General features: G+C 37.6%; 2 protein-coding genes, 1 long non-coding RNA gene and 1 other non-coding gene across 4 annotated transcripts; 1 reads left to right on the top strand and 3 right to left on the bottom strand.

The window, feature by feature from the left end:
- The first annotated feature begins 23,962 nt into the window (after window positions 1-23,962).
- Window positions 23,963-54,455, top strand: LOC148864017 (RNA demethylase ALKBH10B-like). Its single transcript, XM_088979525.1, has 9 exons — window positions 23,963-24,172; window positions 24,827-25,458; window positions 29,772-29,891; window positions 47,933-48,027; window positions 48,176-48,293; window positions 50,997-51,116; window positions 51,213-51,325; window positions 51,409-51,563; window positions 53,465-54,455. Exons 2-9 carry the CDS (start codon window positions 24,840-24,842, stop codon window positions 54,237-54,239), a joined length of 2,115 nt encoding a protein of 704 aa, XP_088835651.1. The 5' UTR covers window positions 23,963-24,172; window positions 24,827-24,839; the 3' UTR covers window positions 54,240-54,455.
- A 7,738-nt stretch (window positions 54,456-62,193) lies between these two features.
- LOC148864018 (uncharacterized) lies at window positions 62,194-63,526 on the bottom strand. The gene is made up of 2 exons (XR_016110758.1): window positions 63,308-63,526; window positions 62,194-62,754 (listed from the first exon to the last, which is right to left on the bottom strand). It is a non-coding gene; the product is annotated as an uncharacterized LOC148864018 (long non-coding RNA).
- A 3,686-nt stretch (window positions 63,527-67,212) lies between these two features.
- Window positions 67,213-70,503, bottom strand: LOC148864019 (purple acid phosphatase 17-like). Its single transcript, XM_088978987.1, has 6 exons — window positions 70,143-70,503; window positions 69,448-69,604; window positions 69,264-69,371; window positions 69,023-69,150; window positions 68,720-68,916; window positions 67,213-67,558 (listed from the first exon to the last, which is right to left on the bottom strand). The coding sequence occupies exons 1-6, from the start codon at window positions 70,326-70,328 to the stop codon at window positions 67,342-67,344; spliced, it is 993 nt and encodes a 330-aa protein (XP_088835113.1). The 5' UTR covers window positions 70,329-70,503; the 3' UTR covers window positions 67,213-67,341.
- Window positions 70,504-70,962: 459 nt separating this feature from the next.
- TRNAD-GUC (transfer RNA aspartic acid (anticodon GUC)) lies at window positions 70,963-71,034 on the bottom strand. Its single transcript has one exon. It is a non-coding gene; the product is annotated as a tRNA-Asp (tRNA).
- Window positions 71,035-72,089: the final 1,055 nt, after the last annotated feature.

The following is a 72,089-nucleotide window of genomic DNA, read 5'->3' on the forward strand; positions in this document are numbered from 1 at the left end:
GGTAGCTTAAGAAATTTACCCTTAATTTTTTTTTTGGTTCATCAATGCAAAGTGGGTCAATACAAAAACCTCCCCTAACCTTTCTGAAAATCATAAAAACCTCCTCTATAGTTTCACTTTAGCAAAAGCCTCCTCACTATTTTTAAAGAATTTGACAAAAACCTCCCTTCCGCCAATAATCATGATGGAGAATGTTATATCGATGATAAAATCTTTCTAAATACCTATTTTTCTCCTTTGTAAATTAATTTGCATATGTTTTTATTAAAGTACGCCTATCGACATGTTGTATCTTTCCCTTTCCCAACAACATACGCTTGTCGACATATTATCTAACAGTTGGAGTCCCGACCTCTGCCTTGGAAAACCGGCACTAAGGTCTCTCTTGATCTTTGCCACCATTAGCAATGCGTTGTCGGTGCCCAAGAGCTCAGGCGAGAAGTATCTTAGCCTGTGGAGTTGCGGTCACTCATCAAAGATAAAAAAAAAAAGAAAAAAAAACTATCTCAACCTGTGAACTATCTTTGTTTTTCTTACTAAGGTTGCCGAGATTGTGAGGCATTTTGAGCTACATTTCAAGTTAAGATAAAAAAAAATCATTAGCCTCTATTTAGATTTGAATATATATTTTTCCATGTTGAGAAATTTGCAAGGTGTATTGCTTTTTTGCTACTTAAAATATTTTTTTTTTCATGAAAATCCTCTACCAATGGCCTATGCTTTTCAACTAAAATTTCCTTTGTTTTCCCTTCAGTTCTGGATTGCTTCATGAATTTTGTTCTACCATTTTATTGATCTTCTCATATAAAAATTTTTCACTTATCATAAATGCAAACACATCCATTTCTTGAGATTTATTTCCAATTAAATATCTCTTTTTTTCCTTTTACTATCAAACTTGTAAAAATTTCCAAGTAAAATAGTGAGGCAATTAATTTTTGTTTCTTCGTTTTTCTCATTTTTTAGCTTGTTAGATGTGATTCGTCTCATTCTCAAAGGAGCCCAAAACCTGATCTAAGTTGGGCTTGGACAAGATTTTAGGCCTATGGGCTCGGGCTCGGGCCTAAAATATTGGGCTCGACTTTTTTCGGGCCGGGCTTAGGCTTTCTCAAAAAAGTTCGACCCGAGCCCGACTTGATAATGTATTATATTAATAAAAATATATTTTATATAATAAAAAAGTATATATATATATATATATATATATATTCTTCTCTTTTTTCAAGTAATAATGAGAATTTTCATTATCTTTTTAGGTTTTGAGGTATTTTAGTAAAAATAAAAAAACTTTTAATTGAATTAAAAATGAATTTTTTTTCTAAAATTTGCACCACCTCCCCATTACATCAATTCTCTATAGGAAGCAACAGGAAACCTCTCGCACTCTATGTGCTGAACCTAACCTCTCGCACTAAGTGCTGACCCAAAAAACCCCTGAAACCCTCACTTCCCTCTCTCAACCCTAAATGGTTGCCCACTAAATCTCCAAGCCCTCTACTGCGGCAAATTCCGGAGACTTTCTCTATGGAAATGGCTGAATCAGCAGCAGACACCGAAGAGGTTAATGGCAAGGCAGACTTTCTGGGTTCTACACAATAGGTCAAGGAACTGGGGCAAGAGCTTGAGAAAAATGCAACATTGGTCAGTCCCCATCTAGAAATAAATGTGGAGCCTGTCCGGGAAGTGGTTGAAGTAGTAAAGAAGATGGTAAGGGGAAGAATTTTCCCACATATTAAAGTGACCCTGGAAAATATTCATGCATTTATTAAACATGCATGGCATCCCTCTCATCATGTTGAAGTTGGTCATGACGACAATGGCGGTTGGGTTTTTATCTTCGAAGAAGAAGATGACATGTAGAAGGTATTAAATGGTGGTCCTTGGTTCATCAGAGGCAGCAAGATGTTGGTGGCGATATGGCAAGATGGACTGACTGGAGAAAAAAATCAAGTTGTGGCATTAGAAGGTCTGGATTCAAATGTTTAACATTCCAAGGCATTACATATCTAGCCACAACTGTAAAGTTTTTGCTTCGGCAGCCAGTAGAGTCCTCGAAGATAATTCAGAAATTGAACCAGGGAAGCCCACCAGAGGAAACATGGTACGATACCATATAGAAGTTGACCTGAGGAAACCATTATCGAGAGACTTATTTTTGAAGAACAACAATAATCCAATATGGATCAGGTTTGCCTATGAAAATATCACCAAGCTATGTCTCTATTGCGGGCTCGTTGGACACAGTTGGAAGAAATGAAAACTTATCCCCAAAGCAGTCCCTCTTAGTGTAATCCAAATTGAGCTCGATGAAAGGAAGCTAGATGAACCGGGAGAGTGCCTGAGAGCGGAGTACAGACTGAAAAAACCTTTTAGCTTCCCAACCCAAAGCAAATCCCAAGGCGATGGAGAGACATGCAAGCATCTCCAAATCTGCTGAGGGGATCAAAGCTCAGAGGAAGATTCAGAAGATGAGTTAGTTGAGAAGTGACAACGACTAACGGACCACTCACAACCGCCAATGAGAAACAACTGCAAGGTGAAAGAGAAAGCAGAAAAAAACGAGTCATAGCGAGTCCACCGAGTCATCCAAGAGGAAGAGAGTCGAGTCAGGCAATGCCTCAACTCGGGAACAATTGAAGCGGAGCCCAATTATCATGAGTCCAAGTCCCGAGGCAAAAGGAAATCTTGAAATAATTAATACTGCCATTGGCTTACTTCCCAGGAAGGCCAATATCAAATATACTCGACGGCGACAGGCGGATTTGGTATAATTAGTCATGCTATTGGATTGAGGAGAAGAGGAAGACCATTTAGATATCAATCATCTCTAAAAGATCATTTGGATTCACAAGTAATGTCAGATTTACCAGCAAATCTTGGACCCTCTCTTGAAGAACTAATTGGGCACGAATAAGTGGCTTCTCTCAGAAAATGGATCTAGGAAATGAGAACCACGAGTAACTGTAACACCCACACCCAACACTCTAAAGCTATCTCTCTCTCAAGCTCTTGCTCCCCATAACCAAAAATTGTCTCTCAAAATACAATGATCCAGAGCAATCAAGATCTCGACCCTGTGGATAGAAACTTGGAAAGCTTGTCGTTCTTAGAAGACACCTCATGGATAGATGCATGGGAATGTCTTTGGAAGGAGCAGCAATAGAGGGCGGTTTCTTTAACAGCTTTAGTGTTTCAGGTATACACCCATTTATATTCCCTGCTCTACATTATTTTTATTCAAATAAATGCGTATTTCTCTAATGGGAGCTATATATTGGTAGCTTACCCTCTGTTTTACTTACAAATTTATATATTCAAAATGAAAATCCTTGCTTGGAATGCGAGAGGAGGAAAGGGTAGTGAAATTCAAAGAACAATAAAAAGATGGTGTCAAACTAACAACCTAGATATCCTGTTCCTCTCAAAAACCAAGATGTCAGAGCCAGAAGCCCAAAAACTAGCAAAATCCCTTAGCTATTTGAACTTCAAAACTGTTAGTTCAATAGGAATGAGTGGAGGTCTTCTCTGTGCTTGGAAGGACAACCTAAACATTGTAGTCACTGATAGTTCTCAAAGGCTCATAGAACTCCATGGAAATTTAACTGAGTCCTTAGAACCTTAGAACCTTGTTCTTCTCTATGGGAAACCCAGTCGGGGTAACAGAGCTGAATTCTGGCTAAACTTTGAAACCACGAAGCCTTACCTAAAAGGAACTCCTTGGCTTCTAATGGGTGACTTAAATGACACAGTGCACTAGGAAGATTATGAGGGACCTAGCAACAGACCAAGATCTTCTCAGCACCTAAGAAATCTAATTGACAATTTTGCCCTTTCTGACCTGGGTTTCATTGGTCCTTTCTACACTTGGACAAACAAGCAGCATAGAAAAAGAGGAGTTAGAGAGAGACTAGACCGAGGCCTTGCAAGTTTAGAATGGCTAGCCTATTTTCCTAACACTAAACTCTCCACCCTCCTGGCAATAAACTCAGATCACTCCCCAATTCTCCTAGATACAAACCCTGCCCAATCACATGGGAAAAAACAGTTCCATTTCCTCCCAATGTGGGTTAATCACGAGGATTTTGAAAAATTTGTAAGTGACCATTGGAGTAAACAAATTCCTGGATCTAGAGCCCACATAATAACAAGGCTAAAACTCTTGAAAAATCACCTCAAACTCTGGAACAAAAACACTTATGGTGATATCCAAAAAAAAACCTGACACAACTGTAGCAAGAGATAATGTTAACTCAGAAAAGCCAAGGAGATATTAGCAAATTTAATGAACTGGAAGGCCAATACAGTAAATGGCTTCTAGCTGAAGAACAATTCTGGAAATTGAAATCTAGAGAATTATGGCTAAAGGAAGGAGACAAAAACACCAAATTCTTCCACCAGAGAGCAAAATACAGAAGGAGGTGGGGAGCAATAGAAAGCCTTAAAGATAATCAAGATCAATGGATATTTGAACACGAAGCCATAGCAAATCAATTCACAACACATCTCCTTCAAATTTTGGGTCAAGAAGAGACCTTTGACCCAAACCTCTTAAGCTCACTCTATTTTAATCAAATACCAGCAGAGGAAAGTTAGAAGCTTGTGTTACCCCCCCCCCTAAAAGAAGTTTCAAATGAATCCTCATAAAGCTCCTAGGCCCAATGGCTACATCTTCTTCTTCTTCCAACACCGTTGGGACCTCGTGGGTGATGATGTTACAGGAATGATACAAAGCTTCTTTCACTCAAAGAGTACTAAAAAAATTAAACTACACCAATCTGGTCTTTATACCAAAGAAGAGGGGTGCAGAAAAAAAGAACATTTCTGACTAATAAGCCTAAGCAATGTTCTGTACAAAATCCTTGCCAAAGTTCTAGCTAACAGAATGAAGCCACTCCTTCAAAATCTAATCCAAAAAAACCAGGTTGCCTTCATTCAAGGAAGGAGTATCACAGACAATGTCATTCTAGCCAAGGAAATCATACACAAGCTTAAAACCCAGAAAGGAAAGGGGAAATGGGCAGCCATGAAAATTGATATGGCAAAAGCTTTTGATAGGAAGGGTTGGAAATTTATAGTTGAGTCAATGAGAAAAATGGGCTTTTCTTGAGATTGGTATGATTTGATCTAGCAGTGTATATCTACAACATCCTTCTCACTCAAACTAAATGGGACAACAATGCTTTTTATTTTTTTAAACCAAAAGGGGTTTAAAACAAGGAGACCCCCTCTCACCTTACCTCTTCATCATAGGAATTGAACTCTCTCAACACTCCTAAACAGGGAAGAAAATCTCTCATAGTTCCAAGGTATAAAACTCTCAAGGAATTCACAACCCATCACCCATCTACTGTTTGCTGATGACTGCTTTTTTATTTTGCAAAAAGATCCTAATTCATTCTATCATATAAAATCCACTCTCCAGCTCTTTGAGCAGATTTCATGACAACATGTTAACACTACAAAATCAGGTGTGATGTTTAGCAAAAACATGCTCCCACAAAAAACTATTGAGCCGTATAATCAAAATGAAAATCATAAGTTATAGCTCAAAGTATCTAGGAACCTGGCTAGTAGATGGGGAAACGGTGTAAACCATAATAAACATCAGCTGTTAGACAACTTCACCCAAAGGATAGAGCACTGGCAAGCAAAAACCTTATCCCAAGTAGGCTATACAACACTCATCAAGGAAATTACCCAGAGTATACCCATGTACATCATGCAATCAAACCTCTTCTCTCCAGCCTTATGTAAAACATTGGATAGAATGCAAAAAAACTTATGGTGGGCTGGTAGTACAACCACAACAAGAAACTGTAATTTGAAATGGACAACAATCTGCTCTCCGAAATGATTGGGAGGCTTGGGAATAAGAAAATCCTCCTTGATGAACAAAGCCTTAATGCTAAAGTCAATTTGGAGAATCCTAAACTCCAGGATCAGTTTTTGGTCCCAACAACTAAAAGCAAAATACTTCAAGGATAAATGTTTCTTTGAGTTAAAGGCAAAAGCCTCAGACTCCCTTTGGTGGAAATGTATTATTAAATTAAAAAATAAACTAAAAAATCACTTTTTTTGGAAGATTGAAGATGGCAAATCTATTTCAACTTTCATGGACCCATGGGTGCCTCAACTCAAGTGCAAAATTCGAGCCAAAAGAACTGAGAGCCTTGAACTCCTCCACATGAAAGTTAGTGAGCTAATAACAGATCAACAGACTTAGAATGCTGATCTCCTCAGCAGTTTGTTTAAAGAAAGAAGTACTTAATTTATTCTAAGTATCCCTCTGATGAACATGCAATAGCCTAATAGAATTCTTTGAAAGAATACAAGCAATGGAGAATTTACAGTAAACTCAGCTTACCACTCACTCTTAGAAACTCCACTCCAAACACAAATAAGCCTTTTAAGCTAGCGCAGAATCTGGAAAAGTCCATGCTCCCACAGATGTCAAATTTTCATGTGGAAAGTTCTCCATAAAGCTATTTGAACTAAGACAGAAATATGGAGTTGTAAGAGAAGAGAAGAATCTGGGTGTACTTTCTGTAAAGTTTTTCCAGAAATCCAAGAGCACCTTTTCCAGCAATGTCCTCTCTCTAGGGCAATCTGAATGAAAGCTCAGGTTAGTTTGGTACCAGAAATCATTTTGAATTCTGGCCAAGTGGACCGAATCCAATGGTGGTGGCAGCACAATTCCCATTTGAAAAATAAAGTGATGAAGTATAACTATATTGCAAAGATATGTGCTATCTTCAGAGGTATATGAGATGTAAGAAATGATCAATTATTTAACAAAGTGAACCCAGACCCCATTCAAATATTGAGAAAGACTGAAAGTTATTGCAATTATAAAGAATCAGGACTTAAACTCCTCAATCCATTAGATCCTCAATCAGAAAAGGATCGACAACAAGTTTTATCCTCAAAATTTCTGATCATTCTTGTTGATGGCTCATGGAACCCATTCACACAAACTGCATCTACTAGTTTGTATATGTTCACTCACAGGTCTCATCTTATCCTTGCAAAAGGAGAATCATGTTTGGTAAGATCCCCAACAACAGCTGAACTCTAAGTGGTGATTAGAGGATTAAGAAAGCTTTTTTGTATGGGTGTAAAGACAGGTTTTTTGTTTTTAGATGCTAAAGGAGTGTTAGCGAAGTTCAAACAGACAGACAATCAGATACAATGGGATCAACAAGCTCTCTATGACCATATTTTGAAACTTCTACCTCTTTTTGATAATATTAAAATCATGCATGTAAGCAGGGATGTTATTTTGCTAGCCCATGAAATGGCAAGGAGAGCTAGGCATACAAACTCTTTTGTAAATAGCTGTGCTATGCATACGGAACCATGTAAAGGATCCAAATGTTCCCTTAACTTTATCTTAAATGAATTCCAGTTTTTTCTTGCAAAAAAAAAAAAAAAAAAAGAAGTAAATCGTCGTATGAGACATAAGCTGCATTATTTGGTCTCTCACTCCAAGTGGTCAGTTTACTTGCAGCTCAGGCTATAAGCTTTATTTGTCATCATGATGAGGAATCCTCAAATGGCTCTTTCTTGGCGCTCACTTTGGAAAAATAAGTTTCTTCTCCCTCAGGAGTCGGATCAAAGTCTTTAATTTGGAGATGTTTTGATGCCATTCCAGTTTGTGATATATATTAGTAAAGACATCGTTCAAAATTGACCCGATCTGCAAATTATGCTTTAATTACAATGAAACCATCGACCATCTGTTATTTCACTGTCAAGCGGTGATGCTTATAGGGTATTGGCTGGTGGTTTTGGGTCTGAGAATTGACCCTGATGACCCAAAGCCAAAGGATCTTCACTTTTGGGTTTCTGAATGGACTAAATTGGATGTGCAGAATCATGGTACAGGTTCTGTCCAGGGCTCTGTCACTCTCTGGCATATTTGGAAGTGGCGGAGCAAAGGACACTTGGTAGATTTAGATAGGCTTCTGCTTCTGACCAGATCTCCCCATGCTAATCATGCCTCTGTCCCCCGTCCTTTGTATTGAACCAGCTTCGATTGGTCGTATCATCATGGGGACTTCATTGTGGGTCGTGCTATGCCAGTTCATTGCTCTTCCCCAGAGATGATTGAGGCAATGGCTATCTTTGAAGCTCTTAAGCACAGCGAAGATTGATAATTTCATTTTGGAGAGTGATGCCATGTGCATTGTTCAGTCTTGGAAGGCCTGTACTGTGCTTTCAAATTATAAATCTCTCTCTCTCTCGATCCTTCTCTGAGATAAATTTCACTTATGTTTCTCGTTCATGTTACACGGCAGCCCACGGGCTTGCTCAGTATGCCCTTAAGCATGATATTTCCATGACCTGATCTCATTAGGACCATTGTACTGAATGAGAAAATCCATCAGTGAAAAGCTTGTGTTTTTTAGTTAAAAAAAAAGGACGTAGGTTGCATTTGGCATTCCTTATTTTAAAGACTTATCTCATTTTTGTAGTTAAAAATTCAGTGTTCATAGGTGGGCATTTTGCCAATCGGTGGAGGTGGGGTGTCAATGAACTGGTTTTGGGTTGGAGCCATAAGAATCAAAACCAATTTGAATGGTTGGATGATCCAATAAGACATTGAATTGGGCCAATCTCGATTTAATGGTTTCAAGTATTTACTAGATTGAATTGGAATTGGACCTGGCCCACCTATAATAAATTTATATTAGATTGGATTGGGTTGAAACAATATCTGGTTTATTGACAAAAGATAAGAGTAGCTAGGGGTGTCAATGGACCAGGTTTGGGTTGGACACAATATGAGTTAAAAACCATTTTGAACAGCTTAGATGATCCTGGTCCATTTGTAACGAAATCATGCCGGACCAATATCTGGTCCATTGGCAGCCCTAAGTGGAGGTTTCCAAATTGAGTCAGATGTACGTGCATCCCAAGTTGCATTAGTACTTAATGCACAAGAATTTTCAAAGCAGTGATTAATGATATTGGAAACATGTGAAACAGTTCAATTTCCTTGAAAAGACTGTAGAGTTCTAACAGTTGAAATGTAATAATAGGTAACAGCCATCCACCCTGCTATGTAGGAGGGTGGGCACTAATTGAAAAAATACGGTCATATCATCACCATATAAGCATTGATGTTTATTGCATATGAAATTGTGGTTGAGTTTTATCATTTATCAAATAAATATTAAAAAATTGAAACTCTTTTATTTATGTGCATGAGGCATTTAGGGATATGTCAAATTCTTGTTTCCTCCAATGCCCCATCATTTGTTAAAACAAAATGCTTATGTGGCACATTTTTATGGGGTGTTAATATGAATGTCTAATCAAACAACAAAAGCAAGAAATGTTTTAAATTAAGATTGTACAAATAAATGTTCAAGTCAATAAATGACTTATCTATAAACACCCACGGGACCAAACATATACTAGCTCAGCAGATCTGACCCTATTATTGTGATGGGATTTAGTCCTTACGAAATGATGCTCACACCATATTCGCAGCCACTTGCATATGTGCATTAGGATTTAATTAAGCTCAGTTTGAAAAAAGTACAAATGCAAATATTTGCACTGTACATATTTATATTTGTACTCTTTCCAAACTGAGCCTTAAAAATGCATCCCATCCCATGAATAAAAAAATACAAATACAGAAATATTCCTAACACACCCCTGCAAGTGACAAACAGCATTTTGTAAGGACTGAATTCAAACTCTTATTAAATTAATCTCTGTGGACAAACACAAATAGCATGCACATAGTAGATGTATCAATCATAATTAGTAACTCTATCTAGCACCCCAAATGGAAGGGAAAACAACAACCTTTTATCATTAGACATAACTAGAAAATATATATGCATTATAGATTCCTCCTTTAAACAAAAACAACATGACTTCTCTAAACTTTAGAACGGAAGTAATTTGTTTCTCCACAGAAGAATCATAAGAGTAATACCAATTAATGGATAAAAGCTTAGATCAGGGGACACGTACGTACGGGACCATTAATTGGCTTGGTGCCCAATAACTTGCTCTCCCTCTCCCTCTACATGATTCTTAAAATGGCAGTCCCGATTAGCTGCACTTGTTGGGTATAATTAGGGCTGTTTTATGCCTTGCCTTCCTAGAAGAATTTCAACTACATCGGGCTTGGGTTAAGGTTCAAGCCAATTAAAATTTTAGCCAAGTTGCACCCCTGTTTACACCATGTTGGAAATTAATATTCTTGGGCATGACACTTACCATATGTGTGGGTTAAAACAGTAATTGCCCTCAAGAGACTGAATGGCTTGACGTATCATATAGCCAAAAAATTCTCTCATTCTATATTTCCATTCTCACACTACTTCACGTACATGGCTTATATGGGTGCTATTGTTGATTAAACACAGCCCTTAATACAGTCATCAAGTGCAGCTAATTAATATGGAATGCTAAGGTGATAATTCAAGTTGTATTTGGTATACTTAGCTGGCTAAGTGTTGAACAGTATTTTATTTGGTATTGACATTATTATATTATCATACATCTAGATGCAGATCTAATGGTTCCAAAATCATATAACCAAAGAGAGAACCTTTGTTTTGGAGGTAGGGTGTATGGGTATTCAATGTTGTACATCTATCCTTGCTAGTATGTGACAAATGCACTAGAAAATATGAATATACTGCCACATAGGATGCCAACTAAGAGCTAGGTCTTTAGATTATTTCTTCAAACATGCAGCTGATTAACATTTAAACTCAAGATGCATAAGTGTCACTGATGTGCCGGCGTTTTAAGTAGAAACAACCACAGTTACCAAACATTACCTCAATAGAAAACCCTCCACATGAATGAGCACTTTTATATGATACCAAACTGGAATCGACTTAGTATATATCCATACCCCACCTTTTGTATTGCCATACATGGTCCAATCTGACTACTTACGTACCAATGAAAAGTTGCTCTCATGGGAGGGACCTTATAATGAAACCATTCATTAACAAGGCATAGGACACTAGTTCATGTGTGTGGTCCTTATATTCAATGAGGCCAAAATGAGGAGGTGAGCTCTGCCAAGGAAAATACATCACTAGCGACTATATAACTCACAAGTGCAGCCATAGCTTGCTTGATTGGTCTATTTATATGCTTAAGTGATCGGAATTAATGGAAGATTATAAGCAAGATATCTGTTTGAATGTGAATATTTCAAACTTCACAACAAGGTCCCGAATATGATCTCCAAGGCTGTGCTTGGTTGCAATGCAAATAAATTTGTGTTGATGCAAAAATATGACAGTGCAAATGATTTGAGTGTAAATTCTGACCTACTTTTCTTTTAAATTTTGACTTATTTTATTTGATTGCAGTATAAATGAAGTAAATTAAGACACAAAACAGAATAAAATAAAACCCAAAACAAAGTTAAATCAGAATTTGCATTTTTTTTTTCATTTGCACTTCCATGCATCTGTACTAGTGCAAATAAAATTGCACTGCAACCAAATGCAGCCTATGTGATTTTTTGGTATAAGGGACGTGTTTTCATCAAGGTTCAAAGTATGATATCATTTGGTACTCCAAAGCTGATACACCAAGGGTCAAATTGAGTATCAAGCATGGTTTAACTAGGATACTCTTTTCTTTTTCACTTTTTTTGGTCTGACAATTTACAGACCTGTGATTTATCATCATTAATTTTATTTAAAAGCATGAATTTTAACCAATTCAAAGTATTCAGTGTATCTGTGACCCTAAGAACTGATGCGTACCATATAATACGCACCGATACATTACTATACTTTGAAACTTGGTTTCCATTTTGATGATTGAAATATGTTTCATAGACCATATATATAATTAATTAGTATGTGTATTATGGAATTTATTTTTGTTTTAGAAGCCTTTTTTTTATGATTAAAAATATGGATTGTTTTCTGAAAAACAAAAACAGTTTTTTTCAAGAACATGTTTCAATTTTTTGCTGATGTGGCAATTTTAAAAACAAATAAAAAGAAAAACCTTCATGTTATAGAACACCCCTTAAGTGGATGATTATTAGTAATCAACTAATCACCTCTCTTCCACCCTCCCAAAATTAACTAAACCATGAAACTGATAAGCAGCCTTACTTTCTAGTATAATACTCTTAGGCCCTGTTTGATTTTACTGGTAAGAAGTATTATTTTTATAAATACTTAAAAAGGTGCTGGGACCACACATTAAGTGGAAAAAAGGCATTTATATCTGTTTGTTAAATAAGCCAGTTATGAGTGTTTTTTCTTTTCAAAATAAGCAGGTTCAAGGTTGCTTTTTTTTGAAGCACTTGTCTTCTTCAAAAAATCTGGGATGGTCCAGTCCCTTAAGAAATTTCATAATGCCCAAACTGCCCCCATGAATGGAAAACCGGCGATAACTTTGAATATGAAAAATCAACCGGTGGGTGGATCATTTTTCAGTTCTAGTCAATCATCTTTATTCCCATTTCTTTTCTTTTTTCTTTCTTTTTTTTTTTTGTTTTTTGACATTTTTTGTGATCCGAGACGTTTCATGCGTGTATTGTCCCATATCTGAAATCTTCAACTGAAACCCTACTTGAAACATGCCGACGATGATAGGTAAGGCTTCATCCACCTACCACTTTGATCGTTTTTAGTTTTTTATCTTTTTTCTTGTATATTTTAGTGAAAGTCGTTTTTTTTTCAGTTATATGAATTGAAAAATGATGCATGTTATGAACAACTATGATTTTTTTCTCATTATTGTAGAATATTACAAAAATATGATGTAATTTTTTGAATTTATTTTGTTATGTTTTTGCATATTCTGAATTTTGCTTCATTTTTTCATGAATTTTAATATGAATAAATGGTGAATATGTGAATTTATTTTGTTATGTTCTTGCATATTCCGAATTTTGCTTCATTTTTTCAGGAATTTTAATATGAATAATTGGTGAATATGTGAATTTATTTTGTTAAGTTCTTGCATATTCCGAATTTTGCTTCATTTTTTTGAAATTTTAATATGAATAATTGGTGAATTTGTGAATTTATTTTGTTATGTTCTTGCATATTCCGAATGTTGCTTCATTTTTTTTGGAATTTTAATGTGAATATTTGGTGAATGTGTGAAATTATTATTATTATTATTATTATTATCATTATTATTATTACCATTGTTGCTATTCATTTTTTCTATTTAGGTCCACGTGGCACTCCACATGTGGGTCCACACGGGCTAAAATTGTTTATATGTGTGAAAAGCATTGTTTATATGTGTGGGTGAAATGAAGGTTAAAATTGTCATTTATAATAAAATAAGCACTTGTTGGGATACTAGCTCACCAAACATCCCCACCCCAATAAGTGCTTAAAAAGACCCAATAAACAATTTGGCAAATGAGTCACCAAATAACCTTAAATGTTGTTAAAATAAGCACTTGTTGCACAAGTGCTTGCTTATTTTAACAACCACTTAATCACCAAACATAGTCTTAGACTGACCACATGACTTGCTACATGTCTCTTGAATAGGGGGGCATGGAAAGAGTACCGGCATCCCAGTAAGGCCCCACAATTTCTTCCTCTCAAGCCTTTATTTGTGAGGAAATTTCAGGTTTTCATCCTTGCATCCATCCCATGTGATGCAAATAGACAATAATTAGTTGAAAAATTAATGAAATTCCTTAAGAAGTTTCCTTCAAACTTTCTATCTCCTTATTTTCTATTAAACCAAATATGGCTAATGGTATTCATTTGAAAAGAAGATCAAATGAATGGAGGGGTATATGATTTACCTAGGCCAAAGAGGCAAGGAAGTCAATAATTGACTTGTCCAATGGGACACTGTAGGATTGATGATGTGGGCCAATATAATCAATACTTTGCTCAGTCTATAATCCCCTCTAAACCAAATCAACTTGGCCTAACCTAACCCCTAGATAGACCTAGCAATTCATTCATAAACCACTAACAGAGGGTTTGTGTCACGGGTCTAGTTGTACAAGACTTGTAGACAAGTTTCATGTGTCTCTTGTTATGAAGATTGAGGCCCACCAACAATTGGATCTGCCCAAGGATTGCTTATGCCAGAATGGCCAACACTCTGCAGGGTTTCATGTCTACTTCTGCCTTTTCTCTCTCCTCATCCCTTGCCTTTCTAGCCCTATCAAAGTTGTATGTGTTTTTTCTTTTTTTTTTCTTTTTTAAATTAAATTCATCCACAACCAATTCAGTTTCAAATCTAATTACTCCCTTCTGGAATATGGGTATCTTTTTAACACATAACACAGTCTATGCATTGTATGGATATCTTTCCTAGTCAGTTAAGTAATGGATGCAGAACCAACCCTATTATTAATGGGGCCTATCTAACCTGATAAGAGCTACTTATAACTGATGACAACAAACCTGTTATTTTTCTTGCTCTCTTTTTTTCAGTGTCATAGTCAAACCCTAATATACATTCTTGATAAAATAATAATATTAGATATGAACCACCTTGGAAACCAAGTAGTGGAAATGTGGCTGAATGCAGGAAGTTTTTGTGGATTTTTAACTCTCAGACTTGTAATAGATTCTAAAAGCAATTTTGCAGTTCATCATTTGACAAAGTTTGGAGCTATAAAACAAGGTCTTGTGACTTGGGTGTATACTCCTTTGTAAGTCATATTGTTGCTAAGGAGCTTAGGGGTGGTCAGTTAGGTTGGTTGGTGTTCAACCTGGACCCATCCCGCTTAATAAAAATAGGTATGGATGTTCTCATTCTAATTAAGTTTTCATGGTTAACAAATTAAGAATTTGCTTTCTTAGAATGCTGCTTAATTTCTCGCACCCAAAGTATCCTTCAACTCATATGTAAGAACTTGAACCAAGTTAATTTTGCCTATATTAATAGAGATTATTTTTTTGGCATTCGGTGGCTATAAATGCACCACTAAACCTTCCCTTGACCCCTTTTCTCCCCAAAGTGGTGGTTGATGGATTCGATTCCGTGTCACTGCTGGAACAAACCAGCTAATACACCAATGAGCCAAGGGCAACTGGTTTGGCCAAGAGTGGCTAAAAACTTTTCGTCAGAGGTTTGATAGACCTCCGGATTTTTTGTATAATATTATAATTAAACTGTGTTGTTGATCCTGCTTAATAATAAAGCTGCCCACAAAAAAATGTCATTTAGCCAAACAAGGGTGTGCACTTAGATAGCTCTTGTACAACCTATCATTGGATGTGAGGGCCTTTTTTCGGTATGACATAGTATACATAGGGGACTCAGGGATGGTGGGGAGAGAGCAGGTGCACATAAGGCCATCAATTGGTCATATAATGGTGAGCCTGCAGTTATATGGGTAATGGGCTAGATCATAGATGCAAGGGCTTGTGTGCAAAAAAATTTCAATATCAAACCTTAAAATTGGTTTTGGGTTGGGTGGGTTTGGGAAGGGGAAGGAGGGTGGTGGCTTTATTCCCTCCCACTAAAGTCCCGAAGGCAAATCCTTGGAAGAATATTTGGTTACAGGAAAAAGATTGTGTAGAGATGAGCCATAGAAACCCCTTTTGTAGGGTGACCCCTTCTTTATTCTTGCCAGCTGGGTATATGTACAAATGCAGCAGAGTTTCAGCAAACTGAATCATGTAATTTATGCTATATATATAGTACAACATAAGGTACATGTCATACGGAAAAATACGGACAGACCCAATGCAGATTTCTGAATAAACATTTGAAATGCCAAAAACCCCATTCTATACATCAATGTCCATCCATGAATTGGCATCAACTCTAAGCTTGCACCTATCTAACTGTACTTTGGGCTTAAAAATTCTGACCCTTGACTGAACCGTCTTTCTCCCTAAAAGTTATACCCAAATACTATATAGCATGTGCTCATACACTAGTATATGTAAAGTTGTTTTACTTACATATATAATTAAGCACCAATGTTCTATTAAATGGCATTGTTAGAAGGAAAGCAAATACATAGTGGGATGAAAGCTTGACGTGGTTCCCTTTCAAACACATGATCAATCTAGAGGATTTCCTACCAATTGATGGTTCTGATTCTGTTATATTCTTTGTGTAAATTTGGACCTAGTACAGTGTATTACTGATTCTAGATTCCAAGAAACAATAATTTGGGTTAATAATAAGCTTCAAGATTTGTGACTTAAAAAGTTTTTTGGTTTTAGATGGTTGTTATATCTTAATCAATTGTTACCAAATACTCAAAACACCTTCTGTCTCATTTTTGTTTCCCACTGCTCAAAGCTCAAAAGCAAAAGATTTTTTAAATAGAACCTTGATTTTACTTGAATTATTTGTTTCTTATATAGTTGTGAATCAGGTGATAAAATGGTGGTACAAATCACTAACTTTTGTCAAGTAGTAAGAAAGAATTGAGTAATTAGATTTATCCTACAAATATCATGTAACAGTGTAAAACTTGATTGATACGTTAATTCAGTTTATAACTGCATTAGAATTAATAAAGAAAAAAACTTTGATTTAGATGATAATCTTATGCTACTAAATGCAACGGAAAATCATAATGGGATAATTTCAATCCAAGTTTTCTTCGTGTTCTAAATGCCTCATAACTATTTAACAATTTATACTTAATGAGTCAATGAAATGAACCATTTAGGGTTTGCTATCAAACAAGAGATCCAAGTTTTTTTTTTTTTGGATTGAATATGCATGTATTTGGGTGCCATATCACAATTATTGAACATGAAATTATATATTTTTTTTCACACGCACATATCATATATATATATATATGCTAGGTTCCTTAAAATACTAATCTCATGTTGGATAAACCTATGAAACCGTCTATTCCGATTGCTATATGCATTACTTCATGTGTGCGTTTGAAGCTAGAAAGCAATTTCATTCCATCAAATAGAAGATACTAATCCTAGCTCGATAGCCAAATTAATATACTTGTAAAAAGCAAAACCCCCGAATCCCCGATCACTTTTGTGAGATCTCTACAAATACTATAAGAAAAATGGGATAAACCGGCGGTCACAAATCCGCCGGCCTAGTTACTCAACACCACCGGCCTAGCTAGGAGCCCAGTCCAATCATCCGAATGCTGGTGGTTCTATCGGAGCCGCCATGGATAGGCCCACGTGCAACACACATACACGTCTATAGAAAACACAATGTGAATTTATCACTCTCTGTTGAATCTTTCATAGTATCAGAGCCATTTGAAGCAGTGCATCTGATACGTATACCATGTCGTCCAACCTGGTTCAGATAATAGCAATAACCAGACTACAAGACTACAACAGTTCAGATAATAGGAGGATTCTTAATCTTCCTATCCTCATTATAATTAGATTGGATCTAATTATTTTCTATGAAAATTAGTAGTCTGTGAATGCTGAAGAAGGAGGCACTCATGACTCTATACATAGCAGAATACTTGCAAAATGTGAAGCACGTACGTGGCTAACAACTTAGTAACTGTTGGAGACACACACTCTCTCTCTCTCTGAAACAGACCACATTTTTACTTACATTAGTGGATTTGAATCCAAATATGAAGCAACGACAGAGTTTATCATGCTTCTTCATCCTCCTCCCAAGATGATGAATGGTATCTGGATTATATATGGAACAACAAATTACTTGACTGTGGATGTTGTGAATCTATCCATGCACTCAGAATATTCAAGCCTTCACTAGATTCGTATAAGCAAATATTGGCATAGGTTTGCCTATCAAATTAACATATTGGTCCTTCTTTTTTTCTCACTACTTCTCCTAGATTCTGATGCTTTCTATATTAAGGATTGGTGCATCAAGATGATTCTTCTTTAAAGGAGGAAAAAGGATATAATATATAAGCTTCTAATTGACTCAAGAAGATAAGAAAATCTTAGGTTGCGTTTGGGAATGATATGTAAATATGTAGAGTGTAAAACGGTTCATATAAATTGTAAAATTAGGTTAGTTTTGCACTGACAAATTTCTCTTCTTACCAAACAGACTTTTAGCTGTAATGGATGCAAATATGAATTCCAATAAAGCATATGCCTTTTTTTTTTTTTTATCAAAAACCCACTTGAATGCAAATTTACTTATTTTTTATTGATATACTTTTACATCTTGTTATTAATGTAAATATGCATTGATCTGTCATTTGTCAATGCATAAATGTAATGTTACCAAACACAGGCAAAAATGAACCAGAATACAAATTTACCCTGAACCAGGATTTACACTCCATTTGCATCATTTCCAAACACAATCTTAGTTCTTCATTTGCTATTAAAGTACCAACACTGATGTGTTTACATAAATGACTCAGCCATCTTACACCAAAAGTGTGGCTATGGAGCATTACATGTATTGGCACCAAAAAGGTTACATCATTTGAGGCAGGCGGCTAGAAAGAGACAAAAAAAAAAAAAAAAAACTAAAAGAAAGAGGGGACAGAGCTGACTCAAGAGAATTTGATGAAGAGCGTAGAAGCAAAGATGGGATTCAAGCATTTTCTATGGCTATTTCATTCATGTCTAGGGTTTCTTGTGAATCATCTCATATGCATGATTTTAAGGGCAAAATGGTTAGTACAGACTCTAGGAGGTTTACCCTCGGCCTGAACTGAAGTTTTGCCTTGGATGGTTGGACCAGCTTAGACCTATGCTTATTTTCGTAAAATTATTAAAATTTTATTTATGGGTATGAGGAGATGTCTCTTGAGGATTAAAGAATCGTCTCCCGAGAAAGGAATCTAGGACAAAATAAGTTGAATTTGAGGAACTTTAAAACCCACATTAAATTCTTTCGCCTAAAACTGTTGGAAAAGCATTATATATATGCTTTGACCGACTGTGAAATGACTAGTTATCCACTATTGTCTATAAAAGCCAATTCAACACAAAGAAAAACTCTCTTCTTACGACGTCAAACTTTGAAATTCCAAACTGAAGAAGAAAGTTTTTGAGCCTATAATCTACAAGTTGGTGTTAAATTCTTTTTGCTCAAGTTCAATTATCTGAGCTGAGTAGAATTGTGCTGTAATTGGGCTATCTGATTCAAGAGGGGATCTAAGTCTCATATGGTTGTTCTCATATTTTCAAATCAGTGGTATAGGGTATGGTTTTCAAAATCAGACTGGACTAGACGGTTGGATTGGAAAAACCGGGAATCGGTCACCTGACCAGTTTCATTTTTTTCCAAACTCATTTTTTCCCTCAAAACCGTTGGTTTTGATCAATAAACCGCTGAATTGGACAGTTTATTGTTCGAACAGTTTTGACCATTTTTCAAAATTTTCAAATTTTTTAATTTTGTCAGAATGAATCGACCGTACAAATTGAACGACCGGACTGTTTGAACCAATAACCAGACCCCTGATCGATTTGATCATCGATTTGGTTTTGAAAACCAGTAACTATGAAACTGGTTGGATATGGAAAACTCTCAAGGAGGTTCCTTGGGGAGAAAACGTAAGTCAAGTTGACCGAACCTTCATAAATCTTGCGTGCGTGCCATGTTTCTTAGACTGATTTATTCCTAATACTTTTACTATATATATCCAAGCACCATCCATTTCACACTACGGAAATATTAAGTCCATCTTTGACATTCTTGAAAGATTTTAATAGACTTTTAATTAAAAAAAAACTAAAGAATCTTAAATAACCAAAATCACACCCATGGTGGTGCACAAAACTTGAATTATGTAACAAAATTGCACACCAGCTGTGCACATTTAATTTAATGTAGCAGATCCTCAAGAAATTAATCCCAACTACAATCTCACAATTGTTTTGGCCTCCAAGACTGATCCACACGAAGCAATCCAACAACAATCAAATTTCTCAATTCTTTATGTAAATCATGATCTAAGAAAAGAGGAGAGGGAGAAAAAGGGTTAGGCGGCTCCAAGACTGTGCTAACAATCTTTTGGTAAGTAAAGTTTTACATAAATAGTGTATTTTGTAACCCTAGTGATGCCTATTTTATAGCTTATATAGTTTTCACTCCTTTTTCTAATTAGGAATTGATTTATCCAATAAATCCTCCTAATTACAATTAGGTCCCTTTACTAAGACTCTTCTAAGTGAGAACACCCCCTCCATACTTTGTCTATGCTTTGCCCCTTGATGTGTGTGATCTTTTAGGTTTAATACTATTAGGTAGTGGCAAATGTTGTCAACTCCTTCAGCATCCCAGGTAGAACTCTTTTTGATTAAAATGAATTAGAATTCTTTTAATTCTCCCTTGAATGTGAATAATCAACCATAACTCACAAGGGTTCCATTAACTGTTAGCAATTTGAACATTTCCATCTCCGGTTACCATATAGTTGAATCCTTCTATCATACAATGTCTCAAGAGAGCAAAGTGTCATGGTGAATAAGTCAAACCCTATTGACTTAGTCATATGATCCATTGAATTGATTATGACTCATATGGTGACACTTGAAACTCTTTCCATATACTATTCTGTATTGGCCAAGGGATTCCTGAGTCTTAACTTTAGTTGTATAAGACGTTTTCTCATAGAGTGATAGATTCCATGTTGTGCATTCGCATACCTCCATGTATAAGATACTATGGCTAATACGTGCATGCTTAAATCCCTTATTTAGGGCATAATTATTTGTACCATCAAACTATAATGCCCCATATACAAGATATCTATGATGCCTTAGGTTTAAGGATTATCTGTATAACTAGGATGATAGAAACAATTATTGACCAGTAACTCTATGTAATTGTTCTATTGTGGGTCATGTTCAGTAAACCTGTTTTCTAATAGACACTCAAATATTTTCTTTAGTGTCTTTAGTGACTTAAGATTCATCACCTCATAAGGCAAGAATTGTACATACTAGTCTATCTGAACTATCAAAGTCCTCTTAATGGTCCTATAACTAGGAACCATTTTAGGATTTTAGCGTTAATGGAAATATATCTCAAAATTTTTAACTTACTCTTTTTTTGGATAACTTAATGGGTAATATTATAATGACGCTATAGAAATAAAGTTATTTTACATCTGGTATCCAAGACGAATAGCTATCAAAAGAAAATAAGTTATGCTTACTAACTTAGTAATATGTTTATTTAAATAAACTAAGGGTTGTTCATATGAAACTAAAAGTTGCAAAGATGAATGGTAAAAGTGCCCTTTTATTGATAAATGTAAATAGTACAAAATTGCTCCTCTACAATGTCATACAATTGGTTTTATGGTATATGATTAACAATTCTCATAGGTTATAGTTTGATAGATCCTCATTTAATCATATATTGTTTACATATTGTAGGTACATGTTGATTAACTGTGGTAGCACAAAAGGTGCTAAAACGGTGCCATAGGGATATCCATGACGAGTTCATAACTCAGTACACATTTGTGATGAACTCCGAGCCTACACGGACTTGCAATGATTTCAAAGTCATTGCAGACTTGCAATAAACCCAAAGCCATAGATAAACTCGAAGTCGTCAAGGACCTACTATGAAAACAAAACCATCGCGAGGCTACGATATGCTCAAAGACATCGCAAATTAAACCTGTGATGAGCTTATAGCCATCTTAGATCATCGACAAAAGAAGAAACATGATGACTAGTCAATGTCACTTGTGACAAAATGACCAGTAGGACTAAGAAAGACACATAATTGACATCATCTGTGCCACATCAGTGTAGGAGACCCGCAAAGGAAATAGCACACATGTATTATGAGAATCCTCAAATGAAAGGAAACCTAGCCCTGAATAGGTTTCATGAGACACGTGGCGAAACCATAATAGTGCTCCCTTAATAGATGACGTAAAGATTCTCTTTCCTAATAGGAAATGTCTCATTTTAGATTATTCTCCTTATAGCCTTGGGATCCTCTCTATATAAAGGGGCATAACTCTTCTCCACGTAAAAAAATAAAGATCATATATATATATATATATATATATATATATATAACTGGCCAGTTCAGTTAACTACCGAATTTTTATATTGGTTAGCCGAAATCGAATTGAGACCTTCAGTTTTTCGAAAACATTGAACTGAAACTGAACCGATTGGTTCAGTTAACCAGAGTTTTCGGTTTAGTCTCGTCAATTCAATTCCGTTTTTCGGTTTTTCTTAATCACCCCTAGCTCTTTGTACATCTCTCAACATGTGGTGTTTGATGACTCCATGTTTCCCTTTGCAATGACCCCACCAGCCTCTCATGCTCCTCTCGCTTCCTAATATATTTTGTTAGATGAGCCTTCCATCTTTGTTCTTTAACAAGTTGCTTCCACAATTATGACACCTTTGTTAGTAGCTAATTTCTCCTCTTCAATGCTAACTAGTGGATATAGAGCAAGTTTGCCATCAACATGCTTATTTTTATTGAATAATGTATCTAATTCTAGTTTGCCGACGTACAATTACGACACCTTCATCATTAGCTAATTCCTCCTCTACAAGTTCACCATCAACATGTCCATTTCCCTTGAATATTATTCATAAAATTTCAAAAACCGAGTTGAAAATGCGATTAACCAAACAGATTGATTTGGTATTTGTCTTTTAAACTTAAAGGCATACAAAGCACCATTAATTATTAACTGGTTTAGTAATAATAGATGAGAGAATTTGGACATCAATGATATAAAGGTATGAGAACAGGATGCCCCTGAATCATGGTATTCATTAAGGCATTGTACTCCACTGTAGAAATACATTGATAGATCAGCTCACACCAATGGTAAAAAAAGTCCATCTCTCTCATAGTGGCGAGTAAAAAATCCCATTTAAGGCGATCATATCAACAACCTCCAAGAGCATGGTATCATTGCCAATCGCAGTTTCTTATTGATTTGATCTTCACTACATTAAGGTAAACTCATCTTTTCATTAGACACTCATCATCTAATGCTTCTATTTTCATCCTCATCCATGTGGATGATATCATCATAGTAGGGCATTAGGGTCCTCTCCTTCACTACTTTCCTTTCCCATTTCTCTTAATGACAAGAATTTACAATTAAGGGTCTTGGTTCCTTACGTTATTTTTGGTAAAAACCACTCACTCCTTTGAGGTGTTTTGGGTATATTGCAAAGCGTTCCCCCAACACCCCATGTGCATAAGCGATTGTAAGGTAGAAAAGTTTGAATTTAATTAACCATGCCGCTTATATCGACTCTTCCTAAAGAAAGAGGAATTCAACACCATACCCCCAAACACCTTCCCTAATCATCGGTTCATCCATCTAGTCCGGTCCAAGTAAGAACACTGGTAGGATGCAGTTGTAACTTGTAGGTTGTACCATAAAGTAAAAGTAAAAAAAAAAGAAAAAACTTGTACAGCTGGCAACATTTCTCATTCATTCTTATTGCTATTAGAAAGCTTGGCAACTGAAGAGATGATGATGCTTTGCGCACGTGGCATACCCTAGACCACCACGTCAGCTTCCGTGTCTAATATACCCCCGTCACCAAGGAGACGACCTGCCGACCTGATTGACAATCATCTTTATTACTTTTTTTTTGTTATTAGCTTATTAAACTATATCATATTATAGAATAAACTTGCACCAGCAGGTCCAGCATCATTGCAGTTTGACCTGAATCTGTTGCCAAACACTCATTTTCCTTTTGTGGCGCGTGGAGAACCAGTGCTGACTGCTGACCTACAACCGGCTGCTGATTGGGTATCACCGGTCACCAACCGGATCGAGACAGACCGACCGACCGTTAATCGCAATCCGATCGTTCCAAAGACCGTTTGGGAATTGGGAGGGCTGAACTGAGATTCAGCCACGCTGGTTGATTTGCCTTGAAGCTCTCAGGATAGATAATTTATTCCAAGAGGCCGAAGCGGACAGCCCTTCAAATGAATGACTGACAGTCAATTTGGGCTCTCCAAAAAGCCCGAAGCCGTGTGGAGCCTACCTCGGAAAGCCAGAAGCCTCTGCGCCGTGCATTGAGAACATCCAATGATTCCAATACACGGCGGAGATGTGCTGTGGGACATTGGGGGGCGTCCCACAACTGAACTCGAAATGGTAAGGGTAAGGCGGGGGAGTTAAGCTCTCGGAACTCGGAAGATCAAAATTGAATTACCAAAAATGCCCTATATAACAAAAGAATCTTCCTTTCTGGTTCGACGTTCGATCCACTCCACACTGTTCCTGAGAATAATGAACGCGTCCATTTAAGACCTGGTGCGTGCCTGATAAGCCATTCTCTTCCTACTCTCTCTTCTTCTCTGAAAACCCTAGATCGTCCAGGAGCTCCTTGTTCTACATTTGAATTCTACTATTTTAATATCTTAATCGACATTATAATCGGTTCAGATCTGGTGAACCGACGCTCTCTTTTGCTTCTGCATTTTGGTTCTTTAACGGAGAAATCTCCGAATTCCTGCTTGTTTCTTACTGGATCCTCGGCCGTGTCTCGGCTCTAAACTTGTATTAGTTGTTGATTTTTAATGTGGATCAGTTAAAGAAAGAGCTGGATATTTCGGATTATCTTGAGTTTAATTTTAATTATTGCAGTTCTAATTTAATTTAAGGAATTTATTGCGGTGATCGGAGACTATAATTGCTTAAAGAGGTGTAGATTGTACTTGTAGTGTACTGTGTGTCGAAGGTGTTGTTCTACTTGGTTGCTTGAAGATTTAGTTGTGTTATTTGGATATAATTCGAGGGAGGCTCTGTTTTGCGGATAGTTTGGTTATTGTTGATTTGTATACGGACTTTGTTTTAGTGTTGATTTCGGTAACCGTCGAATACTATATTGGTTTTTGAGCTGATTGTGCACGGAGGTGGTTTAGATCTAAAAATTGAGCTGACTGAGTGCGTTTTGATGGGATCAAGGTAGTTGTATTTCATGGCAATGCCATCGGGAAATGTGGTGATCTCAGATAAAATGCAGTTTCCTAGTGGCGGGGGTGGTGGCGGCGGCGGCGGCGAGGTCCATCACCGACAGTGGTTCCCCGACGAACGTGATGGGTTTATCTCTTGGTTGAGAGGGGAATTTGCGGCGGCGAATGCCATTATTGATTCGCTTTGCCATCATCTGAGGTCTATTGGCGAGCCTGGAGAGTATGATGTTGTTATTGGTTGCATCCAGCAGCGACGATGCAATTGGAATCCTGTGCTTCATATGCAACAGTACTTCTCGGTCGCGGAAGTCATGTTTCAATTGCAACAGGCGGCATGGAGGAGGCAGCAGAGACATTTCGATCAAATGAAGATCACGGAGAAGGATTTCAAGAAGAACGGTCCACAGGGTGTTGGATCCAGACCGGGGCATAGGGCTGAAAATGTAAAGGAGAGTCATAAGGTGAATTCTGAAACCCATCACCATGATGCGAACACTTCTGCTCGGTCGGTCAATACGGAGCCAGATAAACCAGAAGAACCAGAAAAAGGCGAAGTATCAAAACAGAGGGCCAACGTCGAAAGATCGAATAATAAAAGTTCTGCACTTGGTGAGGAGAAAGAAGGTAACAGTTGCTTGCATGATCTGTTGTTTACGTGAGTAGAATATATCCTGAAAATAAATGGATCTTCTGTTGTACACTTATATTAGGTAATTTAGTTTGTAGTACTCAAATTAGGGAGGCTGTTTAATTATGAGTACTAACCCTTCATCATTGTAGACATTAATTCTACATATTCATGTCCTGCATGAAGGAGTTACCTTAAGAGCCTGATTTGCAGAATTGAAAGATGGAAAGGGTGCTTAGTTTGTATATGATTTCTTACATTAAGGGGATGATCTGCTGAATTTTGAAATTTATTAAACACCAATAAATTTATGATAATTAAATGAGAGTAAACATCTTGCTAAATACAGTAAGATCATCTGAAGCCTAAGTATAAAAAAAAAAACGTCCAGCTACTATAATAGGTAAGAGTTTATTAAATGTGAGGTTAAATGAGGTTGAGACATTAGTCAAGCAAATCTCTGAAGATGCCAAAGCCTGAAATCTGCAATATGTGCATTAAGCCATGCCCACGGGGGTTTCAGCTTGTAGATTTTTTCTAGCTCCCCTCTCTAGTAAAGGATATGTCATACAGGAGCCGAAGAGTCAAAATTGGATTTCTTTTTGACTTTTTTATGTATTTCTGCATTTTTGGGAAGTAGGGGTATTTTGGTCATTTTAACATGTATCTGGCGTCCAGCTTATTAATATTGTCTAGTCATTGTTTAGTTATGTTTAAAGTTTCAGAGTTATTATTATTATTTTTTTGACTAGGATAGTAATTTAATCTTCTATTTTTTGAAGTTTCTAGTTTTGAGTCATCTACAGTCTATAATATATATGGTGGACGTTTTACACAAGGAGGAATGAAATTTATTTGAGTTCCTACAACTTATGCAACTTAAGGTCCCATGGTCTAGAGTGATTCTAGGAACCCTAGGAGTGATTCCCAGACTCATCTTCTTTCTTTCTTAATCCTTCAAAAAGCCCATTACCTTCTTCACAGCCATAAGTTTCTCAGCAAAAGCCATTCACCTTTGTCCTACATCAGTTAAGGGTGCTCAAGAAAAACCAGAAAACCTAGAAGAAAAACTGGTGGTTAAATTATATATTATATTTATAATTATCAATTTATAATATATAATATATTAATAGTATTTATATTAAGGGTAAAATATAAAAATCTCCCCTGTAGTTTTGAAAAATCCTGCAGTTACCTCCCTTCCATCATTGTCCCAGCCAGAAAACGTTGGTCTAATGCATTATTTTATTCGAAAATACCCATTTTACCCTTATGTCTATCAATTCAGATGGAGATTTACTAAAATACTCCCAAAAAACTTTTAATTTTTAACTAAAAAAATTCCTAGGTCAGATTAAAAAGAGTTAAGTAATTTTGTTTTGTAAACTCATTATAATTGAGTGAAGTCTAAAAGGGCAGATCTGGCCTTTTGATCATATTGAAAGATGCCCTAACAAGTAGTAAGGGCAATTTTGTAACTTCCAAATCTCTTTTGTTGAGATAATAATGTTTATTTTTGGTAATGAAACTGAGACAATAATGGAAGGCAGGTAACTGCACTTTTTTTTAACTACAGGGGAGGTTTTTGTTAAAATGAAACCTCAGGGAGGTCTTTATATTTTATCCTTATATTAATATAAAAAGCTGAAAAACCGAACCGGTCAACTGGCTAACTGGTTGATTGGTTAACCGACTGGTTTGGTTTGATTGGTTAACCTCAAATATTCCTATGGGCATGGAATCAATGGCATTCAATTTTCTGAACCCTATCAAGAGTCTTTGGTTGAGTTGTTTGAGAAGATTATGGAAGAATCCAGATCTGATAATGTCTACATGGGAAATGTTTTCAACAACACAAGGAAGGGAATACCAGATTTTAAGGGAGATTACCACCAACAAATCTTCTTTTATTGGTTAGTTGCATTGGAGAATATTTTGATCAATATGATATGCCTAATGATCAAAGAGTTAGAATTGCACTTAGTAAATTGGTGGATAATGTGAAATTCTGGTGGAGAAACATGGAAGATTGTTTCAGATGCACAGGTTAGCAACATATTATTACATGGGAAGAGATGAAAAGGAAGTTATTGGAAAAATGTATACGTATTGTTTTCCAAACTGATCTAAGGGGTGCTCTCTTTTAAACAAGAACACTTGTCTGTAATTTATGAAAAAAAAAAAGAACACTTGTCTGTAAAGGAGTTCATGGAAATATTAGAAGAGTTAACCGTTTGAAGTATATAGTCAAAGATGTCAGGTAGAGGTTGATTTGTTTTAAGAATGGTCTAAGGACAGACATTAAAAGGGAATTAGAACTATATATATATATAAAGATGCTTTTCAACTAGCCATTGAGGTGGAAAGGGATTCGAAGCACTCTTTTTTTTTGGTAGCTGATGATTTTGAGATTTTGGATGGATTCCTTATATTTTTATCATGCATACACTGATTTTAAAGATAGGAATGAAGCCAAGGAACCAAAACTTCATTCTAGAGAAACTTTAGATGTTGGAATTCGAGATGATGATCTATTTAGTATTGAAATCTCTGAAGAAGAATGTTCCAACACTCATGATCAGCTTGAGCTTCATGTTCAAGATGTAGTGATTGTGGTTGAGCAACTTGAAGAATTTAAGGTACAAGATGTTGATGCGTTGGTTGTAATGGAAGAATCTCCTACTGAAGATGTTTGTATTGGAGCTGAAAATAAGAGTTTAGGTATTCAACTTGAGGATTCTAACTTACAACCAATTGAAACCATTAAGGAACATATCATAGCTTAATTGGATATGGTAGAAGAGATTTGTGAAGAAGCAGACAATGAATTTTCTATAGAAATTCAATCTATTCAAAAGTTGCAAGTTGAGTTTATAGAAGGAATTTCACCAATTACAATGATGAAATCAATCTTGGAGTTCATTGGAAAAATGAAGTCGATTCAACACATTGAGATGGTGATTGCTATGCTAGAGATTGAAGGTGATTTTTCATATATTGCAATTGGAATATCAGATATGAAGGTTTATGTTGAGGAGGGCATAGGAAATTCAACAAAGGGTTGGCTGATTGATGAAATGGGAGTAAGAAAAGTTGAAGGTATTGATGACTTAGCTAAGGAAGTTATAGAAGAAGATGTTTCATATATGCATTGCTTTTAAGGTCCTTTTCTTGGTCATGTTCATGAGGCACATTCTAAAGTCCAAGTGTGTTACCATTTTTTCATCTTTTTTTTTTTTGAACCAGGGGAGAAGGAGCTAAAGAGTCAAAGTTAGAATGCTCTGATTTTTTATGTATTTCTGTATTTTTGGACAGTTGGGGTATTTGGTTATTTTAACATGTGTCAGTGGGGTCTGGCTTATTAGTTTGATTTTTCTAGTCATAGTTTAGTTATGTTTAAAATTTCAGAGTTATTAATTAAGTAGCTAACAAGTCATTAATTCTTTGAATTGACTAGGATAGTGGTAATTTAATAAGCTTCTATTTTTGAACTTTCTAGTTTTGATTCATCTATGGTCTATGCATATGTTTGGACATTTTACACAAGGAGTGAAGTTTATTTAAGTTCCTACAACTTATGCTACCTATGGTGAGTGATTCCCATGCCTAGAGTGATTACTAGGCTTCTTTTCTTTCTTCTTTCTTTCTTAATCTTCAAGAAGCCATTACAGTTTGCAACAGCCATAAGTTTGTTATCAAAAGCCTTCATTCATGTCCGGCCAATGTTTTAAAACACAGAGGTGTGACATGAGGCGTTCCACTACCTGGAGGCATCAGGAAGAGGTGTAAACCTCCCGAGCACAAGGAGGCATAAACCTCCTAAAGAGGAGGAAGAGGAAGAGGATCTCTTCTTTTTGTTTCAATTTTATGAAAAATGTTTTATTATTTAGAAGAATGAAGATGCGTAAGCCTCTCAAACTTTCTTTTTCCCTTTTTTTCTTCTCTTCTCTTTCCTTTTCTTTCACTCCCTTTCATTTCCTTTCATTTTTTTTACTTTTCTTTCTTTTCATATGAGGCCTGAGGTGTACACCTCAGAGGAATCAACACCTCTGGTATGTGCCTCAGGGAATTTTTACTTTACTTTTCTTTTCATATGTCTGTATCTTCAACATGCATGAATTCTCTCTTACAAATTAATAGCTTAGATTCTGTAAAATTTTTATATTGTCATCATTAACTCTGGTTCAACTCAAAGTTAATCAAACTACTCAAAATGACTAACAGTAAGTGATATTTTTATGAGTGGGGATGATGTATTACAGTTGAGAAATTTTATCTATATAAACACTGATTGATTTATTTGGCACAGGACTAAAAAATATGGAAAGATCTCATGCAGATAGCAGCCTAAAAGGTTCAGAAAATGCAGTAGCAATTGAGTGTGACAATCCAGAACTTGAGGCAATGGATGATGGATGCAGCTCGAAAGGTAAGCTTACCTAAATTTTCTGAAGGTTTCTGAACCAGGCTGAGATTTTGCTTTTTGATTGGTAACAGTTGACTTTATTGAGTATGAACAAAGAAAGAATACATTATGTGCTTTAGTGTGCCTATGTCATGGCCTGATCATGCTCTTGGCTGAGTCATGTGGCACTCTTGTCCTACAAGAATAGTCAGCCTAAACTCTCCCAGGAAGATCTTTGCTAGTTAAGCTCATATGCTGAGAAACTTAAGGCACAGAAGATCAGACTTAGTGATACTAGGAAAGCAAACTTGTATTTCACTTAATAAAGGCTTACAAGGACTTAGAGCTTGATAACTCAGATGGTTACAAATGGGGGAGGTGATGACCCTTATTAATAGGGTAGTCCACCTACTTGCAAGAATTTTCTAGAACTCTATGCTACCATGTCCTTAAAAGGAAGATTCTAGACCTTATCTAGAGACAACCATCTCAACACACTTTTATACACTTTGTGCATAAGATATACATATGGAACAATCTAGAGAATGCCTAGACTGTTCCAGGCAACTTTAGCGCATTAAGGCTCCACATGATGCAGGGCTCACCCAAACACTGGCTATTTAGGTGGCTGAAATGGGCCCTTGGCAAGCTACAAACACCCCCACAAAGCCCTCAGCTTGCTAGTCTGAAACTTAACCTTGATTTGTCTTGTCCAAAAGCTGAAGTAAAGAGAAGAGAGAAGGGAGAAAGAGAGAGGAAAAAAGAGAGATATGAGAGCAAGAAGTGTTGCTGGTGGCGCCAGCTTTTTGGTATTTATATTAGGACGGCAAATACATAACATAAAGAGGGAAATTGCAATAGTACCCCTGTGACACTAGCAGAAAAAAAAAAAAAACAAAGAAAGCAACTTATAAACAGCCTTTTAACACTCCCCCTCAAGTTGGGACATAGATGTTAATCATGCCCAATTTGTCACATAGATCATTGTGCCGCAAATGATGTAACCCTTTTGTGAAGATGTCTGCAAGTTGATCTTCGGGCCTGACATAGGAGGTGCAGACTTCCCCTTTGACAACTTTTTCTTTGATAAAATGTTTGTCTACCTCAATGTACTTGGTTCTATCATGCAGCACTGGGTTAGCAGCAATGTTTATGGCTGCCTTGTTGTTACAATATAAAGTCATAGGTCCATCAACTGTCCTAGCTCACTCAATAGATTTTTTAGCCACATTATTTCAACCACTCCATGAGATATTGCTCTATATTCAGCTTTAGCACTAGATCTAGCCACCACGTTTTGCTTTTTGCTTCTCCAAGTGACTAGGTTTCCTCCCACAAAGTTACAGTAGCTGCTAGTAGACTTCCTATCATCCAGTGATCCTACCTAATCTGCATCAGTATACACTTCAACCTTCAAATGCTCGTGCTTTTGGAACAACATACCTGCACCTAGGAATTTCTTAAGATATCTGAGAATACTTTCAGCTGCTTCAAGGTGGGGTGGTCTTAGGGGCATGCATGAACTGACTAAGAACACCCACTACATAAGCAATGTCTGGCCGAGTCATGGAGAGATATAACAGTCTTCCTACAAACCTCTGAAATTGCTTAACATCTTTGATGAATTTACTTGGACAATCACTTAATTTGTGATTAGGATCAATAGGAGAATCAACGGGTTTCACTCCCAATTTTCCCGTATCCTGTAACAAATCTAGGACATACTTTCTCTAAGAAATGAAGATACCCTTTTGTGAGTAGGCAACTTCAATTCCAAGGAAGTATCTCAAAGGACCTAGATCTTTCACCTCAAACCGAGTAGCAAGAAATCCCTTCAATCTTTGAATTTCATCTTCCAATCACCAGTGATAACTATATCATCAACATACACTGTTAGGGCTGCAATTTTCCCTTCCCCTCTTTTCACAAGCAATGTATGATCATATTGACATTGCTTGTAGCCCTTTTGTTGTACAACTCTTGGTGATTATTTCAGGCCATATAATGATTATTTTTTAACTTGCATACCTTTTGTTCATTACCTTGAGCCCGAAAACTAGGGAGTTGTACCATGTACACTTCTTCTTCTAGATCACCATTTAGAAATGCATTCTTGATGTCTAATTGGTGAAGGTCCCAATTGAAGTTAGCAACTAAAGAGAAGAGAACCCTAATGGAGTTCATCTTAGCAACTAGTACAAATGTTTCTGCATAATCCACCCCATACACTTGAGTGAACCCTTTTGCCACTAGACAAGCTTTATATACCTTTCCACCGTTTCATCAGCCCTATGTTTCATTGTAAATATTCATTTACATTCAGCTGGTTCTTTTCCCTCAGGAAGATCCACCAATTCCCATGTACCATTTTTATGTAATGCATTAATTTCTTCTTTCATTGCATCTGTCCATTCCGGCAATGAGAGAGCTTCTACCACATTCTTAGGAATGGAACACTGTTAATGGAAGAGAGGAATGCCCGAAAGGAAGGTGAAATGTTTTCATAGGAAACAAAATGGGAAATGGGGTGCTTGGTGGTGCAAGAATATCAATGGGAACTAAGGTACCAAGCTGGGTAGGATCCGTCCCTGGAGAATTTGATGGCATTGGTGGTACAACTTCTAGATGCTCCATAGCTCTTGAACTTGGCTAGTCTTTATGATGATGACAGAAAACACGAAAGGGAGGAGGATAAAGTAGAGGAGGGAGCTGAATCTAAGGTAGAGGATGATTCTGAACCTATTGGTCCTCATGCCTACACTCCCCCTGAGGAGAAACAGGAAAGAAAATGTTCACTCTCAAACAAGGAGAAATCCATGGAAACATGATATTTCTGAGAGACGGGCCCAAAGCACCAGTACCACTTCTGATTTGTAGGGTACCCCAAGAATATGCAATGAATAGCACGGGGATCCAATTTCCCACGAGTGGGTGACATGTTTTGAACAAAGCAACGACAACCAAAAACACAGAGAGGAATAGGCAAAAGAGGAGCCTTGGGAAACAAAAGTTGATGTGGGGCTTTGTACTCTAACCACCGAAGGGCATGCAACTAATGAGATAGGTAGCACAAAGGATAGCTTCAAGCCAAAAATGTTTGGGGACATTCATATGAATCAATATCCCCGAGCTACTTCAAGAAGATGGCGGTTCTTTCTTTCAGCAACAACATTTTGTTGTGGTGTTCGGGCACAGGAGCTACGGTGGAGTGATTCATGTGAAGCAAAGAACTCCGTAAGATTATTATGGAAGTATTCTTTGGCATTATCATATTGGAAGATTTGGATTTCTGTTTGAAATTGGGTGAAAATCATTCTTTGGAAATCTTGGATAATTTTTTGCACTTCATCCCTAGTTCGCATGGGATATACCCATGTGTACTTGGAATAGTTATCAATAATGGTAATAAAATACTTATAGCCACTGACACTTTTAGATGGTAAAGTAATTGGGCCCCAAACATCAGAGTGAACAATATGAAAAGGAAATTCAGATTTATTATTCTTTGAAGAAAAATAAGTTCTACAATGTTTACTCAACTGACAAGTTTGACATATCAACTTTGACACTGACTTAAACAACCCTGGAAACACAATCTTTATTGAATCAAAGGATAAATGACCAAGACGGCTGTGCCATAAATAGGCTTGACTCTTACTAGACTGACTCTTAGACTTTGTGACTACAAGACCAGCCTTATTCTCCAGCAGATAGACACCATCCACCATACGCCTTCTACCAATCATCTTCCCCGAGGCCAAACCCTGAATCACACAATAAGAATGGAAGAAGGTTACTGAACAATTTAAAGAATTGGTTATACTACTAACAAAAAACAAATTAATAGGTGATTGAGGAACATGTAAAACATTAGAAAGGGTAGGACCAAAAGGAAGAGAAATGGTTCCTTGACCAGCTATGGTAGAGAATGAACCCTCAGCCAATCTCAAATTGTCTCTTCCAGATAGAAGATGATAGGTCTAGAAGTAGGTAGACTTACTGGTCATATGTTTTGATGCTCTAGAATCAATTATCCAAGGAGAGTCAGAGGAATGAGACGATTCATGGAAAGTTATGGTAGAATTACCTGATGTAGACGCATATGAAGCTGATGGAGGAGGAGCATCCATCTGGCGAATTGCCCTACTATAAAGTTCTAAATGATCATGGAAGGAATTAATGATATCCTCCCTAGGGTCAGAACCAGAGCTGTATGTTTGAACTGCAATAGTAGTAGGGGGTTGGTTCTCCTGAGTAGCCATGTTTGTTGTAGTGAATTTTCTTCAACCTTGCTGTCCTAACTTGTTATTTAGATCTTAACCCTGTTTCTGACTCAATTCTTGAGCCCATTTCGGCTTCCCATGAAGGTTCTAACATGTGTCATGAGTGTGCCGAGACTTCTGGTGATGGGTGCACCATAATTTTTCTGTCATCCACCCTTTTTTGAGAGTCTTCCTTAAAGGGATTTCCCTCACTTGTAACAACACTTCCTTTTGCTGCCAACACAATTGCATTCCCCCAGAATTATTCATCAGATTTCTTCTACTTTCCTCTGACTGTACTAGAGAACATACCTCTTGGACAGATGGGAGATCCTTGCTGCCAAGGATCTGCACTCTAATGGATTCATATATAGGGTTCAGGCCAAGGAGGAAGGTAGAGGCCCTCTACTGTGAAACAAGAGACTTATATGCTTTGGCATCTTCATTACACTTCCAATCTACACTTGGATAGTGATCCAACTCTTTCCAGATGGAAGACAAGTCTTGAGTAGTACACAGAGAGACTCATCTCCCCTTGTTTGTAAGTAGAGGATTCTGCCTGTAATTGATAGATTTTTGCATAGTGTCTCAATTCAAAATGGGTTGACTTGGCTTGTTCCCAAATCTCATAAGCTGTTTCAGCCCACATAAAATTTCTTCTCACCTGAGGTTGCATAGACACTAAGAGCCATGACATTACCATGCTGTTTTCTTGGTTCCATCTGTCATGCTCAACACTCCCAGAATTCTTCCATTTATATATCCTATTTTTCCCCTTGCAGTAATGTATAGCCTGATCCCCTTCAACCATTCTAAATAATTTAGACCATCAAGTGGTATTATTTCTGACAGCCATAGGGAAGGATAAATCCATAACCTCACTTAGTCCATTCTGCATTGAGGAAACATTGGAAGTGGCTGAATCTTCACTATTCATGATAGCTGGTTTAGATCACACTAGAAGTGGTTGAATCTTCAAAAAAAAAAGAAAAAAGAAAAACACAGTCCGACCTATTTTCCCTTTCACACACTGTATTATTTCTGAGAAAAAACATCTGCACCAGGAAACTACAGGCAGCCACCTTCTTGATTGACCACAGTACTTCAGTCACCCAGAAAAAAAATTTTACTGCTGTTACCGCACCTACAGGTCATCACCGACCTACAAACTACCCACTGCACTGCTGTCACAGCACACACAGGTCATCTCTGACCTACAAACACTCCAAAAAGCTGCTGTCGCAGCACATACAGGTCACCTCTAACCTACAACCACCACAAGGATCACTCGATCCTACAAAAAGGAAGGTACAGGTGCTGATCACCTCACATCTGTTGATTTCTCCCTTTTTTGGGTCTGCCCTGATACATGATCAGGAAAAAAAAATAAAAAAGGGAGAAAGAAGCTTCTGAGATTAGTCCAAAGATCTACCTTGTTTTCTTCAGAGAAAAAAATCAGCAGCACGATGAGGGAGAAGACATAGGACTTGATCTCCTTTCAGATCAAATGAACCTGCTCTGATACCATCTTGTCCGAACTGAAGAGAAGAGAGAAGAGAGAAAGAGAGAGAGGAGAAAAGAGAGATCTGAGAGCAATAAGTGTTGCTGGTGGCGCCAGCTTTTTGGTATTTATATTAGGGCGACCAAAACATAACATAAAGTGAGGGGAATTACAAAAGTACCCCTGTGACACTAACAGATAAAAAAACAAAGAAAACAACTTATAAACAGCCTTTTAACAAATTGTCCAACCATTTTACTGGACAGAACTCAAAGAGATCAAATAATCATTGGAACAAGTGGAAACACAATTAATAAGTTGGTCATAATGAGCTAAAATAAAGCTTACATGTTTGTTAAATAAAGAAAATGGCTAGAGAGGATTGCTTCTGTAATCTGTACTAGTAATAGAGGATTATAGAAATTCGGTAAGAAAGAAAATGCAGAGGAGAAGAAAGGAAAAAGTGGTTAGAAAGCAAAATGATGTATGAATAAGGTGAGATTATCAGAAAATGCAAGAAAGAACATAAGAACAACAATAAAAGAAACAAGCAAACCTGAAAATAAGACAGATTCAATAGACTAATACTCAACAAAGAACTAAGCTACTTGCAGTGAACTTGGATATGTTCTAATGGAGTCTAGCACCATTAGGTTCCTCTTGGAATCAGCACCAAACCATAAGATTGCACAGGAGCAATTTAAGTTCATTCATTTATTCCCTCAAAACATTCTTTACAATATACATCACCAAATCTTGTCGAGGTTTGTAAGATGGTGATCTTCCTAACAAATGTAACAGAACAATGAAACACTTGCTAATAAATGAAAGAAATTGAAATCTAAATAAGCTTATGGCATTTTGCCAACCTTTATCAAATCCTTGATTGATATGATATCAAATCAAATCTTTGATTGATATGATATCAAATCAAATCTTTGATTGATATGATATCAAATCAAATCTTTGATTGAAAGAATTTTCATGGGCCTCACTTGAGCTGCCCAAAACTTCTGGGATGGGCCCAGTTCATGGGCTGTCTTGTGTGTAGGGTGCAAGTATGGGCTGCAAAATACATCAGATTTGTGATAGTTTAACTTTTGGCTCATTATAACAGCCACTATAAGGCCTTTACAGAACTAGAGAAATGAAAGGGTTTGACTTCCCTTCTCTAAATCTATGGTTCTACATAACTCTAGCTCCATTAGAAGACTCTAGAATTCTCCAAGAATTTTTGGTAAACCTGTAGCAAGAAACTTAGGTTGGTGCCCAAACAGGTTGACTGTGACACTTAGAACCCTTTTGTTTGGGCTAGCATTTTCCACCCATCCATTGCTTTCCTTTCTATTTCTGCATTTTGATTTTTACAAATTTATCCCTTGGGAAATCAGTTCCCAATACATCTTATTCCTCGTCTAGCTAATGTGTCAGCCATAACATTGGCTGAATTGGAGTCCACTGGTGTTTTATTTATAAATCAAATCAGCAAAGTAGAGGGGGACGAAGACAAGAGAAGAGAATGGAAAAAAGGACTGGAAAGTTGAAGATCTACTGCCCCAGTCATTACCATATATAGGACATCTTATAAAATAATGTACATTGACCAAAACGCCCTTGCTGCCTTAATTAAAGAAAGCAATATTAACAGGAACTGAAACCCATATATAACAACATATAAAGAGAATAAAAAATAACAAACCAATTTGCTGCTGCATCTCTACACTCTTTCTCAAGTTGGGAATAGATATTTGTCATTCCCAACTTGTGTAAATCTGTCTCCAGCTTGCTCTTAACAACTGCTTTGGTGAAGACATCGGCCAACTGCATATCAGATGTAACATATGACCAAGAAATCTCCTAAGATGCAACCCTTCCCCGATGAAGTGTTGGTCCACCTTAATGTGTTTTGTTCTATGATGCTGTATTGGATTGTGTGAATGTTGATGGAGGCTTCATTATCAAAATACATCAAGGGCATCTCATAATCAGTACTCAACTCTTCAAGCAAAGACCTCTACCGTAAGTCCATAACACCTCTGCCACACCATGAGCCATTGACCTATATTCTGCTTCAGCCCTAGACAGAGCTACAACATTTTATTTTTTGCTTTTACAAGAAACAATGCTTCTTCCAACAAAAGCACAATTTCCTAAAAGCTATCTCCTATCATCAACACATCTGGCCTAGTCCACATCAATATACACTTCAATCTTCATATGTATAGGTGTCAATTGGACTGGATTTAGTCCAACCCGATCCAGTCTAATGTGAGTCTATTTACAAATGGACTGGATCCAATCCAGTTCAAATCCAATACAAACCAAATCCAATCCATTAAAATGTAAATGGACTGGATTGGATCCAATTCAAACTGGATGAAATATAAAAAATTATATAAAAAAACAGAACATATAAAAATTACAAAAATATATTAAAATGAAGAAAATCTGAAAATTACAAAAATATACCCTTTTGGCATTGAAAAAACACTTTTAAATGTTCTTTCATAAAAGTGCTTACATAAGCACTTTTATTAAAGTACTTTGTAAAAGTGCTTTTGTAAAAATGCTTTCATAAAAGTACTTTTATAAAAGTACTTTCGTAAATGTGCTTTTGTAATTCTTTCGTAAAAGCACTTTCGTAAAAGTGCTTTTATAAAAGTACTTCTGTAAAAGTGCTTTTGTAAAAGTATCTTTATAAAAGTACTTTCGTAAAAGTGCTTTCATAAAAGTACTTTCGCAAAAGTTCTATAGTAAAAGTGATTTTATAAAAGTGCTTGTGTAAAAGTACTTTTGTAAAAGTGCTTTTGTAAAAGTATTTTTGTAAAAGTGCTTTCATAAAAGTACTTTTCATAAAATTACTTTTATAAAAGTGCTTTCTTAAAATTTTTCGTAAAATTAATTTTATAAAAGTGCTTTTGTCAAAGTATTTACATAAAAGTAATTTTATGCCGGCTTTAGTTTTGATCAGTTTCAAATTGGACAAGGGTTTGGCCTCGTGATCAGATTATTGAAAATTTGGTTTAGATCCAATTCAAACCAATAAAAATATGGACCAATTTATTTGGATTGGCCCAATCCAATAATTATACTGGACCGCCCAACACCCCTATTCATATGACTATTATTCTGATAAAGCACACCTCGGCTCTACCTGGGCACCTCTTCAAGTAAGCAAGGATCTTCTCAACTGCCAAAAGATGTGTACTCCTAGGTGTCACGGGGGTAATTCTACAGCGGAAGAAACCCGTGTGGCGTCCTGGCCGAGGCAGGCCAGGACAAGCCTTTGTGCGCTTAGAGGCTAGGAGTTGCCCGCTGGGATGGCTCCACCAAAGTCAGTAGCACTGGATCATGACCTCAAGTCCAATGGCCGGGGCACTCTTCTGGCTCAGACCGGTCCATGGGAGGCGCCGCTTACGTGCTAAAGGGGGACAACCATCATGGAAGGTGACCATGTGCCGATGAGGTGACTTGGCACCGATGTGTAGGGTCTCCTGTATGCCGATGATGACAGGCACCTGTGTGCCATGATGATAGGCAACCGCTTGGGCCGGAACCCACCCGTGCTCTAGGGGCAACGTGATAGCTCAATCAGCTTGGGCAAGGGGCTGGCGAGGTGTAGGGATGTGCTTGAGCCAGGCCCGCGTGCCAAGCCTCCCTTGAATGTCGGCAGCGTAGTGCCGGTCCAACACTATCCCCATGAGCTAGTGTGCGCCCATGAGGAACCCTGGTAGCCATGCTAGCCGTTAACCAGGGCCGCCCCGCAAGGGGATGATGGTCTAGGAGTGCCAAGGTTAGGCACCCAAGGAGGTCGACCACCCCTCCTCAAGGAGTACGTTAAGCTTTCGGTGGTCTGCCTGAAGATGACATCAGTTCTCCCAAAAGTCTTACAGGCGGAAATGACGGGCATGTCCCTAACGTAAGCCTGCCAAGCGTAGGCAAAGCTAAGCCTGCTTTGAACCGTAACAGGCTCCCCCACTCAATCCATTGTCGTCCTCGACAATGGGTCTTCCTCGTGAATGGGCGTCTGTGTCCCGCGCCATCCACTTCCTTGCCAGTTCCAGGGCTCGTCTGGCTAGCCCGGGTCTTGCCTATATTGGTGTCCATTTATGGGGACGGAACCATTTCACCATGCCGGCCTGCCTGGACTTCACCCCAGTGTCGAGGTTACTCAAACCGCGCAATGGCTATGCCGTTGAATTGTGAAAGAAGGGCCCTCGAAGAAATGTGTGTGGTGCTTCGCGGAGGTCCGCCCCATGCATCATCTTACCTCAAGGCTCAACCGTCTTCTTGGTAGCTTTTCAGTGATGCTACCGAACATGTTGATAGGTCTACTCCTCATGTTGGCGATGACCTGGGTACCCTTTCACCATGCTGGCCTGCAGACTTCACCTCGCCCTGTGCGGGTTACTCAAACCTAGCCATGGCTTATGCTCTCCTGGGCCCTCGAAACTACGCTTCGCCTCACCGACTCGGGCTACATCTTCACTCCGAGGGGGCCCCACTGCTGCTGCCTCAAGGAGACTTGACCGCTTCGAACGCGAGTGTGGCAACTTTTACCCATGAGTTGCCGAACATGCACTCGCCTTGTGATAAGCTTCTGCTGCTGCAAGTGTTCAACCTGAAAGCTGAGCATGTCCACCTGATACTTTGCCGGTGTAGGGCCGCCATGCTCCAACGGCTAGCGTAACCACATTCCTAACAAGGCCCACGCGTCTGCCCCCGCATGAGGACAACCACCAATGCGTCTGCCCCCGCAAAGGAAGCTGTTTTAGGGTCATTGGAATGGGAACGCGAACATTGAATGGCCTCTTGATAGGCCTGATTAACAATCTGCTCGGGCAGTGTACCCACATTCCTATCAAGGCTCACGCGTCTGCCACCGCATGAGGACAACAACCAAAGCGTCTGCAACCGCAAGGGAAGCTGTTTTAGTGTCATTGGAATGGGGCCACAAACTATGAAATGGCCTCTTGCCAGGCCTGATCTGAATTATGCTCAATCCTGGGTGGAGGTGACTAGGGACCGCACCCCACCAAATGCTGCTTGTCGAAATGACCGCTTCAACTGGCTCTGGGCTAATCTGCTGAAAACCAACTGCGGCTGCAACTGGCCAACTTGCTCTGATACCAACTGTCACGGGGGTAATTCTACAGCGGAAGAAACCCGTGCGGCGTCCTGGCCAAGGCAGGCCAGGACAAGCCTTTGTGCGCTTAGAGGCTAGGAGTTGCCCGCTGGGATGGCTCCACCAAAGTCAGTAGCACTGGATCATGACCTCAAGTCCAATGGCCAGGGCACTCTTCTGGCTCAGACCGGTCCATGGGAGGCGCCGCTTACGTGCTAAAGGGGGACAACCATCATGGAAGGCGACCATGCGCCGGTGAGGTGACTTGGCACCGATGTGTAGGGTCTCCTGTATGCCGATGATGACAGGCACCTGTGTGCCATGATGATAGGCAACCGCTTGGGCCGGAACCCACCCGTGCGCTAGGGGCAACGGGATAGCTCAATCAGCTTGGGCAAGGGGCTGGCGAGGTGTAGGGACGTGCTTGAGCCAGGCCCGCGTGCCAAGCTTCCCTTGAATGTCGGCAGCGCAGTGCCGGTCCAACACTGTCCCCATGAGCTAGTGTGCGCCCATGAGGAACCCTGGTAGCCATGCTAGCCGTTAACCAGGGCCGCCCCGCAAGGGGATGATGGTCTAGGAGTGCCAAGGTTAGGCACCCAAGGAGGTCGACCACCCCTCCTCAAGGAGTACGTTAAGCTTTCGGTGGTCTGCCTGAAGATGACATCAGTTCTCCCAAAAGTCTTACAGGCGGAAATGACGGGCATGTCCCTAACGTAAGCCTGCCAAGCGTAGGCAAAGCTAAGCCTGCTTTGAACCGTAACATAGGGGCATGCATATACTGACTGACAACAGTTTGGGAGGAGAGAAATGCTAGAATTTTTCTAGAGGAGAGAAGCCTTGCTGAAGTAAAGGAGTGTATACTGACAAGGACAATTTTCTGGTTGAAAACTTCAGACCTGTTTGTGATTTTTTCTTATAATGATTTAAGGAGGAATTGGGCAGCAGTGGCATCCACAGCTACGGGTGTTCATTATACGGTTCAAATTGTAAAACCGAACCGAACCAAACCAAATTTGTGGTTTGGTTTGGTTTGGTAGTTTTCTAAATTATGGTTTATGGTTTCAGTTTGGTTTATTGGATTTAATAAACCAAACCAAACCGTAAACCTAAAATGAAATTTTATATATATATATATATAAATGTAAATGTATAAATATAATATGAATATATGATGTATAAATAATATATAATATAAATTATCTAAATTGAATGCATAAAATTATAAATGTCTAATAAACTCTTTATTTTACAATAAAATAATAAAATAAAAGTTTTAAGTTTTAATTTTTAGGGAAGCTATTTGGGCTTTCTAATTGCATTAAGCCCAATAGAATCATAGAATGGCCCAAGTCCCCAAACCGTATTAGAAACTGCACCAAACCGTAATAAAATGGTTTGGTTTGGTTTAGAAATTTCTCAAACTGTAATTTACCGGTTTGGTCTGAGATCTTCTCCAAACCGCACCAAACCGGACCTTGAACACCCCTATCCACAACTTCTACAAAGAACAGACTACAAGCTGAATGGAAGCCTCCTCTAGAAAGAGTGATTAAATTGAATTTTGATGGAAGTAGTCAAGGTAATCCAGGGCCCTTGGGTATAGGAGAGATCTTGAGAGACAAGGACAGCAACATTTTATCCTTGTTCTCAGGACCAGTGGGAGTTGGAGACTCTACAAGGGCTAAGATATTAGCAGCGGTACAAGGTATACAGGTTGCTAACCAATTGGGAGTTGAGAACTTGATTGTTGAGGGGGACTCCATGATGGTAGTGGGCTGGCTGTCAAATCCAGAAACAGTCTTTTGGGGTTACAGGGACCTTTTGAAGAAAGTTAATTGGCTGGCAAGGAATATGGCAGTTAGCTTTCAGTGGGTCAGCAGAACGGCAAATGCTATGGATGATTCTTTGGCTAAACAAGGGGTGATCTGTTTTTGGCTACCTTGTAATTGTAATTTCCAGTTAGAGTGTGTTTTTTCTCAGTGCTCAGCTCTAAGGGGAGGTAACATCATGTTAGGCTGATTGTACACTTCTTCTATGCTTAATAAAATTCCATTCATTTATCAAAAAAAGAAAAAAAAAACATTGACAGCATAAGAGATGCCAAGTCTAGTCATACACATATAGAGAATTCCCTACAGGCCACTAATACATAGCCTAAATACGTCCTTTTTTTTTTGAGAATAGGTAAAGTAGTAAATTCATTAAAGAAAATAGAGAACATGTAAAATTATCAAAATAAAAAATACAGAACATGTACAACAAGCTGTTGTACACAGGGATTTACAAAACACTCACCAAGCAGTCCTATACCCCCTGCCCTGATTTACAAAAAGGTTATCATATACAAAAAAGGAATTAAAATTTGTATCTGTAACCAACTTGTTTATAGAGAGCCAAGAAAACATTTATACCTATTAAAAAATATGCTCCCAATTCTTGATTTGCTTGGATTACCAAAATTACAGCCTTCAAAGCCTAACTTTATCATATCACAAAAAGGGGGTGTCAATGAAATAAGGGATAGTCTTCTAGTCAAAAAGGTGATTGATACTATTTGCCAATTCCTAACAATGTCGAGGCCCAAGGGTCGCAAATTCAGAAAAGGTATCCAAGGTCTTCATCAATGAGTCACCGAAATAGTTTTATCCTCTATTAACACTCCCTTAGCATCATGATTTATAATTTTGTCTATAATACAATACAATAGTTTACCTTTTCTAAAAAAATATTAGTATTATTATTTATTGGTATTGAATCTGAGAGCTATTTTGAAGTTTTGTCAGGACAGAAAGTTCATAAAGAGTGTGATGATGGGGGTAGGTCCGGTGGGGTTTGAGTTCTTAGGAGATTGCGGCTCAGCACTTGATAGGTGAGTTTCATTAACTTATTTGGGAATGCCAATGTGGACAGAGGCTTCAGCATCAACATGGCAACTTATTTTCGATAGAGTGGACAAATGGCAAGCGGGCTGGAAGAATAGGTCTTATGCCTGGGTGGAAGAATAATTCTAATTGAGAGTCTACTAGCTATTATCTTGCTAATATGACATACTTCAAAAGAATTCTTGCACTGGTGGCGGAGAACATAGAGAATTGTGTAGAGATTTTTGTTAGAGCAGAAGGGGGATATGAAAGAAGTTTCATCTCATCAATTGGGGGTGTGGGTAGATGCATAAACCTAAGAAGAATGGCAGGTTGAGGATTAGTAGGGTATTTGTTGTTAACAAAGCTTTGCTTGGTAAGTGGCTGTGGAGGTGGTGTTATTTAGAGGAGAGACATAGTGGAGGGTGATGGCAAGCAAATATGGGGTGATCAGATTTGAGTGTGAACCAAAGGAAGTATATCCTCTACTTATGGTGTGTGTGGAAGGGTATTATGAGTTTTCAACAGTCATTTCTCAGTTGTATTCAAGTTTAGGAGGCCACTGCAAGATAGACTGATAGAGAAGTAGATCATTTGTAAAAAAAGATGGAGAAGTAGATCATGTTATTAAATAAACTTGAACATGCTAAGAAAGATATACAAGAGAGATGAAAGGTGGTGGAAAGAATTCACGAATGGAGGTTTCACAGTCACTTGGAGTCCAATTCCATTGGCCTAACAGCCCTGAGGAAATCTTCTCCAAGTGGCCTAAGATCCATAGTTGCAAGAAGGCTAGCATTTTTTGGAGCTGCATTCCATTTTTTGTATTTTGGGGATTATGGAAGGTGAAGAGAAAAATTTGGGGTGCTGGTTGATCTAGAATTGTGGACGCCAATAGGGATGTGTTTGGGGAAAAATTTTGGGAAATTATTGAATGGGTAAATATTGTATCTTAAATGTCTTTTTGTGCCTACAAGGCTTTACATCAGCGCATCTTATCTGATGTACTTCTCTTTTTTCTTTAGTGAGCATTTTCTTATGTACTATAGAAAAAATGTTGTCTAGAATATCATGAGCCGGGGTGCAATTTGGGTCAGGTTGGGTTGGAAAATTGTTAATTTTTCAATGGGCTTGAACCCTAATTTGAGCCTGATGTAGTTGAAATTCTTCAAGTTGGGCAACTTGACTCTGTAGCCCTAGCCATGAACACTTTTGGCCACTTGGTTTTGATAGGCAAATAATTTTGATCACTTTGTGCCACAACTTTCCCTAACTTCACATAGTTTTCAGGTGCCAAGGCGAGGCTAAGCGATAGGGGGGGGCACCTTGTCGCCTAGGCGATGGATTTTTTTTTACGTAAAAAAATATATCCTAGGCTAGTTCCCTAGGTTCCATAACCATATTTCCTTAATAATTATCCATAATTTTCATAACTTAATGTTAAAGTATAGAAAATCAACATATCCATGAGAAGAAAAAGAAGAAAGAAAGGAAAATTCAAAAAATATAGGGGCTGAACCCCCTTTATTGTTTATGAAAAGAAGAAAAGAAAAGGTGGAAAATGTGTCAATTAGACAAAATTTTAAGTTCTTCCTTATTGGTTCATGTTTTGAAGTCTTTGAGGGTAATACAGCAGTTAGCAATGTTTGTGTTGATTAAACCCTAACAAATAAGAAAATAATAAAAGGATATTAGTTATAAACACACATAATGAATATTTTAGTTTAATAATGACTATTTTATAATTATAATCTCAAAAAATTAAGAATATAAAAGTATTTTATGACACAACATACAAAAACTGCTTGGCAATTAGGTGAGGCGTCGCCTTGACAACTTTGCAACTCCATATTGAAATCTCCATAACAATTTCCCCAACAATGATTAGTTTCTAAGAGCATGTCTACCCAAACCTAAATGCCCTCCTTGTTCTTACACGTGGTTTATGTTTAACAATTAACCAGATGGCTTTTCTTAAGGTTCCTTGGCTTCCATAGGAAGTCCATCATGATTTATTTAATCTTTTGGCAATTAGGATGGAAATCCTATATATATGGAAATGTAGTAAATAGGAAGATTTGCTAAAGTCAATTTGATCAATATGATTTTACTACCCCCAAAGAGATATTTCTTTTCAAAGTTGCCAGTTTCTTTGCTAACCTATCAATAATATTATTCCAAAAGCTATCAAATCTAAGGGTGCTACGAAGGGGAAGGCCTACATATCTAAAAGGCCACTCCATCGAACATCCAAGAGAACTAGTGCTTTCCAAATCTGCTTCCTCCATATTGATTCTTGATATGCAACTTTTGCTAAGATTGAATCTCTGAGTAGAGATACGTTCAAAACACTTGATCAAGAGCATTAGATTCCTATCTTCCTCACCTATCCTCACAAAAAAAAAAAACTGTTAGGTCATAAACAAACTGAAGATGGGTAGTTGTAATCCTTTCCCGTCCCACTTGCCATTCTATTAGCCTTAGTTATTAGATGACTCAATAAATCCACCATTAGAGTGAATAGGAATGATGAAAGTGGGTTCCCTTGCCTAATCCTTATTTAGCAGGAAAGAAATCCTTCATTGCCCCATTTACCAATATTGAGTATAACAAGATGTTAGGCAACCTTAAATCTATTTTGTCCATAACTTACCACATCCATACTTGGCACCAGGTCAGAGAAGGACCAATCCACTAAGTTGTAGCCTTTTTTCCAAATCTAACATGCGTTGCTGTCATTTCTTAACATATCTTTTTGTTTCCTGTGTTAGTTTTCTATTGAACTTTGACATAGGAATTGCTTTCACTGGATAAAAGCCCCTTGGAGTTGAGATTTGATAATCGATAAAAGGAAATACCTTTTTTAGTTAAAGGGACCATAGAAATAATCTTGTAAAGACTACTACCCACTAAACTAATAGCCTGAAGTCCTTAAAGTGGCTAGCAATGAAAGTGGCATTGGCCTCTTTTTATAATTCCCCTTTCATGAAATTCACCGAAAACCTCCATTACATCCTCCTTCCAAGAACCTTGGAAGAAAGCCATGGGTGACCCATCAGGGCTCGGGGCTTTAAAATGATCCGTCTCAAAAAAGAGCTCTTTTTAACTTTCTCACTCTCAAAGGGTCTCTCCAACTAAGAAACCATTTACTCTCCTAGGGAGAGTCATCTAGACCTTAAACAACCAATGTAGATGGTAATGGAGATCCCACAAGATTCTTAAAATGATTGACAAATATTTGTGCAATGTTCTATTCCTCCTTTTATCCATTGAATTAAAAAAATAAGAGTTCCCATTGCCCTTCTTCAACCATCTGCGTATATATCTCCACCCTTTTGAGTAAAAGGTCCAATTCCCCCTTTAATTGCTATCCATCATTTCTCTTAGCCTTTGATAAACTTTCCTCACCCTCTTTTTCATCAAGTTCCTTCATTTAGTCCACTATTAGTTGCTTCTTATCCTTAATAATTCCATAGACCTCTTTATTCTACTCTTTCAAATGCCTTCTCAATCCATTTAATTCCCTCCAAATTTTGAATAATTCCTACATAGCATTCAATAGAAACCTATCCGGTTTTAAGCATCAATAACTCACGATTTTGTATTGCTTCCTATTTTTGTGCATACACTATCTGATTTATGGGACTACAATGTGGTTTATGAAAACCTGTAGAAAATTTTCCTATGTATAATATGAATGCATGAGTTTAACCTTGAGAAATTTTAAACTATAAGCCATTGTTTTAGTTTTATTATCTTTTTAAAATTTTTCCTATTTAACTTGGTTTCCGATTGATTATATTTTCTCTTAGGCCTGTCAATGATACCAAAAAATCCGAGGCCTGATCTGACATCCAATTCGATTACCTCGAATTCAAATGATGTTTTTTTTTTTTTTTATGTAATTGGGTCAGATTCGGATTTTGTATTCTGCATCCGATTAATAATCATATTGGATTCGGATTTGACTCCATCTGATCCGATTAAAATCCGAATCTGATTATATTATAATATTTATTAATTTTAATATATAAAATTTATATAATTATATTTAAATTAATTTTTTAATTTTTTTGTATTTTAAAAAATTAAAGCGGAGTTGGATTAAGTCCGAAACCGATCCAAGTCCATTTGGATCCGAATTTGAATCCAAGGTCTTCAAATATGATCGGATTCAGATGCAAGCTTTTCATAATCGGATCAGAGTCGGATTTTGCTGAATCTGATCCGGTAACAGCCTTATTTACTCTTTCAGCTAGGTACAGCATTAGGTTATAAAGAAGCTCTAATATTAATTCATTTTGCTTTTACATCAGGTACTTCTAATGCCCTCCAGATGGCTGCTGCAGATACCATCCAAACTCCTGTTCCCAGAACTTTTGTGGGTATCGAGATATTTGATGGAAATACGGTATGATATCTTGTAATACTAGAGTGAAATCCTGTAGTTCTAGTTTTAGTGACTGCTCTTTTCAAAGAGACTGAGTTTTTGTTCTTATTTATTAATGTACTTTTCTTTGCTTACTCTATTCATTAAAAGCATGAAACTTGTCTTACAGGTTAATGTTGTTGAAGGACTGAAATTTTATGAAGAACTTTTTGGTAGCTCAGAGATTTCAAAACTTCTTTCATTAGTAAATGAGTTGAGAGCTGCTGGACGGAAAGGACAGTTCCAAGGCAAGTCCATTTGCTCGTTTTCCTTTTTCTGCTACATAATTTTATGATTAAAAAAATAATGCTTATATTTGGGAAATGTGGTCTTTATTTCTTCATTATCATTATCATCTATGGGCCTTGATCTAGAAGTATCTCTAAATTGGTACATAAATGAAACTCAGGATGATTGTTTTTATGAAAGATATTATGTCGAACAGAAATGGGATAATCCATTTTAGCAAGATGATGTAGACACTAGACAAGGTTCAGAGTATTGAAAAGGCAACTTAAGAAATGCATCAGGATATGCATTGATATGGTGGAAAAATTAAGATATGCATGGATACACCATGGAAACTCAAATAAATCAAAACAAATTCATCAATAATACCAGATTTTATTCTTAGATGACTATAAACAGGTCGAATAAAAACAATCATCCTGAGTTTAATAACTAAAAATGTGAATTACCGGAACACGCTTGGAAAATGTTGAAAAATGATGGAACTAAAAATATGAATGCATATCATATTTCTTAGCAAATCGATATAATTCTTGTTAATATTGATAAATATATATACTTTAATAACCAATTAATTTTTTAAATTTTTTGATAGACATGTTTTAGGAGAATGTCTAAAGGTTAAAATTTAGAGCCCATGCAATTATAACTAGGTGAAACATGGTGTAGTAGTGTTGCCTTTCAACCTAAAGACTTGGGTTCAAATCTTCTTGCAGTTTTTATACCATAGAAATCATAGGGTACAGGGTTAATGATGTGATTTGAATGGAAAGAAGTTAGCAAGAGTGAGAAAACGAGAGAGAATAATGGCTTAAGCATAGAAGTTAATGAGGTGAGTAATGCATCAATTTGAATTTGAATGGAGAGTATTTAATGAGAGAATATTGGCTTAAATTATAGGAGTTAATGGTCATGTGAAGTAAATTTGAATAGAATGAAGTTAATGAGAGGATACAGAATTGATCTGTGTTGGGTATATGAGCTGATGTGTAATAGATACTGCAAATGTATTGGTCAATACTACGGATATAGGTGGAAATGAGCACTACTAACATTGAATTCCCAACATTTTGGTTACTTTTTAAATTAAAAAAATACAAAAAGGAGAATTTTTAGAGAGTGACAAAGAGCAAAGAGCACTGCTGAGCTGGACCTAATTATTTTCCGAGTATAATATAGATTTATTTTTATTAAACACAATTTGTTTGCTATGGGGAAAAATCTTGGAAATGGTCATTGTCTTTTGACTACAACACAAATATAGAAATAAAAAATAAAATAATAACAGTAGTAGTTGTGAGATGTATCTATGCTAGGACTAGCATCATATTTTAGTCATTGATGCAACTATTAATGATCTTGTAATGACCATGGATAAATTAAGTTATTTTAAATACAGCCATCAAGGGAAGGATTTCAAACACCAAAATGTAGGCTAGGCCAAGCCTGTGGTTTAAAAGTTGCACCCAGGTTCATGGGTAAGCCTCATTTTCTAGGGTGCACAGTGCAGTGTATGTGAACCTAGGTGCACCTCACATGGCTTGTTGCTATGTTTTGATGACTTAACTTTGAATTCACTATGTTAAAGGTTGTAGGGATGGCTTTTATGTAGGGGCTTTTTTTTCGATAGATAGCCCATATAGTGACTTGAAACTACAAGGTTACAACTTTTGTATTAATAAATGGTGCTCTGATCAGTTGAGCTAACAGGATTTTGCATTATATGTTAACAGGATTTTCCTTCTATCTTTTTTTGTTTTTTCACAAGTTGTGCATTCATTCAGTCATGCACATTTCTTTTCTCCTCAGTCATCAGAAATCCCTTGCAATTTAGTTTCTTCTCACTTTTAAAACACTAGGAAAAGTTGATCTCTTTTCTGGTATTCTCCACTTAGAATTTTTGGCAAGTCAGTCAACTCATGAACGAGGAAACAGGTCTACGAATGGCCTGCCAAGCTGGAGGGCAGAAAATTAAAAAAATATATATATATATATCAACTTGTCTATTTCATGGAATGCTTAACCCTGTAATCCATGCCTTCTTTAGTTGCTAATTTGATATGGAATTGCTCTATTTAATACTTACTATTATTAGTATCTTCTTCGTTTTTTTTTTCAAGGTGGGATTTCCATGATGGTTTACAAGATAAACTTTGTTCATTAGATATGATGATCACCAATTAGGATTCAAACTCACAACTTCAATTTTTAAATAGTAAATTTGATTGCAGTTAGAAATCAAGGCTGTTAAGAAATAATGAGATGTCTTTCTCAAAAAAAAAAAAAAAAAGAAATAATGAGATCTCAGTAATTGGGAAATTGTCAGTATGGGGCTTTTGGGGGATAAATATAAGTTACATATAAAATATGAAAATATTTTCAAGTTAATTGCATCTAGCAGTTTAATTTTTGACTTCCAAGGGGCGATTTTCTATTTTAATGCCAAAAAAAGGTTGATTTGATTAGGCTCAGTAAAGTGTTATTCTCTTAGGGGGAAAGAATAGGAGTCGTCTCATCCTAGTTTCTTTAACTTTGGGTATTATTGCTGTTGCAATTTTTGTATTTTGGATATTTTTAACATGGATCTGCATTATTATTTGTCTTCTGCACTTCTGCAGATGCCTATCAACTCTTTCAATGGATTTTTTTTTTTTGGCTTTAATTCACAACAAATGCTGAGCAATCCTTATGATGGAAAACAGGACAGACATTTGTAGTCTCAAAGAGACCAATGAAGGGGCATGGTAGAGAAATGATTCAGTTGGGTATCCCCATTGCTGATGCACCTCCAGAAGAGGGAAGTGCGACTGGGACCTTCAAAGGCATGTATTAACTTTTACCTTATGCTTTTAATCTGCAAATTGTTGATAATTTTCCCTAAAATGCCAATTTGTTTGGACATGAATCTTTTTTTGCAGATTGTAAAATGGAACCCATTCCTGGGTTGCTTCAGGATGTTATAGATCACCTAGTTCACTTACAAGTTATGACCATAAAGCCAGATTCTTGCATTATTGATTTCTTTAATGAGGTTAGAGTCTGTATATATCATCACAAATTATGTAATAAAATTCAGTATGATATACAACCTAATTTTGTGGCTTTTACTTCTAGGGTGATCACTCACAGCCTCACATGTTTCCACCATGGTTTGGAAGGCCGGTTTGCATTCTGTTTTTAACAGAGTGCATCATGACTTTTGGCAGAGTAATTGTAGTGGACCACCCTGGGGATTACAGAGGGTCTCTCAAGCTCTCCCTTGCAGCAGGGTAAGAACTATTCGAACCCTGTTTGATTATAGGTTCTGGTTGCTTAATCAACTTTAGTACAGGGATCTTCTACTTATTGGGTTTTACCTTTTTTTTATTATTTTGGTTCTTTATTATTGGGTTTACTTGGTATAATTTGTGATGTGTGGGCTCTTGAAAGCTTAGAGCATGCAAAATTGAACTTGGACTTGGTTATTCTGTTTGTCATCTTAGCATAAAATTTCAGAGAACTTGATATCCACTATTTGTTCGTTCTTTTTGAGATCTAGATTGTCAAATTGACTCTACATGCAAAGACTTGAATGGGCTTTTGACTTGAGCCTGATGTACAAAGCTGAAATAGCATATACACTATCATTTGTGTTTTCTTGGGTGCTTGAAGTTAACCACCTATAAAATTCAACCTGGACACATTTTGATTTTTTGCAAGTTTTGGTATATTATCAATAGACCTGTTCATGGGCTGTCTCGGGCTTGGCTTTTGCCAAAAATTGAATGGGCCTGGCCCAACGCCTGAGCTCGACATAGTGTAAAGTCAGGCCCGAAGCCCGGCCCGTGAACAGGTCTAATTACCATAGACATTTATTCCTCGTGAGATGTTGATGGCAAAATTACTCTACAAGGATGTAAATGGACTTTTGACCTGAGCATGATGCACAATGGGATGAATTAGGGGTGAGAAAAAAAACCAAAAAACCGAACTGACTGAAAAAACTGACCAAAACCGAACTGAAAAATCAGTTAACCAAATCGGTCGGTTCGGTTTCGGTTAACCAATATAGAAAACCGGCGGTTAACCGAACTGACCTTATACATATATTTCTATATATTTTATATATATTTATGTACATTATATATTTTTTATATATTATAAATTAATGAATATGCATTATATATATTTATATTTATAATATATGATATATTATTTAAAATATAATATTTTATATATATTTATAATTTTTATTATATATTTATATATATATTTTATAATATATATTGTAAAAATTTAAAAACCAAAAAACCGACAAATTGAACCGACGGTTAACCGAACAGGTCAACCGGTTAGCCGATTGGCTTCGGTTCGGTTTTGCTTACCAGTTTTCTAAAAACTGGTAGTACCAGTTCGGTTACAAAAAAAGGCCCACAGTTTGGTTACCCGAACTGTGAGCACCCCTAGGATGAATCACATAAACTATTATTTGTGCATTCTTTGAGTTTTGGCAATCATTGCCACAGAGAGTGCTAGAGCCTTCAGTACCTATAGAAGAATATAACTAGATATGATATAAAATTGAAACAACAATTTATATGGTGAACACTCCCTGCCACAACATCCTCAAGTGCTTGACATTTAACCTTGCTACATTTTGAGCTTGTTTTGGAAGACAGTTACCAGTTGACATGATTTCAGGTTGTTGCATTTGCAGAGAAGAGTGAAGCAAACGATGAATATATTTTTTTGTAATATACCAGAAAAAAGTAATGAATCATGTTCCTTTTATCGTCTATGGAAATGTATCTTTATACAATAGCAGAAGGCTGATTAGAACTACATAAATCTGTTTATTTTTGTGCCTCTGTAACAGCTTCCTCTTTCTTTCCTTTTTGGTTTTGGTTAAGTAACAGCTTTTTCAAATATTATAATCTTTTTCTTCTTTCTGGATATATAGGAAAGAGAAGTTTTCAGGCAGGGAATAAAATTATATTAGAATAATTTAGTTATCTGGTGATTTTATCAAACATATACTGTCAGTTTATCAAACAGTAATCTCTCTCTTTCCTTAAAGCTGCTTACCAAATTTTGTTACAAGATCAATGTGCGACATAGAGGTCCATATTATGATATCTTAGTTCTTGTGTCAATTTTCTGATCTGATCTGATGTCCGTTTTGCAAATACAGAACTTTGCTCACGATGCAAGGCAAAAGTGCAGATTTTGCAAGGCATGCAATCCCCTCTGTCCGCAAACAGCGCATAGTTGTCACCTTTACCAAGTCTCAACCAAAGAAAACCATGCCTAGTGATAGCTCACGTGGTCCCTCATCAAGTGCAGGAGGATCACCATCTCCCTGGGGCCCATCACCAGGTAGGCCATTGGGTAATGTTCGTCATCCTGCAGGTCCTAACAAGCATTATGGAGGGGTCCCCACACCCACAACTGGAGTGCTGCCGGCGCCACCCATCCGTCCTCAACATCTCCCTCCTCCCAATGGCATTGGCATGCAGCCACTGTTCGTTACTGCTCCGGTTGCACCACCGATTCCTTATCCCACGGCACCAGTTCCAATCCCATCGGCATCAGCTGGATGGCCTGCTGTTCCTCCTCCAAGGCATCCTCCACCTCGACTCCCAGTCCCGGGCACTGGAGTTTTCCTTCCTCCCCCGGGATCTGGCCATTCACCGCCACCGCAACAACCAATATCAGGTAGTGTAACTGAGACTAGCTTTGCAGTTGAGATCCCACAGCATCCAGAGAGCAATAGCAACAATAGTGCTTCTCCCAAAGGCAAGTCGGATGGAAAAGGGCAAAGTCAGGAATGCAATGGAAGCGTGAGTGGTACTAGTCCTCCTCCTACTACTACTACTACTGATGGTGGTGTGGGAAAGGAAGAGCAACAGCAGAGTACTAACGTTAAGAAGAAAGTCGCAAGCAAACAAATAGGAACAGTTAAGTAGAGAGAGAGAGAGAGAGAGAGAGAGAGAGAGAGAGAGAGGCTGTATTCTTTTAAAAAGAAGAGGCACTTGCAGAGAAATGGTAGGCTGCAAACTGAAAATGAGTTTGGGGCCAAAATGTAAAGAGCGGCTAAAAGGGGATTGACTTCTGATTTAAGACTTTTTTACTTGGGCAAGAATTAGAGGGGAGAGACCTTTCAATCTCTTTCTATTTTTAAATTTTCTTTTTGCTCCTTTCTCCCTTTAGAATTTAACATTTTAATTTGTCGTCTTGCTACTTAGCCGAGGGCGAGAACCATAAACGGAAAAACCAATTCTTTTCCTTTCCTATCTCCAGCCTATGTTAGAGTTTTTTTTTTATTCACCTGGTAGAGACTAAAAAAAAAAAAAAAAAACAAAGCACAGAAACCAAAAGACTCAAATCAAAATTAAACGAGAGGTGATTGCCCCCATAACATCAGCAAACAGAAGAAAGTTAAGCTCTTTAGGAGGTATAAGGAATTCTCTATACCGAATCTTAGTGCTCCAAGCTAAATTAGCCATAAAAGTGACACATTTGTTGTCCTCTTTGTAGCAGTGATTGATACGAACTTTCCAATCTCTATTCAGAAGAGCTTCGATCTCCTTGCATATTATAGAAAGACACCAATGGTCATCCCTACCACCCTTAAGAATTTGAATTGTGGAACACGAATCTGACTCCAAAATGATTTTGCAATAGCCTAAGTTTTATGCCAAGACAAACCCACATTTGGCAGTCCATAATTCTACTAAGTCGATAAGGGAATTTCTAATGTAAGTGGTGAATTTTCATTTTCATTGTCCAAGTTGATCTCGGAGAAGACTCCCAATCGCAACACTACCATTTTGGCTCTTGACAACTCCATCTGTATTGATTTTAATCCATTGATCACTTGGAGCTTCCCATTTGATGTCTCTCCAGACTCTGCAATTAGGTTGATTATTGGCAGGAGCATTAGTATGTTGGGCACACAGGAAATTGTCAACATAGTTTTTCACAAGATTTGTAATATAAGTGAGAGTATAATTGATATTGTTGAACACTTTTTAATTTTGGGCCCTCCAAGTCAGTCAATTTAAATAGCTAAAATAAGTCGCCCTGAGAGCATTACTAGTCTCAAGATTACTTTCAACCCAACTCTTAAAGTTTAGTACACTAATGGGTGTGGGATGATTATCATATAAATTCCAAACTTCTTTACAAAACCTACAATCTATAAACAAATGATCAATCGTTTCCATGCTTTCATTACACAAGGGGCATTCACTAGGAACCTGAATATTTTTCTTTATTAGAGCATTACAAGTGGGGAGTTTTCTATGATAGAGCAGTTACAAAATTTTTTTCACTCTTGGTTGAAATAGAGCTTTTCAAATCAGATTAAAAGCTTGAGCTTTAGGGAGATCATTTTCTTTTCTAATAAATGTATAAACTGATTTAGTTGAAACATTACCATCTTTAGTGTCAGGCCATATCCAATGGTCATCTTTTTGTGACCCTAAATTTAAAGGGATTGCCATGATTTTTTCAACCATATCACTTGGCAAGAGAGAAGAAATTAGGTAGATGCCCCAATCACTAGAAGTAGTTATACAGTCTTTAACACTCCTCAAATTAATATTTGGGAGAGGCCCATGCAATCGATTCAGCCTACAGGTAGTACTAGTAACCCATGGGTCATCCCAAAAATTAGTGTCTTCTCCATTCCCAATGGCACGTATGAATCCCTCCCTAAGAAATTTATAACCTTTAGCTATTCCCATCGAAATCCAAGAGTCATGACCTTTTACGCATGGGTCCAGAACATCAGCTCCCGTATCGTATTTACTAATTAGGACTTTGGACCACAAACTATATTGGTTATAGTAGATGTGCCATGCTAATTTAGTGAGAAGAGTTAGATTTAAGGAGTTAAGGTCCCTAATTCCATGCCCTCCAACATGCTTAGGAGTTAGAATCTTCTCGCATTTAATGAGATGCAATTTCCTGTGATCAAGAGAACTTTCCACACTGAAGCGAAAAAAAAGAGAGAGAGAGAACTTCCCATAGAAAATTTTTTCTATCTTTGTCTACATCTTGGCAGGTGCTTGAGGGTAAACAAAAAATTTGCATGGCATGGAGGGGAATTGAGGATAAAGTAGATTGGAGAAGGGTTAATCTATTAGTAAGACTAAGAGTATTTGCCTTCCATCCTGCTAATTTGGTTTGAACATGGTCGACTACAGAATGGAAGTATGTTTAGTAACCCTACTACTAAAAACGGGGAGCCTAAGATATTTATCAAGGTTGTTAGAAGCCCTAACCCTAATTTTTTAGGCTAGAATTTGGGTGTGTCTATGGGGAACATTTCTTGATGTGAACAAGGTAGATTTATTATAGTTAGTTGTTTCCCCAAAAGCATTACAAAAATTATCCAAGATATTTTTCACACAATTGAGCTGAGTAATGGAGGACTTTAGAAAAATAAACAAGTCATCTGCATAGAAGATGTGAGATAACTCGAGGCCTGTTCTAGAAAATTTAAATGGCTTCATCTCATCATTAGCCATAGCTTTATTAAGCATACCCGAAAGAGTTTCTAGACAAATTGGGAAAATGTAAGGGGAGAGAGACCCCTTTGTCTAAGACCCCTTGTAGATTTAAATGGTTCAAGAATTGAACCATTAAAGATAATGTCAAAACTAGGGGTGGTAATACAATTCATGAGCAAATTAACCCATCTCTTAGGAATTTTAATGAAATCAAGAGACTTTTTAATAAATGACCAATCAAGCTTATCATAAGTTTTTCCAAGGTCAAATTTAATTCTAACAAAACCTTTCTTACCGCTTTTCCTTTTGAAAGAATGGGGAACTTCATGTAAAATGATTGCATTATCCTTTAAATGTCGACCGGGGACAAAGCTAGACTGGTTTGGGAAAATGAATTTCGGCAAGAGAGGTTTGAGTCGAGCCATAATAAGCTTTCCAATTACCTTGTAAATAGTGTTACAAAGACCAATAGGATGGATTGATTCATTGTTTTAGGGTGTTTCACTTTTGGAATGAAAACAATGTGAGATTGGTTAAAATAGTCTAGAATTTCAGAGTTGTCAATGCATTCAAAGATTGCATCAGTAAAAGATGGGCCCACAATGTCCCAATGATTTTTGATAAATTCAAAAGTAATGCCATCAGGACTCGGGCTTTTATTGTTTGGCAAACTCCAAACAATGCTTCTAATTTCTTGTTCTGTGACTAGGGTGAACCATTGATCAATATTATTATGAACATTGCCAAAACAAGGATCAAGGTTATGATTTCGAACGACTGAAAATTATAAACTAATAAAGTGATTTCTGCACATCTTTTTTAGCCCTCTTAAGAGCCATAGTATGAAAGAATCTAGTGTTTGAATTACCATTTTTTAGCCAATTGAATCTAGCTTTTTGGCTCCATAGAATTTCCTCATGTTTGAGGATGTTGAAATATTCCTTATGGAGAGAAAATTGAAGATCATTGAGGAAACGAGAAGGCCTTATTTCCAAAAATTTTTGGATTCCCTCAAATCTTTTCAAAATGTGTCTTTTCCTTCTGAAAACATTACCAAAGACATTCATATTTCAAGACTTAGTGAGATACGACAAAGCTTTAGAAGCATTAAGAACCAGAGAAATAGCTAAAGACGATGAAGGTACTTGCCAAGCCTCCTTCACCACCTCCTTAAAGGAATCATTTGTAGACCATGCGTGCTCAATACAAAAAGGAGGTTGTGGTTAGGAAACATACCAGTTAAATCAACAAACAAAGGATAGTGATCTTAGAGTGATTTTTTCTTGGGGTTCTTATTGATCAGTCCACCCCATAAATTTTGGTACAATTGGTATAGTTGGAACAGTAACAAGTGGAGGAGTGAATCAAAATTCGAGGGGATAGTATTATAGGTGGTGGTATTGGTAAATAAAATCCATAAGCCTAATAAAAATCCTTGAGGTAAAGTGAACTCTAAATTTCTCATTATTAAGTGCATCAGTTTAATGTGAAATCCTCCGGTTCAAACCTTGCGGTGAATTGAGTTGGATATCAGACTCATCAGGTTGTTGATCGGCTAACTGCTAAAGTTAATGCTCTTAGAGGTTACTTTCTGTTTTGAGGAATGGGCCGATTGGGTCCATCCTTTTGCTCAAAAGGCATGCTACCGCCAGCGTAAACCAGAGAAATTCGATTTGGATAGAAGAAAATCGCCAGCGTGAACTAGAGAAATCTGCCAGCGACCACGCCGAATATTCCAAAGTTTATGCAAAATGAATTTAGCAAAAACCAAAGAAATCGACGTTGAGAGTCCCATATGCATCTTCTCTGGCAAGTTGAAATCCTTAGAAACTACGAAGACACCAATTTTTTCTTTATGAGTCAGAAATAATATGGGCATGTTGCAATCCTCAGAAAATGCTAGAATTATCATAATTTCCCATCAATATGAACAAATTCAATCTCCAAAATTCAACTGGAGCATGCGTTCTGGAGCAAGAAGGTAAACAAAATGCAACTAGTGGGTCTATATGAATGAGCTTTCTATTTTCCATTGAAATGGACGTTGAAGAAAACCTCTTAAGTGATTAGAAAGGAAGAAAAAAAATCCTGTGAGCATCGACAAGCTACAACTAATTATTAGACGATGATACTTAACCAAGATAGATGGAACGAAAAAGCTGAGTAACAAGAAGAGACACACACTCAACGTTTCTTGGTTCTGTTTTGCATGTATCTCAAAAGAGAATAGGCGCATTGTGTAATGGGGCGGTGTGCATCATGTCCAAGTCTAGCAACAGGGATGCGCAGGTTACACCAATGCCAGCCATTGACGGTTTGAGGGAAGGCTAGACACCATTGACGAGACTGAAGTTAGATGAGATGGAAGAATTTTCAAACCCTGAGTTTAAGCATGGGTTGTCAATGTTTAGGTCGAGTAAACAGAGAGGTTGAAATGAGAAGAAGAAGAAGAAGAAGAAGAAGAAGACAAGAAGAAGAAGAAGAAGAGAGAAGAAAGAGAGTGCGAGAGGTGGGAGATGAAGGGGTAGCTGTCGCCTCTGTTCCTCTGAAGAGGAAGGTGAACAGTGCCATTTCTATTCCCTTTTACACTTTCCCATCCCATCCCAATACAACCAAACAATGGAAAGTTCATTTTTTACACTTTTCCATCCCACCCAAATCTTCCCACAAAGCCTTAAAGTCACCATAGCTTTTTAAAACTCCAAGGAATCCATGCCAGTAAAGATACTATTTCAAAATTGACTAGAGCTACCCCTATTGTTTCTAACAATTGTCTAAGTCTTACAAGTAACGATCGGTACTCTAAGTTTGACACCTTAGATTGCTCTAGAAAGCAATCAATCTCACACAGTTCAAGTTCTTCGAGAAACAAATCCTTTGAAACCCTAAATCAGTTCCACTCATCATGAGAGTGGAAATGGTGAGTGAGGCCAATGCGGGAAGACGACAATGTTTCAAAGATGACTCCACCTTTAGTCTCCCCCATCCAAAATTTTCCTCATATATCCCCAATGGCGACCCCAGCACAAATCTTCCCCTCAACCCCAAAAGACAGCAAGCAGTGGGATGAGCTTCAACATCACGACTTTAGTGTTGATTAATTGTTGGAAATGAGATTCAACCATGTTACAGTGATGACATCATCTATCTGCAACATCACCGACTCCTATATCAACGTCTTTCTCCGAGTTCATCCACAGACATAAAGCCCTCATCCCTTGTTGTGATCAAAGTTAAAGGAGATGAAACAGATCGGTAGGGGAGAGAGAAGGACAGAGGTGGAAGGGTCCGCTACTAGTGGTGGCGATGAAACATGGGAGAGAGAATAAGGGGAAGAAGAAGAAGAAGAGAGAGAGAGAGAGAGGCTAGACTGGCGTCTCTTGAGATTTGGTTCACTTTTCTCCTCATTTTTGGTTTTCAAGTAATAGAAATAGTCGGCGTATGAAGCAAGGGGGCTGGGCTTGCCGATTGCATCCTCAATCTCCGACGTGACAACTGACACAAGGGGGCTGGATTTGCCAATTGCATCCTCAATCTCCGATGCATTGCCGACTTTATCCTCAATCTCTGATGCATCGCTGACTGCATCCTCAATCTCCGATGCATCGATTGAAGCAAGGGGGTTGGGCTCGCCAGCTGCATCCTCAATCTCTGGTCCATCATCTTACAGAACAACTTCCTCAATCGCCGACTACATCTTCAATCTTCGATGCATCGACTGAAGCATGGGACTTGGGCTCATTAGCTACATCCTACATCCTCAATCTCTAGTCCATCAGCTTACAAAGCAAATCTCTCAACCATCGGCTACATCCTAAATCTCTGACACGGGAAGACGACAATTTTGCTTGCAAAATAGATTGTGGCTCCAACGCTGTTTTGGAGATGAATTGAATAATGTCTTGGTAGTGAGTGATGAGGTTTGTCTCATTCAGCTTTGATTGGGTAGAGTGCATAAGTCGGTGGGCACTTATCCATGTTATCCGGGAGGAAGTTGTGTCTGCTAAATCGTGGTTCCACTGCTCCAGTAGTGTTTTAGTTGCCATTGTCCTCAACCTCCATGCACAGTGCGAATATGGTGCAGTTGCTCTCGCTGGTTTGGTGTTGATAGAGAGAGTGGGATGAAGGGGACGAGAGTTGGAGAAGGAAGGAGGTGTCGGTCAAGAGGAAGGGGATGAGGGTAATATTGGGTTTTAAAAAATTTTAAACATCACGTGGCATCACGTGTGTATGGGTTTTGACGAAATATTAACGGATGTTAACAGTAAGGGTAGAGTTAGACAATTGTTAGAAACGGTAGGGGTAGTGTCAATCAATTTTCAAACAGTAAGGGTACACTTAGTCAGTTAGCTAAACCATAAGGGTAGTTTAAGAAATTTACCCAATTTAAAATACCACTTATAAAATGATCCCTATTTGAATTTTATGAAAGCACTTCTACAAAAGTACTTTTATAAAAGTACTTTTATGAAAGTGTTTTTATAAAAGTACTTTCATAGAAGTGTTTTTATAAAAAATATTTATTAAAAGTGCTTTTAAAGGGTATATTTTGAAATTTTGAAAGAAAATGAAGCACAAAATAGTCACAAATGCTTATTTAAGTGCTTATTAAAAAAAAGCACATGAAAAAATTGGGTACCAAATGCAAATAAGTGCTTATTTGAATAAGCCCTTGTTTTTAAGCACTTATTTTTAATTTAAGCACTCCTAAACATGGCCTTAGAGTGCCATATATGGTTTGATAATCTTATGTTTAAAACTAGGAAATCAAAACAAGCCTAAGTTTGATACCTGGTTTACAATAAGGTAGTTTAGGAAAAGAGTTAAGAAAGTGGAGGTTTTAAGTTTTTACTTCAATTACATAATTGGCACAGACAAGGAGAGTGATCATGTTGAATATGCCAATCTTTGGAGGCCTTGAACCGGGGCATTTGGATCTCCTACCCAGAGGACACTACAAATATTTCCCCTACTTGTATATTCTCATTCATGAAGAGATGTTACCAATTCAGGGGTACAAATTTAAATGTCGATGGTAAGTTTAGAAGTGGAGCTCTATATCTTTTATATTGTAGACATTAAAATTTTCATGGACTTCTAGATGGGTCTTGTTCCCTTAAACTCAAATTTGCTCATGGACATTAGTATTGGTCCTGTTTAGACCCTTCCCTATACTCTCAAATATGTGCATATGCCTTAATATTTTGGCTTTGCTATTGTAAATGTAAACCCATTAGCATGATGGAAGAGTTCATGTGGGACCAACCTTTCAGTCAAACTTAAATTCAAATTTAAATTTAAATTTTAATTACAAGTATTGGTGGTTTATGGAAATAATCCAATTAGAGATCGTCTCAAGCCCTAAAGAGAGAAATCTAATCAATGATGGAATATAGAAGGATTATAGCCGATAAGGGCAACTTTTGGGCCCTAATATTAATAAAAGTAATATTTTTAATATAATTTATAAAATAGGATAATTATTTAAAAAAAAATCATATAAGGGCAAAAACACTATTCATATTCTCCCTCTTACAAACCATTCATCAGCGCCACTGCCCGCTACCACCTCCCACAACGCCTCCACCCACTTCTGGCAACGCCTCTACCCATGGCATGAGCCCCTTCAGCGGTCCATATATTCTTGAGAAATTTTTCCATGTTCATGGAGCCAAAATCCTTGCCAAGGCCACCCATGGTATTTCGGAACTCATCGAAGGTTAACGAGTAGATGGAAGGCTGTCTGGCCAACAGAAAATATCCCAACAGTCTTCCACTGCTGCCGCTGCCTTCCGGTGGTGGTACATCACCAGCGTTCTTGAAGTTCATCTGAAATCCCTCTCAATAAATAGAACTAACCAGTATTGTTAACTAACAGATCTCATATATCCACCGAGCTAAGAGAGATCGAGTGGAACCACTAATACTTTGTTCCTCTCTTGCATCATGCGAGTTGAAATCCAAACTTCAGAGAAGCAGGAAATTCACAGATGATTTAGAAAGAAATTCAAAGTTTCGACCCTAAAGGAACTTCAAAAATTAAAAGAAAAAAAAAACTCAAAATTAAATTTGTTTGTGATATTTGTCATTATATGATTGTCTTAGTGTTTTACAACCATAACCTCACAACTCTGCCAGAAATCATTTCAAACACGAAACTATCAAATACAATTTTTTTGGAAAAATACACACGAAAAAAATCCTAACCTTATGCAATTCTACTACTCAATTCAACTAACCATGCGAAAAAAAAATAACAACAAAAATGAACTAATTGAAGCAAAAAAGTCTAGGAAAATAAACAAAACATGAAGAATCAAACAAATAAAACGACAACACAGGTTGAAAATTCGAAAAAAAAACAGGAAAAATCTTTTCCAATTCCACGAAAACAAACTTACAATGTGTTTTTGTAATGCACAGCGTTTTGCACGAAAAAGGAATAAAAAGCGAGAGAAAAAAAGAAAAAAAAAAGCAGAGCAGGACATTAGTGATGCTGTGATGGAGCAAATTCTTACCGGTTTTTCACTCCTCTCTTTTTTTTTTTTCGTGTTGTTGTAAGTGTAATTTTGCTTCTCCTCTCTACCTTGATTAACAAATGTCGCCTGTAGGCCTTCCACGAGTCTGCATGTAAGGGATCCAACTTCCCTTATAAAGGAAGTACCCAAAAGTTGTTGGAGGTGGGCGGAGGCGTTGCCAGAGGCGGCAACAAGTGGCGCCAATGAATAATTTGTAAGAGGGAGAAGATGAACAGTATTTTTTGCACTTATATAATATTTTTTCAAAAAAAGTTATCATATTTTTTAAATTATATTAAAAATATTAATTTTATTGATATTAAGGACCAAAATGGCAAATTGCAAATTGTAAACTTTTCTCTTTATGAAAAGTAACTAGAGCCAATCAAATTTCTATCCAAACAAGGCACATCTTCCCACACTTGGAAATTAATCAATGAGGAGACAATAATGGATGATAAAATATTCTCTCTAATAATGTTAGTAATTACAACATTTTACTCTCTAAAGAATAACTAATCAAATCTTAAATAAAGGGGATTAAGATATTAGACCAAAAAGTCTATAAATAGGGGTCCTCATCAAGAGGGAGGGGACTTTTGGTCAAAGAAATAAACTAAGCGAAAGTAAGAAAGCTCTTGGGAAGAAGGAAGCATACACCATTTTCTAAAGAGCAAAGTCACAACACATTTGAAGTGTAGCACAACCCTTCTTTTGATAAAGCTTTCCAAGCCTAATTGAAGAAAGTAATCTTTAGTGTTGTCTGAAGTACATGAGCACGTCACCTGACCATCGGTTTCAATTCAAATCCAAATTCTCAAATTGCAAGAAGCACCACCAAGAGGGAATGAGAGGTTCTGTCCTTTTTGTAAAAGAGTTTCAAATGCAAAGAGCTTGTATCCCATTTATATAAAAAAAAATCCAATTTTTGAATTTATCTTCTCTTTTCTTGTATTTGGATTTATACATGAAATTTGGGTCAACAAGTATATTTGTCAAGTTGAGTCATGTGTCTTTTATTTTTGCATAGACTGAAGCACTAAAGTTTCAACACCGTCAAATGGCTAAAGTATGGATGTTAAAAAAGTGTCTCATCAAGAAAGATTATGACATATAGACCCTATTTTTGAAAGGAACCACAAACAATTGATGTCTAGTTTATCAAGAGAGTGTTGGTTGCTAGAAGTGGTGGGGCACTTGAATACAAATCAAGCCTTGTATTTTTTGTTAATTGATGCACATTTTTTTGGGAAATTGTCTAAAACTCACCATGACTTTTCAACATTTCTCTTAAACTTACCATAACTTTTTGAAACGTCCAAGGAACCCCATGTCAGTGAGTTTTTATTTCCCAAAACTCACCATCCATTAAAGCATCGTTAGTGTACAATGACAGAAATCGTTCACGTCAATATAAATGCAATTTTATGACCAAACTGCCCTTGAATAGCAAGTCAGCCTTATTAAAACATATTTTTATGACTAAAATGCATCCACACTAATTTTACAGGAGAAGAACGATTCTCATGTGAGAACCCTTCTAATGGGAATGGTGATGGAAGTTGAATGACCATCACTGGTTGAGGTGGTGGAGGTGAAGCTGGAGGTGGAGGAGAACCTACAAGAGGCATAGAGGGAGTGATAACAGGAAGTGGAGGGGACATTACCGGAGGAGGTGATGAAGAAACCGGAGGTAGAGGAGCAAGAGGAGGGGATGGTGGTGGTGTGACTACAAGAGGGGGCGATAGGTAGTGCTAGAGGGGGAGCTATAGGTGGTGTTGATGGGGGCAATGGTATTACTCGACGAGGAGTAGCAAAAATAGGTAGATGGGATTGAGGTGGTGGGGATGGAAGAGAAGGGCTTGTGGACGGAGGCGAACCTATAGTATTAAGGGTAAATTTCTTAAACTACCCTTATGGTTTAGTTAACTGACTAAGTGTACCCTTACTGTTTGAAAATTGATTGACACTACCCCTACTTTTTCTGACAATTGTCTAACTCTATCCTCTCCGTTAACATCTGTTAATATTTCACCAAAACCAATACACGCGTGACACCACGTGATGTTTAAAATTTTTTAAAACCCAATATTACCCTCATCCCCTTCCTCTTGACTGACACCTCCTTCCTTCTCCAACTCTCATCCCCTTCATCCCACTCTCTCTATCAACACCAGACCAGCAGGAGCAACTGCACCATATTCGCACCGTACTTGGAGGTTGAGGACAGTGACAATTGAAACACTACTGGAGTAGTGGAACTGCGATTTAGCAAACACAACTTCTTCCCGGATAACATGGGTAAGTGCCCACCGACCTGTGCACTCTACCCAATCAAGGCTGAACGAGACAAACCCCATCACTCACCACCGAGACCTTATTCAATTCATCTCTAAAATAGTGTTGGAGCCGCAATCCATTTTGCAAGCAAAATTGCCGTCTTCCTGTGTCGGAGATCTAGGATGTAGTTGGCGAGCCCAACCCCCTTGTTTCAATCGATGCATCGGAGATTGAGGATGTAGTCAGCGAGTCCAGCCCCCTTGCGTTAGTCGACACGTCGGAGATTGAGGATGCAATCGGCGAGCCCAGCCCCCTTGCTTTAGACGCCAACTATTACTTGAAAACCAAGAACGAGGAGAAAAATGAACCAGATCTCAAGAGACACCAGTCTAGCCTCTCTCTCTCTCTCTCCTTCTTCTTCTTCCCCTTCGTTCTCTCTCCCCTACCGATCTGTTTCATCTCCTTTAACTTTGATCACAACAGGGGATGTGCCTTTACGTCTGTGGATGAACTCAGAGAAAGACGTTGATACAGGAGACGATGATGTTGCAGAGAGATGATGTCATCACTGTAACATGGTTGAATCTAATTTCCAACAATTAATCAGCACTGGAGCTATGATGTTGAAGCTCATCTCACTGCTTGTTGTCTTCTGGGGTTGAGGGGAAGATTTGTGTTAAGGGAGATGTTCCTACTTAGTAATCTGGCCTATCGGAATAGAATTGGGATTTGCTACTAACAAAGCGCACCTCAGACCGACCTCCCAACCCTATCCCATCATGTATTGGGAACATCTCCCTATCCCTATGAATAACAATACAAAGTATGGGAAATGTTCACTATATGCAACTGAGAGGTACTGTGAGGTTAGTGTGAGAAGCACTCTATGAGAAACAGATCCAAAATCATTGAAATGGTATTAGAAGTGTTTCATTGGTAGCAGCAGATCCCCAAACAGAATTCAGTGGGAGCAAAGTCCATTCGAATAACCATCATAGCCTTGCATTGGGAATATCTCTTCATAAAATAAAATATAAAAGTATGGAGATATTCCTTTCAGAATGCAAGGCTATAAAGGCTGTTCGAACACTCTTTGAACGGATTTTGCTCTAACTGAAACCGATCTCGCAGATCCCAACCCTATTGCCCTTTAGAGACGGAATAGCATTCGAACTGTACAGGCATCAATTCCTGAATGGCACGAGGACACTGAAATCACATCAGCGCTCCACATGCACATCTCAGCCTGCACTGCGAACATCTCCCGTGGGGCGCGCCTTGTGAACTCGTGATTCAGGGGCTCAGGGGGGCTGGCAGTGGACAGTGGTCGGTGGAAACAACCAAAAAAAGGTCACATGGGGCCATGCAGACAATACCTAGTGCCTAGGTAACAGGGCTACAATCGGATTGGACAAATTTTCTTCTCTCAATCTCAAACCGTCAATATTTGGATCGGAGTTGAACCTTCTCGTCATTTTAAATTAACCGGTCGGTTAGTCCGTTTCAACCATTGACCTGTTATTTAACGAGACCGGAATGGCCACTGGGTCATCGAATCACCAGTTCAACCATCTGGCCGGTCTGAGCCTTAAACGGGTCGGATGAATACCAACACTCGAAACAGCTTTTACTTTTCTAATAGATGATTATGTTATTGGATTAGGTTGGAGCCGATTATAAACATATCTAATAGTGACGACCTTGAACGGGTCGGATTAGCCTACCAAAGAAAAAAGGCTAAAACAGGTACAAGTCTAGATGGCGGAGTAGAGCTGCTGCTTGGGTGCATTCCATCTGTGCAGCACCTTTCCGGCAACATCATAGAACAAAATCTCGGCGTTGGTTTGAGTAAGTTGCACAGACATGAAGCCCTGTCCATCGTAGAAAAATTTCACTACTTCTCGGTTCAACGTCTTCACATCTCCTCTCCATGCCTTGGAACCCGCCCCACTTGTTAAGAACTGGATAGGACTGCATCCACAACCAAACTTTGCTTAACAATACAAGCTTAAACAGATGTAGGGGTGCAAATTAAATGATATCCATTTATTCAAATTCGATCCGTTTATAACTGGGTCGAATATGGATCCACCACTTTTTATTCCAATCCCATATAATTCGATTCGTTTTTATATTCTATCTATTAATAAAATTGGTTTGGTTTGAATGTTGTGTTTTCAATAGTGTTATTGGCTGCTTCTTTCTTTTTGGTAAAAGGGTTCTTGGTTCAAATATCATAATATTTATTTTTAATATGTTTTGTTCATGACATGTTTAAACCAGATATAGATGAATCAAATTTGGATCAACTTTATCTGATCCGATTTGATCCCTTTGCGGCCCTGAAGGCTCCTTTTGTTTGCGGTGCATATCAAATCTGCTTTAGTTTTGCATCAATTTGTTTATTTGTAAATATGGTTTACATTTCTACCTCCTATAAAATTTATACTTTTTGACTCAATTGCACTTATTGACAGTGTAATTTTTGCATTCAAAATACTGATGTAAAATTTGCACCATCTTCCTACTCATTCTGATCTACTGCAAATACAGCTTGGAACATGCTAGTGTTCATGGAACCATATGAGCTCTCAGACTCCCATTTCCTCTCCCATATAGAATAGGAATCGCATCATCTTACATCATATATACACATGTATAATAATTATATAATAATGTTTTAATATATAAATACACGCAAATATATATATATATATATATATATATATATATATATATTTCAATTTTATTATATTAATCTATTCTAATTTATTATAAATTTTTCAATTTCATTTTAATATTTCATATATATATAAAGATCATACCGCCTGACACGGGCTACCCTTTATGAGGGATTATAGGCCAGGCAGGCATGGTCCACCCAGGCCCAGCTGGCTACAGTAGGGGTGGCCCGCGTTACACCTCTACCTACGCCATCATCAAATAACCCTTCTCCTGCCTCTATTCGGTGGGGACCATATGAATTAACGACATCCCAACAAAATAAATTCTGAAGGAAAAGGTAAATCAGAATTTGCATTCAGCCAATTGCACTCGCATGCATACACCAGTGCAAATATGAAATTGGTAGTGCAAGCAAACGCAGCCAAACAAAATCAAATAAATACCTACCTGTTGGCATCACTGATGTGCTCCAGACAATGGTCATGTCCATTGATGTAAAGATCGACGCCATTGGCCTTAAGGATTGGGAGAAGCTGCTTCACAAGCTCTCGGGTGTCGCCGTGGTGCCCAACAGTTCTGATCGCATGGTGACCGACCACGATCTTCCATTTCGCTCTCGACTCTCTCAGTGCACTCTCTATATCCTGTTAATCACGAAAACCTTCATCTGATCATCACTTTCAGGCTAACCAACCCTTTGTTTGGAAATGAGTTACGGAGTGCAAGTGTGGAACCTATCTCTTCTTCTACCTTGAGAAGGTTGGCCAGGTACTTCTCTCTAGGGAGAACACCTCTCCAATCGTAGCTATGGCCGTTTGGGTTTTCAAAGTAAGCGTCCACGAATGGGTTTGTGTCAACAAAGAAGAATTCAGCAATTTCTGTTGCAGAAACAAAAGCGTTTCAGATCTTTTTTGTTTTTTTTTCAAGTTCAAAGAGAAACTTTGTTTTGATCTTCTTCAAATTCCAAGTGAACTGGGTTTTTAATTTTCACCTGCATTAAGAACAAAAGACCTCAAGCACAGCCATCTGCTGTCTAGCTTCTTGAGGACTGGGCTCAATTGGGCCTTCACATCACCTCTGTAATCATGGTTGCCCAAAACTAGAAAATTAAGGAAAAGCAATATTAGATGATCGTTATAAAAATTAATAAAAGAAAAGAAATTTTTTATTCTTACCACTATACCACTGCTTTTGGAGGCTCTTGGCAGTGTAGATTTTGGAAAATGACTCCTCAAAGGCGGGATCATTCTCTCCGGTCAAGCCATTGTCATAAAAATTATCTCCGGTGGAGACTACAAAATTAATGTTCAGTTTCTCTCCGATCCTTCCCATCTGCAACAAATTGGTTCAGAAATTAAAACAACACTTTAATTAATCTCCTCCTCCTCTGAATTCAGAGGAAGGGGAGATTAATTTTAGAAAATAGACGTATAACTGAGGGTATTCTAGTAATTACATCCATTCAATTATGTGCCCTTAGTGCTTGGAGTTGGAGATGAAGTAGCCAATCAATCGCTCTCTCAAATCACAAGTTCTCACTCGCTGATGTAATATTAAAAGAGCAGAAAACCGGCCAATGGAGTATTGACATTCAACTCAAGCAGTTTTTCTTTTTTCCTTTTTATTTACTAAGCATTCAATTCAAATAGTTGTTCCACAGACAGAAATTACAAAATGCCACGATCATTTGAAAATTTCACTTTCAAGAAATTTTGATCTACCCATTAAGGCTTAAATGCTTGAGGACATGATGAATGCGTTAACCGGAAAAAATTACAATAAATCTTTCAAGTAAAGAGATGGAGAGAAGGTGGGGATGACTGATGACTGATGATATTCATTGTTCATAGAAAGAAGTTTGGTGTAAAACCTGAAAAGCAACTTCAGATTGGTTGTAAGCTCCTCTTCTCCCCCAGTCTCCGATGACCAAAAAGCTCAGCGACCCATCACCGTTTGCGGGGTGCTCGAACCTCTGGAGCTCTGCAAAACTCGAGCCCAGAAGGCAAATGGTTAGGACAAGGCACAGAGACATGGATTTGTTGCAGAAACAAGCCATGGCTCTGAGGAGACGAACAAAGAAGCAAAGATTTCGAGGAGAAACGTAATGGGGCTTTATAGATGGAGAAGGGGCGCGGTGCCAAATTTAAAAGAAAAAACAAAGCAGAAAAGGATCAGATCGGACATATTTCTGAAACCTGGACAGTGAGTTTTGAATTAGAACAACCAATCGCGTAATTAACAGGTTTTGAAGGTGCTGTAAGAAGCAGTTATGTGGTGACACGTGGCAATTTTAATCTGTTAATTAGGTAGAGTAGGAAGTTGATAAATCAATAAAACAAACAACGGGAATATCCGTGGGAATATAACGTTGGTATTCGGATTTTCATCCAAGGGATCTTGGATATTCCTCGTCTCCGTCTCCTCTACTCTTCTCTGATCGTCGAAAGCAACGGAAAAAAAAAGGTTGGCTGTCTCAAACTCGACAGCCTGCCTGGGCTGTTGGTACTTGGGAGTATTTTTCAGCAATCAGCAGAGAAAAGAGCTTTGTCGACAGCCTAGGCTGGGCGAATTCAGGAATCTGAATATGTTGACCCTTAAGGTACTCAGAAGTTAGAAGCAAGCACTTGACTTGACACTTGAGGTTAAAAAAGTCATTTTAGTTTATCGAAATTGGCAATTGAAAAGGTAATCGCCGTTGCCGGGGATCGAACCCGGGTCACCCGCGTGACAGGCGGGTATACTCACCACTATACTACAACGACCCAACTTGTCACAATAGCCCATTTCTTCTTCTTTCTTGAATTGAAGCACTGCCCGAAGTTACTTAAAAACCACTGGTGGGCCAACAAATGAGCCTGTCCACCTTCTCTTCGAACATGGATGTACTTGATCTCTAAATCTATAGTGAGACGTGTACAATCATCCAAAAGCAAGCGTTCCACAAGTCCAAGGGAATACTCCTTTTGCCCCACATGTAGGAATGGCAACAAGACAGGTTTGGGGTGGGGATCATATTCTTCATACCCTATCCTGATAAAAGTTAATCATCCATCTCTGGTCTCTAATGGAGACAAGTTCCATGTGGGGAATGCATGTACATAAAATACTCATCTTATTAAAGAAACCCATTTAACAAGCACTGCATGAAACAACCTAAGGAGTCTGCGTTTTGTGCACTGAACATGTGAACCTACCAATAAAAATGTTACATATTAGCATTTTGAAATTCTGATAACTTAACGGGTGTTCAACCGTGAGTTGAAGAAGCCTAGTTGAACTACCCACAAAAAGACCAAAAAATCATAGAATGATTTCTTTCAAGGGATTACTCCCTCCTGTTTCTTCCTCTCCTCTGAGCCCTAACACAGAGAATCATCCCTCCGACCACTCACCACCCATTGGCGTTTGTGAACATGGTAGCCACCGATAGTGGAAAGAATTCCAACGGTAAGAATTCCTATTCTTCTTATTCTTTTTCAGTACAACCAATCAAAAGACAGAAAACAAAACGATGTGATTTCTGTTAGGGGTGAGTATTCAGTTTATTCGGTTAAAAATCAAATCGAATAAACCAAAAATTAAAAAGCTGAACTAAAAAAATAAAAACCGAACAGAAACCGAAATTTTCGGTTCAGTTTTTGGTTAAAACTGCATTTTAATAATATATACTCTATTATATATATATTATAACATATAATATATATTATGAAATCAAATTTCAGTATATTATATGTTACATATAATAATAAAAATTTTGGTTAATCAAAATTCTAATTCTAAAAATTGAAACCGATTTAACCAAAACTCGAAAAAACTG

Source organism: Nelumbo lutea, chromosome 3, assembly GCF_056320005.1.
Source record: "Nelumbo lutea isolate HS-2025 chromosome 3, American lotus-T2T, whole genome shotgun sequence".
NCBI classification, from domain to species: domain Eukaryota; kingdom Viridiplantae; phylum Streptophyta; class Magnoliopsida; order Proteales; family Nelumbonaceae; genus Nelumbo; species Nelumbo lutea.

Coding starts and splice junctions, on each gene's coding strand:
- LOC148864017 (XM_088979525.1), top strand. CDS start 24,840: ATGGCAATGCCATCGGGAAATGTGGTGATCTCAGATAAAATGCAGTTT. Junction 25,459..29,771: donor ACTTGGTGAGGAGAAAGAAG/GTAACAGTTGCT, acceptor TATTTGGCACAG/GACTAAAAAATATGGAAAGA. Junction 48,028..48,175: donor AGATATTTGATGGAAATACG/GTATGATATCTT, acceptor CTTGTCTTACAG/GTTAATGTTGTTGAAGGACT.
- LOC148864019 (XM_088978987.1), bottom strand. CDS start 70,328: ATGGCTTGTTTCTGCAACAAATCCATGTCTCTGTGCCTTGTCCTAACC. Junction 69,151..69,263: donor GTCTTTTGTTCTTAATGCAG/GTGAAAATTAAA, acceptor TTTCTGCAACAG/AAATTGCTGAATTCTTCTTT. Junction 68,917..69,022: donor ACCTGGCCAACCTTCTCAAG/GTAGAAGAAGAG, acceptor CGTGATTAACAG/GATATAGAGAGTGCACTGAG.